General features: G+C 40.5%; 1 protein-coding gene and 1 long non-coding RNA gene across 3 annotated transcripts; one reads left to right on the top strand and one right to left on the bottom strand.

Annotated features, from left to right (window-relative positions):
- Nucleotides 1-9,323: 9,323 nt before the first annotated feature.
- LOC143879533 (uncharacterized) lies at nt 9,324-48,027 on the top strand. 2 transcript variants are annotated; one of them, XR_013251308.1, is made up of 6 exons: nt 9,324-10,198; nt 10,463-10,579; nt 13,367-13,427; nt 13,543-13,612; nt 37,664-37,804; nt 47,696-48,027. It is a non-coding gene; the product is annotated as an uncharacterized LOC143879533 (long non-coding RNA). The 2 variants fall into 2 exon arrangements; XR_013251307.1 differs by having other exon boundaries at nt 9,327-10,347.
- A 4,519-nt stretch (nt 48,028-52,546) lies between these two features.
- On the bottom strand, nt 52,547-55,639 carry LOC143879532 (CBL-interacting serine/threonine-protein kinase 5-like). Its single transcript, XM_077381964.1, has 2 exons — nt 55,404-55,639; nt 52,547-54,120 (listed from the first exon to the last, which is right to left on the bottom strand). Exon 2 carries the CDS (start codon nt 54,080-54,082, stop codon nt 52,709-52,711), a length of 1,374 nt encoding a protein of 457 aa, XP_077238079.1. The 5' UTR covers nt 54,083-54,120; nt 55,404-55,639; the 3' UTR covers nt 52,547-52,708.
- Between the last annotated feature and the right edge of the window lie 13,713 nt (nt 55,640-69,352).

The raw sequence follows: 69,352 nt of genomic DNA, 5'->3' as shown, positions 1-69,352 counted from the left end.
GATTGATAGAAAAATTGGCAAAATTTGTAAGTATTTTACAACCTCGTGTATATCAAGATTTGGACTAGAGATGAAAATAGAAGGATATGGACTAGGAAAAAAAAAAAAGATTCTAGAGCTAAGCTTGATGGTTGGAGAGAGTGATTGCAATTCCCTTATTAAGGTCGATGTAATTGTTGAGAATCATCGTGGACTCTGCCCAAGAGTCAGAGGGGCCGGGGTGATTTGATAAGTTGTAGTTTGGTTGTGTGATTAGATTTCATCAATGTGCAGATAGAAGCGATGGTGGCGTTCGATGTAATACTCTGATTTAATATTCATGAGAAAAATTTATCTCTCTTCAATTTTGTGTTTTGTTCTTTGGTTTTTCCTTCTGTGTTTTGATCTCTATTTCAACAAGTGGTGTTAGAGTTTTGACGGGCATACTTAGTTGATTGGAAAAAGAAAGGATATGGTCTAGACTTGAAAATAGGATATTTTAGAGCTATAACTGGATCATAAGAAGAAATGCTTGAGTTCAAAGCTTAGTAGTGACGGTGGGAGATTCGGGAGAATAATTGCAATTCCCTTACGTATGAGTCACATCCATTTAAGGCTTAGTAGTACCCAATAATTTATTAAGCTCGATGTTAATGGGAACCTCACTAGGAAAAATCTGGAAAGAAAGAAACTTGAGACCTCACTACACTCACATCTGTTGATATGCCCCAATGAGATGAAGGGTCAAGTTATGCACCATGAGATGGCGAGAAGGAAGCATGCTAAGAAAATAACATTTATAGTTTTGAGTGCCTATTCATTTTATATAAGCTTTTATGGATTGATCACAAGCCGAAACATGGTACTTCATAACCAAGGCTTTAAATTTTGATTTTGGTTTCGGTTTCTGTCGTCATGGAAACAGAAACATTTTGGTACATGTTTGCCTCACAATTGTACTCTAGAAGGGCTTAATAGAAGGGAGACCCAAACTTGGAGCGAACACACAATTAATTTGGTGCGAAAAGTATATATTGCTCAAATAGGTTGAACCATGATTGACCCTTCCTACACATGTTACCATCGGTCGACGAACCAAATCCCGCGAAGAAATAGGAACCGAAAGGCAGTAGACGATGATGCCACTTGGAAAAGAAAGTAAGCACCCTTCATTTCATTCAATCTTAGAGTTTCTTCATTTCAGTCTTAGAGTTTTTAAGTAGATGATACAATTGAATGGGTAGCAGCCCCTATCCACATCATAAAAATAGAATATTGCCAACAATAACTGAGTGAGCAGTGTCATTACTTCCATTATCTTCTCTGCTTTGCCTGCCATCATCCCAAAGTAGCCGCAAAGGCCAATGAAAAGAGAAAAAGATAAAAGGGAAGGAGAGATGTATCTGTCAAATCAAAAGATGAGGGCTGTATTAACTCTTAATACTGTGCATTATTTTTAGGCCAAAGTTACACGTCTTCAATTCCCACCGCCCACTCTCCAATGTCGACATCGCCTATCACATAAAAGACGAAAGGTTTCACTACAAATTCTTATTGACCAACCAACTTGCAACACGGCCACCAAGGCATAAATGGATACCATCACATCTCTGACTTGTTCCATTTAGACATGACCCTTGAAACCCAGATAGAAATTCGATTCGATTCAATTCCATTCACCAGTAGATAGAAATTTTCACTCTGGGTACGCAATCTGGTATTTGTACTTGCAAGCATGGTTTTAAATTTCGGGCCGAAATCCGAAATTTCGGACCGATTTGGACCGAAATTTTGGATTTCAGTTAAGTCCGAAACCGAAACGTACTGAAACCCAAATTCTCAAAATTTACCAAATTTCGGCCAAGATTTAGAAAAAATACCTTTTTTTATTTCTTTTCAGGATTACGGCCCAAAAAATTGAAATTTCTGGACTTTTTACTGAATTTCAACTGAAATTTCAGTTTCCGCCGGGGCTGAAATATTACCGAAATCAAAATTTAAAACCATGGTTGGAAGCACCAATTTCCCCTAGCATGTTTGCAACCATGGAGAAAAAATTCCGAGATTTTTTTAAATTTTCCAATGTTTGTTACTGCCGTTTAAGCTGAAAAATATTTCAGCTAAAATGGTTAGCAAACCTTGAAAAAAAAATAAAAAAATTCATGATTGCCAAACATGCCATAACTTTTGGTGATCCAGCTCGTCTGCATCTCCTTGGCAGTTTCTCTTGTCCTTGTCAACATTCCCAAGAAAACCCAAATCCATAGATGGATTCAAAGTAACAGTGGTACCCATGTGGTCGAGTGTTTTGAGTTTCCATTTGGTATATGCAGTAGCAATTTTCAATTCCGTGGTCCGCCAATTGTATATAACAAAAACACTTCTAATTAAACGGAATTAAACTCATCATTGTAAAGATGATTATAGTAAAAATGATAAGAATACCCCTAAAAGAGTAGTATTTTGGTTATTTTATTCAAAGTAAAATCCAGCTACACATATTTTTATTTAATGATAAAAGTGAAAGGGGTTCCCATTCCTCTAGCATGTAATTCTAATGATGTTGCATACAAGGTCGCAAATTAAGCAACCACATACGTCTGGAATTTTGTGCTGGGAAAGGTAACAAAAGTATAAATGATTCTGCATTAATAAATTTAGTTGATTACTGATACAAAAGATAAAACAAGTGTCTTGAAGGTGGTGTTGAGAATCCCATGGGAGGGACCATGTCTTGGAATCCTTAAAATATGATATTTTGCTATTGTTAAACTTTATATTGTTGTAGGATGCGCTTAATGTTCCACCTTGGCGCATTCCAAAAGAGAAAATCCCATGATGCTTGGGAAATCACGGGTGGTGTAAGCATCCACTTTGGATCTCAATGTGGTCCACTCCAGCTCGTGTTTTGACATGCCAGGTGACACTTATTGTTTGCAACTTTTGGAATGTTGATTGGTCAGGATCAGGAGGTTTGAGTGTCCCCTTATATGGTTTTTTGGGTGTTCATTGGCGAAATTTTACCTTTTTTTTACTTCAAAATATGATGTAGGACGGTTTCTGTCGGAGTAGACTCCTAGTTCGAGTTAGAGTTTTTTTCTCAACCCTAGTGTTGATCAGGAACTTTTAATCTTGCAAAGAATTTGAAAATGGTAAAAGATCGGGAACTTCTAAAAAAAGCCTAGAGAGACGAAAAACAAGAGAGAGGGAGAGAACTTTCTTTGTTTATACCCTAAGGGAGAGAAATCTCTCACCTTCATGTTGTTCTCTTCACCTCCCAACGTTTCTCTCTCCACAATTTGCAAAGAGTCATTAAAATTATGGGATTTGATAGGGTCCATCGCAAAAGGCATTTCACAGCTGCTCTGTTGCATGTCGGACCAGCCACCTCTTAAATGAAGACAATAGGTTTTGTCTTCATTCACGATGTGGCTGGTCTGACATGAGACAAACCAGCCGTGAAATGCCTTTTGCGATGGACGCTAGAAATTCCCAATATGAAAATTGCTAGCGTTAAATAACATTAACCGAAAGGCATAAAGTAGTGGCCAAAGTATTCAACAGGAGGAGACAGGCGAAATAGTCTCCTCACAGTTACCGAGTAAAGTATTGTTTGGTTGCTTGTAGATTGCAGGAAAAGTAGAAAATCAACTTTTACACAAAAATCACAAAAACAAATTTGAAAAAAAAAAAAACAGTTTGTAAAAAATGAAAATAATAAAAACCCAGTGAAAGTTGAAAACTCCGGAGAAAATTGTAAATAGGAAAACCTAGTGAAAATTAGAAACCAATTGAAAATCACCTTGAAAGTTGGAAAACCCAATGAATAAATCGTCAAAAGTAAATTGTTATACCAAAAAGTCGAAAATTGAAAAACTAGTGAAAATGAGAAAATTTAAATAGGTAAACCAGAAGATGAGAGAGAAAGGGAGGAGTGGGAGAGTTTCGAAATTTTGCCTGCAAAATACCTCCTTTTAGGTTACTCACTGCCACTGGTGCGTTTTAGGGATGCCACCTCGGCTGACAAACCCTCGACAAAACGAGTAGTCTTTCCATCTTTTAATTTGCAAAAGGGCAACCAAGCAAAGCATTTGGATGACATGGCGTTTAAAAACCGAAACAAATCCCTAGCTAAGCTGTGATTTTTTCCATCCAAACATACCCAAATTGTCTAAGCTTGGATTGAGAAGGTTCATTCTCTTTAGGATTAGGTAGGGGTGTGTTCAAGACATACGCTAACTTTAGTTTCGATATCAGACGGAATAATCGTTGTTTTCTGTTGCTTGAAATTCAATCCCTCGAACTTCTTAGGATGTGTATAATCTTCACTGATCAGATTGAACTAATACAGAATCTATCTCGAAATTGTTGGGTAAGTTGGGGGTAAGTAAATCATTTCAATAATCTATTAGATACATGTCAAGTACCTATGATAAAGAATACAAAATTCTCGATGAAACTAGTATATGTAACACAAATCTGTAAGCAAATATCAAGCAAAAATGGGGAGTGATAAATCGACACCTCTAATGTAAAACATCAGGGCGTGTGAGTTGTCCACATTGTTAGACATTGGTGTGGCCTTTTAGTCAATTTTACTTGGAATGGTGAATGCTAGTTATTTTAAGCATGTTAATAATTGTGATTATTCATGCTTAATATGAGGAAGCTCGTTTTGCTTATTATCATTGTATTATTATGGAGATGCATGTTAAGTAACCAGATGGATTTAATTAATGGTTGAGATTGATTAATGATCGTTGACAGGTATGGTCTGCTACTCACACAGCACAGACCGACCTCGACATCTGGGTTGTACGAGGGGGTAATTGGCCGCCCTGATTCCACAGGAGATCAGGGCGATTGACCTGTTTCAGAGCCATGATGAGGTAATTGGCCGCCCTGATTCCACAGGAGATCAGGACGATTGACTTGTTTCAGAGCCAGGATGAGGTATTCTCGAGATGAGTCGGATGAGCCTTACAGTCATAATGACTGATCCTACATGGTGTACCACATGACGATATATCTAGTTCTAGATAGTTATGTGCTTTTTAGATTTACACCTGGCGTGTGCACTGGGTGTGGCACGTGCTTGAGACCACTACCTACATGTGTAGGATTAATCCCTTTTATCTAGCACCGTGTGTGAGGACCCAGTTCCGTAGGTAACCCTTGTGCCCTTAGGACCCTTCGCTTTGCTATGAACTTGAGGTCTGATGCTCGCTACTTTGGCATGCTAACCTGCGTTTGTGATCGATTCGACCTATTGGTGCATTGCTGTAAAAGTGTTTGGACTTATACGGAATAATATTGTGGTTGGGGAAGATCCCGTGATATTTACACTATGGTTAGGCTATGGCATGTACTTGTTTTTCTTTATCGGCCGCTGCATTTTTATTAGGTTTTATCGATCATGTTGGAAATTGTTTTCTAACTATATTTATATAATTGGATATGTTTATTTTGGAAAAGGATTTTGTGAAGTTGGTTTACTTGACAAATGAACAAGTGCATGCTGAGGTCGATGTTGGCTCTTTAGGATTAGAGCAGTTCATCTCGGTGTATATCGTGGGAGTCTAGAGCAGGCTAGATGAGATTGAGATGTTGCCGTGCTGGTCAGATGGAGATTTTGTACGGTGCTCTCGTTGAGGAGATGATTAGTCCCTAAGGTCTTACCTGTGATGTTTCAGTATTTTCGATCAGGCATGGATGGTTAGGATTGCTAGATAGTTAGTTTTGTGCCATTGGTTTGACTGCCTTAATTATTATTGAGCATGGAGGCTTTTTGGTGATTTGAGTTACTGACGGCACAACTGTAATAAAGTTGAAGAGGGAGGACTATTTGTTTGCCCTTGAGAGTGTAGAGATTTTGAGGGTAATTTGAGATTTACCAAGTTTCCTCTCTCCATATAAGTGAGCTTAGAGCTTATTCTACAGACACGAAAGTTCTCTCCTCCTCCTCCTCCTCCTTCTTCTCCACCTAGCATCTTTCCATCCACCCTTGATCTCACTCGTCCATCTACATCGGACTGAGACCAAACGGGTGTATAGTTAGAAGCACCCTAGTGGTGTACGTACAAAACCCCCTCAGGGTTCACAATCGTCTTCCATCTCATTGTTTTTTGGTCTCTTTTGCGGCATTCTACGTAATTACGCGCCCGGTTCTGAGATCCTGGAGAGAAAATTTTTGAAGTTCGCTTCCGCATGAACGATCACACATGTACATCGTTTAACGGTAGGTAGCAACTTTATTCAACGCCCTAACATTTTACGTTAAAAAAGGGGTCGATTTAAGATATATGGGTGTCGATTTATCACTCCACAACAAAAATATGATTGAAATGAAAGGAAATTTGAGGGGCAGAGGCACATTAATGGCGTAACACTACCCTTAAGATAGATTATCGCTCTACCACCTTTGGTATGCAATCATGTTTCTTGTGACATTTCTTGCGGCTGCACCACTTTTCTTTGTCTTTGACAATGGGCACTCAAAGATTTGGACCTTGGGAACACGATCAATGCCGAACAATTTGTCTACTTGTCTACTTGAAAAGCTCTTGCGAAGACTTTGAAAATAGGTAGAGACCAAGAACTTGTCCAACAGATCTAGAGAGAAGAAAAAACGAGAGAGAGAGAGAGAGAGAGAGAGAGAGAGAGAGAATTTCCCTTATACTCTTTGGCGTTTTATATTGTATAATATCTAAACCTCTCATTGATAAAGAGAGGGGAAAAATAAGAAACTACTGACATGAATTTACTGTTGGCGGTTCCACACATCGGAAATGTGAAATGTGAATGGATGTGGATGGGATTGTAAGGGCTTGCCCAAATCCTTTATAAGCCCATCCACATCCTCTCACTTCACCCGTGTGGGATCTTTTGCTTTTTTGTGGAACCCCCAACATTTAGAACTTTGGATGTACATGAACAAGTTTTTTTTGTCACGATTTACTACCCATTTTTCCCACCACTTTTTTGCGGTTCTCATTTTTCTATTGGTGTTTTTCTCTATCAATATTTCGAGCTAGAGAAATATCTTTTTATGTTGCCTGCAGTCTCAACAAAATTACCGACTGTAGTCTCAACAAAATTACTGACATAGACAAATTTCTTTTTTCCTTGAGCAAAAGTGCAAAAACTACTGCACGAGTGAGTAAGCAACAGTAGTTCTCAAGACTTTCGAAGTCTTCTTCGAAATTGACATATTGCCTCCCTTGGCATAGTTGGTTGAACTATTCATGATTTGGACACGGGGATATATTGTTCATGTATCATTTCATAGGAAGCGACCTATCTTGCTTTGAACTATTGACCTTTTCACCGAGGTCCCGCCACTCCTATCAATGGAATGCACACTTTATTTTGTTAGTCTGAAATATGATTATGTTATGCAATTTTACACGGTCGTTCTACGTTCTACTCAAGTGCCTCAGAGGATGCCAATTTTCTCGCCAGAACACTCAGAGGATGCCAATTTTCTCGCCAAAACACAAAGTCAAAATTTGCTATTATGACCAGTCCTCTTTGCCCGAGTGACTCTGACTAGGGCCCGTTGTGAAGTTTAAAACTCTTTTTTTCTTGCGAACATGAAATTCTATGTTAATTTCAAGGTTTTACCTACTGAGTGAGACTCGAAAACCTGGCAATCCTAACTCAACTACCCACTTGTTTAATTCAAAGTCTTCTCACGCTTAAGATTAAGTTAATCATGATCTCACTTAATTGACCAGAAGAAAGTGACATCAACGATGACATTAGTGATCCTCCCCCTTTGATCCAGTTTTGTCTTGACCTCTTTAAACTATAATTAACCCATTTAGGAAGTAGGAGCAATGATAGAATGAAGGGTGCCCTTGCAAAAAGTCAAAAACCACCTTCAAGGCCGCCTCCATTGGTTGATTTTCTGCAAATTGCATTATGGTGGAGCCGAAAAAAGTGGATGGCACCTTAAAAAGTGGAAACCGTGTTGGCTTAGTAAAAATCAACTAATGGGGGCACCCTTGAAGCTGCTTTTTGGAAGGCGCCCTTCATTCTATCATTCCTCTTAGGAGGAGATAATCACGGTTACTTGGTAAAAGGCAATATTTCAGTCCCGTAGGGGACTTGTATGAGAAAAATGAGAAATCAAGACCGCTGATCTTGTTGACCCACATGGTCTAAGTCCCATCTAGAACGGACATCCCATCCATAAGATAAATGACTACAAAATTCTAGCATTCAACTTTTCTTAGCAAAGCCCAAAACGGGCCTGGATGGATCGAAGGCCTAAGATCATGAGGGTATTCTCAATGAAATTGAGCCGGGCTTGTGATTTCCGTTTGGATCAATGAATTTGAACATGGACACATGGGAAAAGTAGGGCCAATAAGGGTCTTTTATGAAAGAGAGAAACAATTAACCTTTAGCATTTTAAATTTATGATATTCCCGAACCATGTGGATCACAGTTATGGGTGAGGATGAATGGTGGGGCTAAGAGTGGGCAGAGGGAGAAACATTGAATTAGTGAAGAGGGAGAGATAGGGAGTCACGTGCATAGATGCTACAGGACCATGCACCCTCGAGAAAGGGCCTAGAGAATTATGTTAATGTATACTCAATTTTATCAATAGATTAAACACATCTACACTAAAACACAAATAACAAATAGTCACCCTTCAGTCACTATTGAATCAATAGTAACCACTGACTTCACAAAGGGGAAATCAAGACCGTTGATCTTGTAGAACATCATAAGACAAAAAAAACTCACATGGTCTTGGTCTAATCCTGAAAAAACATCTAATCCGTGAGTTGGACTAAAAAACATCAAAAGATTAAGCTTTTCTTGTCAGAACTCTAAACGAGGATTGATGGATCAAGAGCTGAGGAACATCATTTGACCGGAATTAAGGTCTAATCACGTACACGAGGAAGCCCTAATACAATTCATTAACGAAAAATGAATAATAATAATATAATAATAAAAGAAAGGAAAAGTGAGTGTCTTACCATGTCCCCCAGTTTGACGCAGTACCATCTAAGTCATTAAAAAACCCACACGTCGAATCCAACGGCTATAAGATTTTAACGGGCCAAATCGAAGGGCTATTATAGAGCCCTAGCTAAAAGTCCAATTAGCATCAAATGAATAGATTAGAGGAGGACACGTAGATGTGGTTTAGAATCCCGCCAATCTCCTCTCGACACACTTCTTCCATTTCCCGAAGAACTCCGTGTATTTTGTCTCGCGTACCTTTTGTACATCAGGCTTCAGTTTTTGATGGGAAAGTTTTAAACAGAGAGAGAGAGAGAGAGTTAGGCTTATCTTTCCTTCTCTCTCTCTCTCTCATCACGCTTAGTTATAGCACCCAAGTACAGGATTCGTGCGATGGACACGTGTGATGATTGCATGGAGGAGAGAGAGAGAGATAACAGAGAAAAAAGTGATTCCATTCTGAATTTTCCTTTCTTCTACAAAAACCCAAATTCCAGTCCTTTGCAGTTCCCTCTACGAACTTTCTAAAAATAGGAGGTGGCTCTTGGGTTTCAGATCTGACGATTCTGCTTTATCTTCTTCCGTTATAGTTATCTCCATTTATGGGAAGTTTCTATCTTTATTTGTTTAGGGGGTGTAAGAGTGAAAAAGACGGGGGTGAAAAATAGGAGAGGGGAACTGACAGAAGAGAGTGAGCACACACCGGCCATCGTATAAAGGTATACTTTTGACGGTGCGTGCTCACTTCTCTTTCTGTCAGTTTCCTGTGCCGGAATCTATTTCCTCCGGTAGGGTTCCGATTGGTTTCGTTTCCCAATGCTTGTATTAAAAATTACATGACAATAACATGAGATCAGAAGAACAGTTGCAGAACAGGAGCAGATTTATTGACATTCACTCGTTTCTAATCTCTTCTCTTTCTCATCAAAATATCTCTCCGAATCCTTTTTACTCGTTTTCAGCGACGGAATAGAAGAAAGTTGTTTGGTCTTTTTTTTTTCCTTGAGAAAAATGATGTATTATCCCCTCTCTCTCTCTTCCCGTTTTTTCTTTTGAATTTTGTTTCTTTTTATATTGGGAAACAGTAATGGGTCTCTCTCTCTCTCTCTCTCTTAATGCTTTCTTTATTATAATTATTAGAGAAGCGTGACTTTTGATGGTTCTGTTGAACGGATGGGGAGAGGATCGCCTCTGATTACTGACGATTTAACGGAAAACCGTATTGATTGGTTGAAGGGTTTGTTTCTATAGTTTATCTATTTACTCTCTTCTTCTTTTTTTAATTTTTTTTTATGCGCACCTGATGAGATTCTCCCGGAGATTGTTGCCGACGGAATCTTGCCGGAATATCTGCCTCTTCTCGTCCGCTTGCAAAAGGGTTTTGAAGTGATATAATGATTCTAATCGCATATGGAAAGAAACCCTCATTTTATTATTGTTTTCGAATTCTTCTCTGGCTTTTTTGCTTCCATGTTGTGAGAATGGGTTTTGAATGATGCAGGTTGTGGATCAAGCCCTTATGAGAAATGGGTTTGGCTACACCCTTTCGATCTCTACTTCTTTATGAAGAAACTTCCATTATCGTGAAGAAAACTGACCAGATGACAAAACCCTCCTGGTAATTGCTCATCCTTTGTTAATTTTTTCTTAACGGGATTTTATTTTATGGAGTTAGTTTTGTTCTCAGACTTTATTTGGTTCTTAGCCTGGTTACGTTTGGTTACATAGATTGAGATCTTAATGAACAAAACTATCTACTTATTTGTATAAGCAACAAGCTTTCTATGTTGGATTTATCTATGTTTTGTTTCTGCAGTCACTTGCCTTTTTATTGAAGTGCTTGATCTAATGTTAAAGTCGAGATCTAGATTTCCCTTCACAAACTCCACTGTTGTTATTTTTTGTTTCTTTTCTTGAGGGGGTTGAGAGATCATTTTCAACTAGTAAATTAGATGACACTCATTTAGGATTCAATGGACAACTTATGCTACTATTTCAATTCGGCTTCTTTTATTTTCTTTGAGTAAGTACATAGATCTACTAGGAAAGGATAGAAGTCCAAATTAAGGTTTGCAGAAGAAAGTCTTAGACTTGTGCTTTGTTTGAGTTTAAGTTAGGTTGCAACTGATGTTTGCCATTAGTGGGATGGCTTAGTTGTGATTTCTTCATAGCTTGTATAGTTCGTTTCGACATGAAGCTAGTTTGCCAGTGCGGGTTATTCTAGATTATTTTATTCCCTTTGCTTTCTATTATATATATAAGTCATACAAAATCGTCTATCAAGTATCTTCTTCAGCCATACACTACTATTTGGTTTTTGACCATACACTGTGTGTTACAAGTAACTTAGAAAATTGTGGACTGGTCTTTATATTTTAAATTTGTGAGAGAATGAAATTTCCTTTTCTTCTATTTGGAGAAGTGAATTATAAGTCGTCAGGTATATGAGTTGGACCGGTTTATAGAAAATGGTTTTAGGTGCTCTTGTAGTTAATGAGAAAGCTAACTCTCCACGTTCTTTAAGGAATGAATTGGCCAAACTTATCTACCTATTATGCTCTTTGTATGCAAAAGTTGTTTCTTAATCATTTAGAAAAGAAAACCGAATATGTGCATGGTTTTTTTCTCAAATCTTTGAGTGTTACACGCTTAAGCATTTGGGGCAATTGCAATGACCTTTAGGGACATTTGGATGTAAAAAAATTATGGATTCTTTTTTTTTTCCCCCATGGATAAAGAATTTCAGGGGTCTAGCATGGTTGCAATTTTCCTTACTTGGGCAGTGGTCCAATGAAAGAAAGGAGGGAGGGCAGATTATATTCATCGTGGTCAGGCCAATTCATTCCGGGAAAAAAAAGGTATACGCTTAAGCAAGAAAATGGAGCTAAACCTTGGAAAAAGCATAGAAGGGAAAATTTCTCTTGCTGGGGAAATATTTCCATAGAAAATGAGTTAAATGTGTTCTGAAAAAACTCAGTTTCCATGGAAAAAAATATCAAAGAAATGGCCCCTTGGTGTGGCTATGATGAACATGCAATGCTTACCATTCAAAAAAAAAAAAAACATGCAATGCTCAGGTGTATCTTTTCTTCGGGTTTTGCCTCAATAGTTTGTATTTATGCAGTCTGTTACCTATTCAACTTGCTCACCAACTATTTTCGCTTCACTTAGTAAATAAGGATCAATAAGGATGAGATTCCATGCATGGTTTGCTAGATATATTTGGCAGCTTCACTAATTTTGTGGGCTGAATTTTAACCTCAATATTCTTTACACTTCTCCAGCTCATGTAATATGGAATTTGTACCAGCATCAAAATAATCAGTCTTAAAATTTCCAATTAAGAATAATAGATAAAACCATGACTGCAAACTTTGGACCTTGTAAAAACCATTGAGTTTGTTTGTCCCTACAAGGAGGTTCATACAACCCGCTAGATGGAGACTGTATAGTGTGTGGTTGTGTCTGAAATTCAGCTCCATAGACCAGTATGTCGCTAGGCTTTGAGTACAATGCGATGCTGTCCCTAGGCTTTGTTGAATTTCGTGAGTTGGAAGTCAGGTTTCCTTGATTTCTCTAGGACCCTTCAATTCATCCCAACATCAAATTATTTTTCTCATAACCTTAATGGGAAAGTGCAGGAATAAAAAAATAATTAGTGATTCCTCTTCCCTATCCATTTCCTCTCTCTTCCATCAGCCACAGTAGACAAAGAAAAACATTTTTGTGGGAAGTCTCCCTTGCTGACCAGCTACTACATGGTTAAGCACTATGCTCGGGATCTACATGTTTCTAGATTAGCAACTTGTGTAACTTGACCACTATATGAGCAATTTGGATGTTGAATAGTTCGATATGTAGTAGCAATACAACTTTTGTGCACCATATCACCATTATATATACATAGTTAAGCACTATGTTCGGTATTTACATGAATCTAGATTAGCGGCTTATGAAACTTAACTGCTCAAATTGACAATTAATTTTGAGTCCAATAATCAGTTTTGGACTCACAATTGGTTCTCAAAATCCAAAACAAACAGAACCTAAAAGATTTGATTGTGAGTTGAAGGAGATATCAGATTAATCTTGTTTGGTGACCTTTTAAATGCATCCGATTCACCTTCTCATAATCTTTGCCTCTTGGTGGTTGTTTGATTTTGCTGAATCATGTTTCGTTTAGATTACTTGCTGAAATTTGAGTGATTCTGATCATATGTATCCTTCAATGACTTGCGAAATGCTTTTACTGTGCATGCATTTTTCTTGCAGTCCATCTGGATGGATAACTTGAATCTGTTTGATATGATGCCATAAACAATCTGATTTGAACTGTTTGGAAAGTACATCATTCTCTAGTGAATTTGATTTCTCTTAACTGTATGCATGCTTGTGAGTTGTGAAGCTAGAGCTGTGTCCTTGCTTTGAAGAAGCTGGTTGTCTTTGCATGGTACCCTCCCTCAACAGTGAGTATTATACCATGCATTTACTTTTTTCAGTACATATGCAAATAAATACCCTCTCTATTATCATTTTTCTACTAATATTCACTTTTTTGTAACACTTGATTTATTGTTAAAGTCACAGGTGGGGGCTTTCTTCTGGCGATTGTTGCCTCTAGCAAAGACTCTGCTATAAAAGGAATCATGTGGTAAGATTGGACTCTTTAACCTCAAAGATGGACGTATAATGCTTCATTCGTGAATGCCAATTTGTTGAAATTCTATTGACTAGAATTCCTCATATATAATTCATTACCATTTAGTCTATATTCATAATATTTGATCATACCCAAATGAAAAATTGACACAACATGCATCTTTCATGAACTTTTCTTGGTTTACAAGGAGTATTTTAACATTCTAATCCCTCAAACAACCTTAGCTGCCTTATAATTTTAAAATTTGAATCCCTCAAACCAATGTATGTATGCGAAAATCGTTTGGGCATATATTTTCTGTTCATTTTATTTAGTTCATCAACAAGTTTACACAGGCTGGTTTTCTATACCCATTTTGGGAATTTTCCCTAGTTTAAACTATTTTTTTTTTTAAATAATTTTTTTGGAAGGTGGTATATTTTTTGCAAAATTTATTTTACCCTGGTATATTTTTTGCAAAAATTATTTTACCCTTTTACCGGCAGACATAAATATTAGTAAAAGTTCCTTAGGGAATTTCCTATGTAATAGTGACGATCGCGATTAGTGTTTACTCAAAGATTCTTTAGGAGTTTTAAGCGGTGGTTTACATAACCATTAACTTCGAACATATTCCGGTGGACGATATTATCCTCCAGTAAAGTCTTCACGTACAACCACTTTAGTGTCGGATATGTGACTGCCGGCAATCCGCTTGTATAGCTTTATGGGCAGATAATGTGGCTTTTAAGACTGCCGGTAAAACCCAGCTTTCTTGTAGCGATGGGGGGATCCTTCTTAGGATTCCCTAGCATATCTCGCGTTGAGAAGCAACGTCAAGTTACAACCCTACCTACTCATGGCAGTGTTGCAACTACCAGGGATATCTCTTGTCTTTCTCTACCACCTATTGTCATTATGGATGGGCCGGCCACATCAAAGATAAATGCAATGTTCTCAATGGATATCCTCCACGCCCAGGCTAATTCCTTCGGTCACCTGGATGCTCTCAAGCAAGCTAGCCACACCAAATTTTTCTGAGCTACGTTCAGAACGTTTTGAGACATTTCAGTCCATGTCCGGTGTGAACGTTAGAGCATCGAGAGGACCTTTCCCTAGTATGGGAGGATCCTTACCATGGAATACTCTAAAATCATTTTTCAACCCTGTTAATGGGGGCATTGGCTTGGATTTAGAGTATCACAATGCAGCCAGCGACATCAACAACCATTCGTCACTTTGACATCGTTAGACGAGGAGTTACCAAGCTATCGGTTGGACAGTTCACCTCTCCAATAGAGTGGATTAGAGTTTTATGAGGATGCACACACAGATCCTGGCTCGCTGTTTCCATCTGGACGATGTTTGGAGCACTAGTTTTATTTTTTTATAGCTAATGGTAAACTATTCCTAGGCATGGAGGCGTAATATTTATTCGTATGGCAGGGTCTAGTTGGTATTTCTGGATTTTTATAAGATGGTGTCGTATTTTGTAATTTCTAGATTTCTAATGAGTCAGGGACATGTTTGTTATTTTTGTAACTTCTTACATGAGTTAAGACATAAGGGATAATTATGCGTTGTTGAGATAAAAGAGACAGTAGTTACTCAATACTCTTAGGAGAAAGCACACGTTTTCTTCTCCCTTTTTATTTTATTATGCCCACTTTGTATAGAGTTAATAAAGGATGAATGAAATTGATGAGCTCTCACTAATCCATTATTATCTTGTAGGTGTGAAACCTAAACCTCCCCATTGATGTGAAGTCTTTGGGTTTAAGGAAAATCAATGAATTTTCTCATTCTCTCTCTCTCTCTCTCTCTCTTCTAATAATCATTTCTGTCCATACTCTTTTCTTTCAAGAAATATAGATATTTTCTCTCAAGAAATCTCTATTCAATCTACATATCCATTTTGATTTTTCTATTTATTCGGATTTAAACACTAACCGTGAAGGTAGTTACTATTTTAGGAAGGCTTTATCGTCGATTGGTTAGCCGAGAGAAGTGTCATTTGCCAGATCATTGTCAATTGTTGGACCCTAAAGTGTCCCTTTAGGCTTTGACTTCTCAATGAAAATCTTCAAATAGGTGTGACGTCAACTTCACACCCATATGATCAGGCCTTTGCTCTTCTTTTGTTACGTCTTCAGCTACGGGTGGCAAGAATATCTTGTAACCATTGAGACTCATGAATTCAAGATCCTCGATTTCTATGAACTTCTTTGCCATTCTAAAGTTACCCCCAACGAAGGTACAATATCCAGTGGTGGATCTTCTATATGCTGATGACCCTATCCGGTCTGCATCATAAAATCCTTCTAACTTTTCATGGCCATGTGTCTTGAAAAGCAGTCTTTTTCCTGGTGTGCTTTTCAAATATTGAAGAATCTGAATCACAGTTGCCCAATGGGAGGTACGAGGAGCACTCATGATCTGGCTAACGACCCCCACTGCGTATGAAATATCTTGTCAAGTGAATGTGAGGTATATAAGCTTTCCAATTACCTGTTGGTACCTGCCAGGGTCATCTAACAAGTCTCCCTCTTCTCAAAGCAACTTTGTATTTGGGTCCATGGGGATAACAACTAGTTTCATACCCAAAGATTCTGTCTCATTTAGTAGATCACATTTAGTAGATCGAATACATACTTCCTCTGTGAGAGGGAGAGACTACTACCAAGGTAAGCTACCTCAATCCCCAAAAAATATCCTAGACGCCCAAGGTCTTTTGTGGAAAATTCTTTTTGTAGGAAGGCTTTCAACCTCTGTATGCCAACAATGTCACTCCATGTAATGATAATGTCATCTACATAGATTACGAGAAGAACATGCCCATCATCAGACCGCTGACTAAATACTGAGTGGTCAATTGCACATTGCTTCATGCCATATCACATGATAGCATCACTGAATCTCCCAAACCATGCTCTAATAGAATTGTTTGAGGCCATACAATGACCTGCGAAGCCAACATACGGAGGACATCTCCCCATGAGCAACATACCCAGGAGGTTGCTCCATATACACCTCCTTAGTCAAGTCTCCATGGAGAAAGGAATTCTGACATCAAGCTGATATAAGGGCCACCCTCCATTGACGGCGAGGGAGATCAACACTCTCACAGAGGGGATTTTGGCAACTGGTGAGAAGGTCTTTGTAGTCAACCCCGAAGGTCTGTGTATATCTTTTTGCAACCAAGTGCACCTTAAGGAGCTTAACTGTCCCATCTGGCAAGTATTTGAGGGCAAAGACCCAACAACAGCCGGCAAGCTTGGCAGCAGGAGGTAGAGTAACCAAATCCCTAGTATGATTGGCCTGAAGGGCAGCCATCTTAATATCCATAGCAGCATGCCAACCTGGGTGAGCAAAGTGCCTCTGGCACAGACTTCGGCAAAGTGATGGATGACAAGGAAGACAGAAAGTTACGAAACAAAGGGGTAAGATGATCATAAGAAGCAACAGAGAAAATAGGATCTTATTAAAGCAAGGAACGATTAGAGAATTCTGGTTCAAAGAAATGGGGCTCACCTCGCACCCTCATATTGAATATCAAGAGCCCTTTAGGCCTCCTAGACATCCCCAAACTCAGAATTCCACACCCACCCACTCATGAGGAAGAGTACTGGGATGACTAGGAAACTGTGCGCAACCCGCATGAGCGGGATCAGGCTGGAGAAATCATAGAGAGGGTTAAAGTCAAAGCCCCTTCTTTCGATGGTCGACTTGACCCTAAATTTTTCCTTGATTGGATAACAAACATGCATTGCTAGTTTGATTGGTATGAGACGTCTGAAGATCGACGGGGTTAAGTTTGCAAAAAATGAAGCTTACGAGTCATGCCATGTTATTTTGGATTAATTTGGAGAGGAAGATGGTAAAACTAGGACAACCTCTTATAGCTCAGTGGGATGAGACAAAAGAAAAGCTAAGTCAGCGGGATGAGAGAAGAAAAGCTAAGATAAATACTTTCCTACAACTTATAGAGAATGTCTTTTAGATCAGATACTAAACCTTCGACAAGGTAGCATGTTTGTGGCCTATTACATGAGTCAGTTTGATGTATTGATGGTCCGATGAGACATTGAGGAGGATCCTATGGTCAAGGTTTTAAATTTCTAATTTCACTTCTTGTGATTTCGTCACCCATTCACCGGTCCTTCGTTTTAATTGGGTCCTCTATTTCTTAAACTATACCTCATTTCATTAGTTGTGCAGCATCCTCAATGACATTTTGCAATGACTACTGAAATTCGGGTCGTAAAGCAAAACATAAAAGGTCCTTATGCTGAAAATGCGTACATGACATCAAAAGTTTATGTGATGGTTCCATTGAGCGCTACATGGCCCACCTCGTAGCCAAAGGCTATAACTAGGATGGACTAGATTATCTTGAAACTTTTTCCTCCTGTAGCATGCGAAACTTGTCACTGTCATTGTGCTGTCGCAAATGCCTCCAATTTCACCAAATGGATGTCTACAATGCATTCTTAGATGGCGGTTTTCATGAAAAAGTATACATGCCTATTCCACCATTTTTTAGGTAGTGGGAGACTTGTGTTTGCAATCTAAAAAATATATACTCCATGGCCTCAAAGATGCATCCATACATTGGTTTGCCAAATTTTCTATGGTCCTCTCTACAGGCAAATTCACATGATCCAAAGCCGACCACTCTCTCTTCACTTGGCATACTATGATTTTATAGTGGTCCTTATTTATGTCGATGACTTCATCATCACGGGAACAACCTCTAGCTCATCAATGATCTAAAAAAAAAATCCTTAACCGCTAGTTTTACCTCAAAGATTTTGGTCCACTTGTATATTTTGGGGATTGAGGTTGCTTGATCATGAAAAGGCATGTCTTACCATCACTAGACTGGATATTTTGTATCCTATCCATATTATTAATTAATTCATGAATAAACTATTTAAGTCACTTCTTGAAGAAACTCTTCAAGGTCATTACCTCAAAGTTCACCCGACTAAGGTTTTAAATTTTGATTTCGGTTTTTGATGGCACAGAAATGGAAACATTTTAGTTTCGGTGGAAATTTTGTAAAATCATGGAAACATATGGTAACATATGAAAATGATGAAATTTTAAGATGGAACTCTGGAAAATGCTAGAATAAGCCCAAATACATACTTAGAAACCATCACATAAGCAAGAAAGTCATCCACACTAGATTATAGTGGCATGCGTTGTCGCACATGGTTGGAACAGTGAAGTCGATAAGAAGTACAATGTAATGTAGTATAAATACAATGACCCGTCTCCCCTCCAAGGATCACGACTCTCAATACCACATATTTCTGAGATATTATTGTTCCCATGCCGACCGTTTCGTTCTGAAAATTTTTAGTCGAATTTTGGGAATTTCGGATAGAAATAATTACTTGAAAGGAATTCATTGAGATTTCGTTTCGGTGGGATGGAAATGGGAATATTTCGGTCATTTTGGAGAAATATCGAGGAAATTTAAAACCATGCACACCAACCAAGGCTTCTTCATGTATGCTAATGACTCCTAAAATCTATTGGTCTATTGTGACGACTTGGTCAACTGCCTTGGCATAGGATGATTAACAACTCAGTACTATACCTTTCTTGAAAATTCACCAATTTCTTGGAAAACCAAAAGTAAAGCACGGTATCAAGATCATTCGCCAAAGCAAAGTATTGTGCCATGGTTCGCCAAGATATGAATTTACGTTGCTCTGCTACTTTTTTTATTACTTAGGATTCATCATCCTCATCGGACTCTACTCTTTGGAGACAATCAAGCTGACTCTACTCTTTGGAGACAATTAAGCTGCTCTACATATTGTCTCAAATCCTATATTTAATGAGTGCATGAACCATATCAAGATTAGTTTCCATTTCATATGTGAGATGATCCAGACTGGCATCATCCGGATTTTTGCATTTCCACTGCACCAACTTGCTAACCCGGATTTTTACATTTCCACTGCATCAACTTGCTAACATCATCACCAAGCCATTGGGAAAAGAAAAGCTACTCTCCATGATCTCTAAGTTGGGAGTTCTTAACATAGACACTCCAAATTGAGAGGGGGGTATTAGGCTGTTCAGTGAAATGCACCCCCACAATCAGTGCACCCCCACAATCAGCCGTACCATCCTTTCCAAATATATCGAAACCAATCCATATCACCCACAACCAGTCACATCTTCCTTTTCATTTGGATCAGATCCAATCCATATCTTCCAAAATAGCAATGCACCCAACTTGATTTGCATCATATCTTTCATGATATCTTTAACTAGATTGTTGTCTTGCCTAGTTTTTCTTTGAATGGCAAAGAATTGTATTAAAGAGAAAGGGGGGGGGGGGGGGGGGGGAGTGGTGATCGAAATGATCAATACAAGAGAAAAAAAAGATGGAAAATAAGTAGAAATAACACAAGACTAAGACTCCTCAAGGGGAATAAAATCAAATATGTTCATGGTCGTCCTAGAGACTCCCTCCCTAGCTAGTCTATCAGCATCACTATTAGCTGACCTTATTACACGATGAAGAGAGATGGATGAACCTTCCGCTCTATCTAAGATCTCATCTATCCAGTGAGCAAACCCTCCAAGGGTAGGAATGATTTTCTTTCAACCATTTAATAAAGTTAAGGGAATCATTAAACGTTAAGGGAATCACCCTCCACAATTACTTGATCAAGCATATTTGCTTCAATCATTCTCATTCCTCTATGCATCGATCTGATTTCTGCCTCATTGGAGTCATCCACCCCAATGGGGCTTGAAAAAGCCCACTTCAAAGAGCCACAATCATCTCGGAGAAGTCCACCTATTCCGGCCAGCCTGGGATTCCCCAAGCTTGAACCGTCATAGTTCGGCTTCAACCATTTAATAACGTTAAGGGAATCACCCTTCACAATTACTTGATCAAGCATATTGGCCTCAATCATTCTCATTCCTCGATGCATCATTCTGATTTCTGCCTCATTGGAGTTATCCACCCCAATGGGGCCTGAAAAAGACCACTTCGAAGAGCCACAATCATCTCGGAGAAGTCTACCTATTACGGCCAGCTTGGAATTCCCTAAGCTTGAACCGTCAAAATTCAGCTTCAAATATCCATGCCTAGGTGGACTCCATACTTGTGAAGTGCTTGGTCTTTGCTCACTGCCGGTGCATACCTCTTTCCATCCATGCCATAAAGCTTATGCTAATACAAAATGGAACTCGAGTAGAAGCCCAACACGAGATAGTGGAATTATCTTGATGAAGAGAAAGTGAGGGGTTTTTCAGAAGTCCTCTAAATACCCTGGCATTCCTCTCTCTCCATAACACCCATATAGTGGTTATCAATACCATAGCTACTCGAAACTTCCAAGTAGGATGGGAAACTCGCTTCAGAAGCTAAGTTCTTCTAGCTTCCTAAATATAGGGGAAGCATGCTTCCCACATGTTTCCTCCTAATTATGAGTACAATTCCTATTTGGGTGATTATTTCTTCCAAAATGAATATAATTTTCTTTTGATAATGCTGAAGAATCGTACTGTTGGACCTGAAATTTCACAAAAAGGGTATACTAGTAAAATTCCTTATTAAAAAAAAGAATATAAAAAAGAAAAGAGTGGTTAGACGTTACGTTATGTTATCCCTAAAATAAAGGGATATGCAAAAAAAAAAAAAACACTTAAATGAAAATGAGAAAATTCATAAATCCACTAAAGTTTAAACTTTCGCGAGAATCATCCACTAAAAAAAAAAGAGTTTACGTAACTCTCACAAAAGGGGAAGTGATCGTGGAATCTCGGATAAGAGATAAGGTGGCACCCACAACGGCTCCAAAAAGATAAAGTGGAAATCGTGAAATTAAAGATAAGGGATGAGTTGGCAGTAACCAACTAGTCTAAGTAATCTCTATAAATAGAAGAAATGTCCCTTTGAGAAAGGATCAGGATCCAGATTCATTCCTGGAAAGAAAAAGCTACGCAATTCGGATCTTGGCGAGAGAAGAGAAAAAGCTACATGAAGAAAAGAGAAGAAAAGAAGGAGAAAGAAATGTGAGAAGAGATTACTGGCTAACAGTGCTTTTCTCTTTTTTTTTTGCTCTCTGCAGGCTTCTCCCAAAAGGTTCCAGAAAGGAGATAAGAAGAAGAAAATTTTCCTTCGGGAGAAAGAGGAAAATCCCTTTAGAGAATCTCTCTAAAGGTCCCTTTAGGATCTCTTTCTAAAGACCCCGTAAAGGGAGAAGACCTTTCTCCTCGAATGATAAAGATGAAGGCTCCTAAAGAGAAAGACAGAGGAAAATTCCTTTAGAGAATCTCCCTATAAAGGTCCCTTTAGGATCTTTTCCCAGAGACTCCCTAAAGGGAGAAGACCTTTCTCCTCGAATGATAAAGATGAAGGCTCCCAAAAAGAAAGACGGAAGAAAACTCTAAAGGTCCCTTTAGGATCTCTTCCCTGAGACTCTCTAAAGGAAGAAGACCTTTCTCCGCCAGGAGAAAGATGATAAAGATGAAAGCTCCCAAAAAGAAAGACATAGGAAAATCCCTTTAGAGAATCTCTCTCTAAATGTCCCTTTATGTTCTCTTCATAGAGACTCCATAAAGGGGGAAGACCTTTCTCCTCCAAGAGAATGATGATAAAGATGAAGGCTCCCAAAAAGAAAGACGGAGGAAAATCCCTTTAGAAAATCTCTCTCTAAAGGTCCCTTTATGATATCTTCCTAAATGGAGCAGACCTTTCTTCTCTAGGAGAAGGATTATAAAGATGAAGACTCCCAAAAAGGAAGGCGGAGGAAAATTCCTTTAGAGAGTTTTTCTCTAAAGGTCCCTTTAGAGAGTTTCTCTCTAAAGGTCCCTTTAGGATCTCTTCCCAGAGACTCCCCAAAGGGAGAAGACATTTCTCCTCCAGAAGAAAGATGACAAAGACGATGAAAAATCCCTTTAGAGAGTCTCTCTTTTAAGGTCCCTTTAGGATCTCTTACCAGAGACTCCCTAAAGGGAGAAGACCTTTGTCCTCCAAGAGGAAGATGACAAAGACAACATTTCCCAAAAAAATAATTATAAAGGATCCGTTCACAAAAATCAGATCTTCAAAAATCCCTCTTTGCGGAGGACAATTAATAAAAGTTGTATTTAGATAGGGAACCTCTTGATGGATAATCAGAGGTATTTTCCTCTTCAAGAAATGTAATTAACGGCCAATAGAGCCGGAAGTGTACGATCCCAATCAAAATTAATAAAACCTCTTCTAGCAAGAGGAAAATTTGATCCCAATTTATTTTATATGTGTGATTCTCTTTTTCATGCGTGTGAAATTTGTTGCGAACACATACTTTAAAAAATGTATTTACTACTTGAAAACTGGTCTTGAGTTTCAAATGAAAAAGTGGGGGGGGGGGCACGATAGCTTAATCAGGCCTCGAAGCCTTAGTGTTGTTGAGAGAGAGAGAGAGAGAGAGAGAGAGAGAGAGAGAGAGAGAGAGAGAGAGAGAGAGAGAGAGAGCTGACCGCAAGACAAGAGAGTTACTCAACAGCCCCTTGTTAAGTACACTTCCCAAGTAAACTACACTCCTTTGGTCTCGATTTTCAAATACTTTCTTTTAGTCCAAACTAGGAAGAAGGCCTGCTTTTCGTTGATCTCTTACTGTTATGCGGATATTTTTCCAAAAACATAACATTAAATATACATGAATTAAAACTTGTAAAACTGTAAATTCACAACACTTGTAATTCTAATTAGTCACGAAGTCATCTTTTCTACTTGTAATCCTTACCTATGTTAACCATTCCTCCATAACGTACTACAATCCTACTCTTTTCTATGTACTTGGTCTCTTCCAATCTCGTTGAGAAGTGTTTCTGGTTCGAAAATTTCAAAATATCTTTCTTAACATAGCAATCTACGAAGCTTCTTACATGCTTTATGTTGACTTTCAATGACACTTTGCACAATGATGCTTTTTTTTAACAGTAGCAGATTTCATTAATAAAGAGAGCAACTTAGTAAGTACACCCCAAGAGAACAACCAGTAACGAAAGTACAGGGCATAAAAATAAATAGAAAAAATACAACCCACTTATGGGGAAGGAAATAAAAAAGCTCTAGACTCTGTTTATCTACTTCTTTCCTAGCTAATCTATCTGCAATCCCATTTGCCAATCTTCTTACATGCATAAAAGATAATGAGACACCATTCAATCTATCATGAATCTCGTAAAAGAGTTTGGAGAACCTCCAAAGAGGAACCGAAGAACCTCTAAGCCATCTAATAACATTAAGTGAATCTCCTTCCACTATCAACCGGTCCATGTGATCCCTTTCGCAATAAGTAGTCCCCTGATGGGCAGCTTTGACTTCTGCTTCACTCGCATCTGTTTCCCTAATAGTTCCAGAAAAGCCCATATGATTTCACCCCTGAAATCCCTTAACACTCCACCTATACTTGCCGGCCCCGGATTGCCCATACTAGAGCCGTCAAAGTTAAGTTTCAACATCCCTTGAGGGGGAGCCTGCCACTGTTTCACAATAGAATGTCTATGCTCTACACTGAAGCAAATCTCCCTCCAACACTCCCATAAAGAGTGAGCCAGAACAAACCAGAATAAAGGCATAGTTTTAGCCCAGGCTATGGTTAAAGCAGTGACTTGATGAATAGATAATGAGGAGATTCGGATATACTTTCAAAAACTCGATCATTCCTCTCTTTCCATAGAACCCACATAGTTGCTAAAAGAGAAAGAGGCCACATAACTTTCTCCTTTATTCTTCCAAGGAACCAAAGACCAATTTTCAAGTAACTCTTGCAAAGTAGATGAAAATAACCATGCGATTCCAAATCTGAGAAGAATGCCACTCCACACCTCTCTAGCCACACTGCAGTGGATAAAAAGGTGATCCACTGATTCTCCCGCCGCTATACACAAAGCACAATGATGAACTATCACTATCTTTTTACTTCTAAGAAAATCCACCGTCTGAATCCGATTGCGAGAGCCACCCAACTAAAAGTGCAGAATTTGCACAATGATGCTTCTAACACATTTTCTTATTTATTCTCTTTAGTGCTTCTTGCTTGTCCCGTTTTCTCTTTTCTAGATCCCTCGCTTCCCACTTTCGCTTTTGGCACCGCTTCCCACTTTGGCAACTATGATCAATACCACATTCCATAGGAGTTTGCCTCATTTGCACCATGGAGCTAAAGGCCAACTCTCCAAGAGCTCTGAGAGCTTAGAGTGGAACACTCATGATATACCAAATCTATTAATGATTTTGCTCCACACGTACCCGGTTGTCTTGCAACGAATGAACATGTGTTCAACTGACTTCCCCACCACCACACATAGCGCACAATGGTCAATGATCCACAAGTATGGCATCAAAGGTTGTGACAGCCTTCAATGTAAGACCCTTCAAGTGTTAATAAAGGACTTCCATCTACAGATTTCTAGGATCAACAATGTTGAGCGCCTCTGTGAGGGCTTCCAACTAGGAAAGAGGTGTCGTTTATCATTTGCAAATAAGGAAGATTATTTCTCTATTTCCTTCATGCAAAATATCATACTTATGGGGAACGCCCTGCTATGTTCGAAAATGGTTATCATTTTTATATAATTTGTACTGATGAATGTAGTAGGTTCACCTGCTTTTATCCTATGAAATATGTCATAAATTCTTATATGCTTTAAGAAATTATAGGCAATGGTAGATAAATTTTTTTGTAAAATCAATCAAAAAATTTCGAAGTGATGGGGTTAAAGAGTTTAACTCTTACCAATTCATGATCTCTCACCTCAGTCATTATCACATCATGCACTATATCTCATGTCCCCATACCTCAGAACGGCATACCAGAAAGAAAGCACACACACACATAATGGAGACATGCCTCTTTCATACCAACGCCTCCACAAAACTATGGGTACAAGCTTTGACCACTTCCACTTATCTTATAAATCGATCACCCCCTTTGTTGTTATACAGTGCCTTTCCATAGTTATCTCTGTTTGGATCGAACCCTGAAAACACACTGTTCGACCAAGTGGATTCCTATGTTATCCGTATCTAAAGGATTATAACACATACAAATTTATGCCAAGAGCCAAACATGCGTGTTTGTCAGATACATTAACATGTACAAAGGTTTCTGCTGTCTCCATTCTCCTGACATGTGGTCATCGACAAATCCATATTACCCTTATGAGACATGGTACTAATGACACTTTTTTAGGTACCATCATGGAGATCTTATCACATTTCAATCTATGCAGTATTCACTGGGAGAATTCAAACAACCCACAAGCACTGCAAATGACTCACCAGAAAATCTAGTCATGACTTCGAATCCCGCTACCATATCACCTTCCCCATCTTCTTGTCACTTCTAGCCCCGTTGCATATCTCTCTACCAGTTCCCACCAATCTCCACTTGCCTATTCCACAACTGACTGTCCTTTGCCCCAAACACTTTCCCCCAAACACGGTGACTATCCTACCAGACTCCCATGCCATCCCTTCAGGTGAAATATCATTATGCCTTCCTTTAATAGCTTCCTCTCAAACCCCTTGCTCAAATTCACGACCTATACATATGAGACACTTTTCAAAGCAAAGGGTCAGGGACACTTCCGTATCCACCACCCTATCAGCTAGTTGGATCACTCCCAGCTCTCTTCTGGACAATGATTCTTGCTTCCATTGATGAGCTTGTTGAACTAAATATGGTCAAATCAGATCTCAATAGTCCTCATTGGAAACCAACCATGGACATAGAGATGGACGCCTATTGCAAAACTCAAACTTGGACACCTGTGCCATGCGAACCTGATGTGAATTTCATCGGTCCTGTTGTGAAGGTGATGGGTATTCATCTTGTTCTCACTTTGCCGTCCCCCTCTCAGCTTTGCTAATATGATGTCGAAAATGAATTCTACCATGGGTTTCTCCATGAATAAGTCTTCATTGAGCAACTGTCTGGTTATTTGTACACATCAAAACGTTTTCATGTATGTTGTCTAAATTGAGCTCTTCACGGTCTCAATCAAGCTCCACTGGCGTGGTTCTCTTGAGTCAACCATTTTGTATAGATATGGAATTTATGTGTAGCAAGGCTAATCCCTCAATGTTTGTTCTTAGAAGTGGGCCAAACACACTCATCTCACTGTTGTGCATTGACGATATTGTCAGATATCCTAACAGGAAACAATGGTGATGCCATTCATTTAAAAAAAAAAAAAAACGATGGTGATGGTGTTCTCCTCTGTCTTTGTTACCTACATTATTTGAGAATTTGAGATGAAGGATTTGGGTGACCTTCATTATTTTCTTGCTATTGAGATTCTTTCCAATTCCAGTGGATTGTTTTTTATCACTATCCAAACATGCCAAGGAACTTCTACTAAACGCGGACATGTTTGATTCAAAGCCACTGCCAAACGTCTTTACAAGTTGGCCAAAAACTTATTGACACTGCCAAATTGTAGGTGTGTTTACACTAGTGATCTCCTTTCTGATCCATCATCATATCTACAGATAGTGGGATCACTCTTATGCCTCACTTTGACTTGCCCAGATATTGTGTGCAAAGTCAACACAGTTTGCCAACATGTTTAAGCTCCCCTGGCTGATGGATAATACGCTATGTTGAGGGGACAATTCATCATGGCTTATTACACTCAAGCAGCCCTGTCTCTTCTATGATTACCATGAAATCGACAGGGCTAGGTGCCTAGATACTCGTTGATCTACTGGTAGCTATGTTGTCGTCTTTGGTAATTTTTGCATCCTTCGGAGCGCCAAGAAAACAGTGTCTTGGTGCAGCTCTATGCTGAGTATGGAGCACTTGCACACTGTTGTAAAAATTATCATTACGTGCCTCCATCATATGGGAATCTTTCTTTCCCGTGCACAGGGTCGGAGCTAGGAATTTACACCTGGGGGGGGGGAACAGAATTCCTTTGCCTGCATTGGGCATTGGGCTAGGGAGTAGGGATGACAATGGGATTTTGCTAGTCATTGGGGGGCCATGGCCCCCCACGCTATATGTGCCTCTGCCCCCTGCCCGTGCACCCATTATTCTCTCTGGAAACAAGAGTTCTATACACATGGCAGCGAGTTCAATGTAAACACACCTACAATTTGATATTTCGATGGTACGAGGAGAGCTCCCCAGTGTCACGGGCCTTTTGTTTTAGCAGCGGAATAACCCGTCCCGAGATCTTCAATCTTCTGAGTGATAGCAGACATCAATTGCTTAAGAGTCTCTAGAGTAATACACTCCTAAAAGCAACCGTGATCTTATATAACCATTAGACGCGCCCTTGCCTCAACCGCCTTCGGATCTGCACTCGCATCTCCTTCGGCTTTTGCTAAAATCTGTTCCTTCCATCAGCCCGGCACCTCAACACAAGCACTTCTAGATACTTTGTTCACAACCACCGAGCCTTTCATCAAGCTACTCAACTTGGCCATACTGTGCCCAACTTTGAACCCAATCTTATGATCAGCCTGCATCATGAGTACAACGAACACAAGGCCTTGAAGCCAAGTGCAAAGTCCATCCAGTTTGAGGCATGATGATGCCACGCACAAATCCACCAAGTCCTACGACCCGGCAATTCAAGGCACAAACCTATGCCATGAATCAATATGCAAGAACCGAAGTTCCGCAAGACAACTCCAACCTTCTTGAAGCGAGGCCAGGTCTAGCCGCGCTTTGCTCCACCAAGCCCAAAGACTTAGGCGCTCACACCACCACATCGAGGGACAATCCGAATAGTCTAAGCCTACCAAGGAATGAGGCATTGCACCACATCCCAATTTGCCAAGCACAGAAGCTTGGTCATCCAAGAAGTAAGTATGCCTCATGGACTGATCCACAAGGAATGCACCTTGCGAGGGTGACCAACGCCACCGTGGCATGAACTCATGGGAAAGCCTAGAGATTGGCCTAACCACAAGACGTGCCACGATGCAAAAGGCAAAGTAGTATAGCGAGCCCCTGCACTGGTCCGTACGCGCAATGCAAGTGGAAGCCCAACCCAACAGGCATTGTCTTTGGCCCCCATCATCGACCAAAGAAACTGGAGCATCCATTTGGAAAACTCACAGTCGCACCCAAAGCTCTCTTAGGGCACGCACATGAGCTGCATTATGATTTCCTACTGTGTACCTCGCACACACAAGCAAGTCCTTGTACAATCCACGAGCAAACCACCAAGGTTCCGACCCACACCTGCTAGACCTATTGGGGGAGGAGTCAGCATGTTACAGGGCCAACTCCCTCTAAAGAGTTTGGCCAACCAACCCGCTCAACTAGGAGTGCCCACCAAAGGTGCTCTTAGCGACTACTTCACAAGATGCAACAAGATGAGGCGGATTGGGGGGCGAGACAAAACGGGACGAGCGGGATCGGCGTGCCGATCTGTTTCCCTGTGACACCAGTGACGCGAGTTCGAATCCCCCCAAGCTTACTTGATGCGCGTGGTTTACGGATGATTTCGTGCATCCGTTGGGACTAGTCCCACCCTAAACATTGTCGTGGGGACACCCATATAAAAACTCAAAAGAGAGCTGCCATCCACCTTTTCTGCATTGGGCATTGGGCTAGGGAGTAGGGATGACAATGGGATTTTGCTAGTCATTGGGGGGCCATGGCCCCCCACGCTATATGTGCCTCTGCCCCCTGCCCGTGCACCCATTATTCTCTCTGGAAACAAGAGTTCTATACACATGGCAGCGAATTCAATGTAAACACACCTACAATTTGATATTTCGATGGTACGAGGAGAGCTCCCCAGTGTCACGGGCCTTTTGTTTTAGCAGCGGAATAACCCGTCCCGAGATCTTCAATCTTCTGCGTGATAGCAGACATCAATTGCTTAAGAGTCTCTAGAGTAATACACTCCTAAAAGCAACCGTGATCTTATATAACCATTAGACGCGCCCTTGCCTCAACCGCCTTCGGATCTGCACTTGCATCTCCTTCGGCTTTTGCTAAAATATGTTCCTTCCATCAGCCCGGCACCTCAACACAAGCACTTCTAGATACTTTGTTCACAACCACCGAGCCTTTCATCAAGCTACTCAACTTGGCCATACTGTGCCCAACTTTGAACCCAATCTTATGATCAGCCTGCATCATGAGTACAACGAACACAAGGCCTTGAAGCCAAGTGCAAAGTCCATCCAGTTTGAGGCATGATGATGCCACGCACAAATCCACCAAGTCCTACGACCCGGCAATTCAAGGCACAAACCTATGCCATGAATCAATATGCAAGAACCGAAGTTCCGCAAGACAACTCCAACCTTCTTGAAGCGAGGCCAGCTCTAGCCGCGCTTTGCTCCACCAAGCCCAAAGACTTAGGCGCTCACACCACCACATCGAGGGACAATCCGAATAGTCTAAGCCTACCAAGGAATGAGGCATTGCACCACATCCCAATTTGCCAAGCACAGAAGCTTGGTCATCCAAGAAGTAAGTATGCCTCATGGACTGATCCACAAGGAATGCACCTTGCGAGGGTGACCAACGCCACCGTGGCATGAACTCATGGGAAAGCCTAGAGATTGGCCTAACCACAAGACGTGCCACGATGCAAAAGGCAAAGTAGTATAGCGAGCCCCTGCACTGGTCCGTACGCGCAATGCAAGTGGAAGCCCAACCCAACAGGCATTGTCTTTGGCCCCCATCATCGACCAAAGAAACTGGAGCATCCATTTGGAAAACTCACAGTCGCACCCAAAGCTCTCTTAGGGCACGCACATGAGCTGCATTATGATTTCCTACTGTGTACCTCGCACACACAAGCAAGTCCTTGTACAATCCACGAGCAAACCACCAAGGTTCCGACCCACACCTGCTAGACCTATTGGGGGAGGAGTCAGCATGTTACAGGGCCAACTCCCTCTAAAGAGTTTGGCCAACCAACCCGCTCAACTAGGAGTGCCCACCAAAGGTGCTCTTAGCGACTACTTCACAAGATGCAACAAGATGAGGCGGATTGGGGGGCGAGACACAACGGGACGAGCGGGATCGGCGTGCCGATCTGTTTCCCTGTGACACCAGTGACGCGAGTTCGAATCCCCCCAAGCTTACTTGATGCGCGTGGTTTACGGATGATTTCGTGCATCCGTTGGGACTAGTCCCACCCTAAACATTGTCGTGGGGACACCCATATAAAAACTCAAAAGAGAGCTGCCATCCACCTTTTCTGCATTGGGCATTGGGCTAGGGAGTAGGGATGACAATGGGATTTTGCTAGTCATTGGGGGGCCATGGCCCCCCACGCTATATGTGCCTCTGCCCCCTGCCCGTGCACCCATTATTCTCTCTGGAAACAAGAGTTCTATACACATGGCAGCGAATTCAATGTAAACACACCTACAATTTGATATTTCGATGGTACGAGGAGAGCTCCCCAGTGTCACGGGCCTTTTGTTTTAGCAGCGGAATAACCCGTCCCGAGATCTTCAATCTTCTGAGTGATAGCAGACATCAATTGCTTAAGAGTCTCTAGAGTAATACACTCCTAAAAGCAACCGTGATCTTATATAACCATTAGACGCGCCCTTGCCTCAACCGCCTTCGGATCTGCACTCGCATCTCCTTCGGCTTTTGCTAAAATATGTTCCTTCCATCAGCCCGGCACCTCAACACAAGCACTTCTAGATACTTTGTTCACAACCACCGAGCCTTTCATCAAGCTACTCAACTTGGCCATACTGTGCCCAACTTTGAACCCAATCTTATGATCAGCCTGCATCATGAGTACAACGAACACAAGGCCTTGAAGCCAAGTGCAAAGTCCATCCAGTTTGAGGCATGATGATGCCACGCACAAATCCACCAAGTCCTACGACCCGGCAATTCAAGGCACAAACCTATGCCATGAATCAATATGCAAGAACCGAAGTTCCGCAAGACAACTCCAACCTTCTTGAAGCGAGGCCAGGTCTAGCCGCGCTTTGCTCCACCAAGCCCAAAGACTTAGGCGCTCACACCACCACATCGAGGGACAATCCGAATAGTCTAAGCCTACCAAGGAATGAGGCATTGCACCACATCCCAATTTGCCATGCACAGAAGCTTGGTCATCCAAGAAGTAAGTATGCCTCATGGACTGATCCACAAGGAATGCACCTTGCGAGGGTGACCAACGCCACCGTGGCATGAACTCATGGGAAAGCCTAGAGATTGGCCTAACCACAAGACGTGCCACGATGCAAAAGGCAAAGTAGTATAGCGAGCCCCTGCACTGGTCCGTACGCACAATGCAAGTGGAAGCCCAACCCAACAGGCATTGTCTTTGGCCCCCATCATCGACCAAAGAAACTGGAGCATCCATTTGGAAAACTCACAGTCGCACCCAAAGCTCTCTTAGGGCACGCACATGAGCTGCATTATGATTTCCTACTGTGTACCTCGCACACACAAGCAAGTCCTTGTACAATCCACGAGCAAACCACCAAGGTTCCGACCCACACCTGCTAGACCTATTGGGGGAGGAGTCAGCATGTTACAGGGCCAACTCCCTCTAAAGAGTTTGGCCAACCAACCCGCTCAACTAGGAGTGCCCACCAAAGGTGCTCTTAGCGACTACTTCACAAGATGCAACAAGATGAGGCGGATTGGGGGACGAGACACAACGGGACGAGCGGGATCGGCGTGCCGATCTGTTTCCCTGTGACACCAGTGACGCGAGTTCGAATCCCCCCAAGCTTACTTGATGCGCGTGGTTTACGGATGATTTCGTGCATCCGTTGGGACTAGTCCCACCCTAAACATTGTCGTGGGGACACCCATATAAAAACTCAAAAGAGAGCTGCCATCCACCTTTTCTGCATTGGGCATTGGGCTAGGGAGTAGGGATGACAATGGGATTTTGCTAGTCATTGGGGGGCCATGGCCCCCCACGCTATATGTGCCTCTGCCCCCTGCCCGTGCACCCATTATTCTCTCTGGAAACAAGAGTTCTATACACATGGCAGCGAATTCAATGTAAACACACCTACAATTTGATATTTCGATGGTACGAGGAGAGCTCCCCAGTGTCACGGGCCTTTTGTTTTAGCAGCGGAATAACCCGTCCCGAGATCTTCAATCTTCTGAGTGATAGCAGACATCAATTGCTTAAGAGTCTCTAGAGTAATACACTCCTAAAAGCAACCGTGATCTTATATAACCATTAGACGCGCCCTTGCCTCAACCGCCTTCGGATCTGCACTCGCATCTCCTTCGGCTTTTGCTAAAATATGTTCCTTCCATCAGCCTGGCACCTCAACACAAGCACTTCTAGATACTTTGTTCACAACCACCGAGCCTTTCATCAAGCTACTCAACTTGGCCATACTGTGCCCAACTTTGAACCCAATCTTATGATCAGCCTGCATCATGAGTACAACGAACACAAGGCCTTGAAGCCAAGTGCAAAGTCCATCCAGTTTGAGGCATGATGATGCCACGCACAAATCCACCAAGTCCTACGACCCGGCAATTCAAGGCACAAACCTATGCCATGAATCAATATGCAAGAACCGAAGTTCCGCAAGACAACTCCAACCTTCTTGAAGCGAGGCCAGGTCTAGCCGCGCTTTGCTCCACCAAGCCCAAAGACTTAGGCGCTCACACCACCACATCGAGGGACAATCCGAATAGTCTAAGCCTACCAAGGAATGAGGCATTGCACCACATCCCAATTTGCCATGCACAGAAGCTTGGTCATCCAAGAAGTAAGTATGCCTCATGGACTGATCCACAAGGAATGCACCTTGCGAGGGTGACCAACGCCACCGTGGCATGAACTCATGGGAAAGCCTAGAGATTGGCCTAACCACAAGACGTGCCACGATGCAAAAGGCAAAGTAGTATAGCGAGCCCCTGCACTGGTCCGTACGCGCAATGCAAGTGGAAGCCCAACCCAACAGGCATTGTCTTTGGCCCCCATCATCGACCAAAGAAACTGGAGCATCCATTTGGAAAACTCACAGTCGCACCCAAAGCTCTCTTAGGGCACGCACATGAGCTGCATTATGATTTCCTACTGTGTACCTCGCACACACAAGCAAACCACCAAGGTTCCGACCCACACCTGCTAGACCTATTGGGGGAGGAGTCAGCATGTTACAGGGCCAACTCCCTCTAAAGAGTTTGGCCAACCAACCCGCTCAACTAGGAGTGCCCACCAAAGGTGCTCTTAGCGACTACTTCACAAGATGCAACAAGATGAGGCGGATTGGGGGGCGAGACACAACGGGACGAGCGGGATCGGCGTGCCGATCTGTTTCCCTGTGACACCAGTGACGTGAGTTCGAATCCCCCCAAGCTTACTTGATGCGCGTGGTTTACGGATGATTTCGTGCATCCGTTGGGACTAGTCCCACCCTAAACATTGTCGTGGGGACACCCATATAAAAACTCAAAAGAGAGCTGCCATCCACCTTTTCTGCATTGGGCATTGGGCTAGGGAGTAGGGATGACAATGGGATTTTGCTAGTCATTGGGGGGCCATGGCCCCCCATGCTATATGTGCCTCTGCCCCCTGCCCGTGCACCCATTATTCTCTCTGGAAACAAGAGTTCTATACACATGGCAGCGAATTCAATGTAAACACACCTACAATTTGATATTTCGATGGTACGAGGAGAGCTCCCCAGTGTCACGGGCCTTTTGTTTTAGCAGCGGAATAACCCGTCCCGAGATCTTCAATCTTCTGAGTGATAGCAGACATCAATTGCTTAAGAGTCTCTAGAGTAATACACTCCTAAAAGCAACCGTGATCTTATATAACCATTAGACGCGCCCTTGCCTCAACCGCCTTCGGATCTGCACTCGCATCTCCTTCGGCTTTTGCTAAAATATGTTCCTTCCATCAGCCCGGCACCTCAACACAAGCACTTCTAGATACTTTGTTCACAACCACCGAGCCTTTCATCAAGCTACTCAACTTGGCCATACTGTGCCCAACTTTGAACCCAATCTTATGATCAGCCTGCATCATGAGTACAACGAACACAAGGCCTTGAAGCCAAGTGCAAAGTCCATCCAGTTTGAGGCATGATGATGCCACGCACAAATCCACCAAGTCCTACGACCCGGCAATTCAAGGCACAAACCTATGCCATGAATCAATATGCAAGAACCGAAGTTCCGCAAGACAACTCCAACCTTCTTGAAGCGAGGCCAGGTCTAGCCGCGCTTTGCTCCACCAAGCCCAAAGACGTAGGCGCTCACACCACCACATCGAGGGACAATCCGAATAGTGTAAGCCTACCAAGGAATGAGGCATTGCACCACATCCCAATTTGCCAAGCACAGAAGCTTGGTCATCCAAGAAGTAAGTAATGCCTCATGGACTGATCCACAAGGAATGCACCTTGCGAGGGTGACCAACGCCACCGTGGCATGAACTCATGGGAAAGCCTAGAGATTGGCCTAACCACAAGACGTGCCACGATGCAAAAGGCAAAGTAGTATAGCGAGCCCCTGCACTGGTCCGTACGCGCAATGCAAGTGGAAGCCCAACCCAACAGGCATTGTCTTTGGCCCCCATCATCGACCAAAGAAACTGGAGCATCCATTTGGAAAACTCACAGTCGCACCCAAAGCTCTTTTAGGGCACGCACATGAGCTGCATTATGATTTCCTACTGTGTACCTCGCACACACAAGCAAGTCCTTGTACAATCCACGAGCAAACCACCAAGGTTCCGACCCACACCTGCTAGACCTATTGGGGGAGGAGTCAGCATGTTACAGGGCCAACTCCCTCTAAAGAGTTTGGCCAACCAACCCGCTCAACTAGGAGTGCCCACCAAAGGTGCTCTTAGCGACTACTTCACAAGATGCAACAAGATGAGGCGGATTGGGGGGCGAGATACAACGGGACGAGCGGGATCGGCGTGCCGATCTGTTTCCCTGTGACACCAGTGATGTGACACCAGTGACGCGAGTTCGAATCCCCCCAAGCTTACTTGATGCGCGTGGTTTACGGATGGTTTCGCGCATCCGTTGGGACTAGTCCCACCCTAAACATTGTCGTGGGGACACCCAAATAAAAACTCAAAGAGAGCTGCCATCCACCTTTTCTCTGACAAATTGTAAGTCAATGGCGATATGTTCCTAGCTCAACTTGAGGGGGGACTATGACATCAAGAAACAACCTCCTCAAGAGAAGGATCCACCTCATCAAGTTAGATTCACCAATCTCACAAAGTGGAACAACTTAAGAGAATGATCCAGGCTCAGTCAGAAAATACCAAATTGGTAATCTATGTGTAATTACCACTCGTATCATAAATGATCCCTATCCCTTATACCATATGTGTGATCTAAAACTACCAATTAATGGAGTAATATGATTAGTTTTCTCAGCTCCTTGTTGTTTGAAGAAATCCTCCACTTCAATTGGTCTTTTTTTTTTCTCACGAAAAGCAAACATGAGGTGACAAATCAAGTGTTTCATTTGAGATTTAAAATAGTTGTCTCGCTCATCAAGTTTTACGCATCTCACCAACATGATCATGCTGTAGGATCCACCTGATCAAGCTGGATGCATTGCCACAACCTCACTAACAAAATTTATCTCCACCATCTAAACTAAAGGAACTATCTCACCAACTCGATCATGCGGCCCCCTCATGGGTCTATGGACCTCACATCTGAAAATTGATTTGGCTATTCTGCTTTCTCATTATATATGTATATTTTCTTGTACAGATATTATATATGTAGATAATATCTGTATTCTCATTTTCTTTACCTACAGTCTCCTCTCTGTTTAATAATCGAAATTATTTGAAATGCTAATTTTGTTATCACACAGTTATATAACTTTGCTTTGCACTCCTAATAGAGACGACTAATCTAAACAAAGTTGAGAAACAAACAAAGATCAACAAATTCAAACTGACCCTCTGACTAGAGTTTTGAAAATGGTTAAATTTGTAGTTTTGGATTCCACCACCAATAAAAAATGTTAAAAAAAAAAAGTATCTGTACTCTTCCAAACCTTATCCATTTAGATTGTCATGTCACAGTCGGTACTGATAGCCAATCGTTTCATGTTGTTCAGTGGTTTCAGACTTTCAGCTTTTAGTTACAAAACAGTCTGTAATTGTGTAATCAAGAAGGGTGTTTTGGATAGACGTATTTCCCTAATTTTTCAAAAAATTTGGGATTCTGAACCCAATTCATTTTATTCCTAGATTTTCATGCGCAAGGAAAAGAACAGCAAAAAGTTTGTTTTCCTATTTCTTTCTACAGAACAGCGCTGGTTGTTCTGGATACTGTCTGAACAAAAACTTGCAACACGTGATCATGGTCTTTGTATTTCTTGCAACTACCCAAACTAGTTTTACCTATCCAAACTAGAGTAAGAGGGAATTGGGAAAAAAATAAACCTAGAGAGAGAGAGAGAGAGAGAGAGAGAGAGAGAGAGAGAGAGACCTCAACAGCAAAGAAGAAACCCAAGTTTTTGGGTTGAATTTTGGAGTTTCGGCATTTCATTCATTCATCTCCTTCACAACCAACCATTCAAGGCTTAGGTTTTACTCTCCATCTTTTTCTAGTTTTTAGCTTTTGATTTTTAAAGCATGTTTTGGAAGATTCAGTCTTTTCCATTGCCGTTTTGGTGGGAACTGCAACTTAGCTTCTCTCTCTCTCTCTCTCTCTCTCTCTCCAGTATTTATGTTTATTCTCTGTACTTCTGAGTTGCTTTTTCTTTGGATTTTTTTATAAGCTTTTATTTATTAGGAGTAAGGCTTTTGTTGAACCATTGAAGCCACTGCATTTAGGGTTTTGCCATATGTTTGTTTAACTCCCTCTAATCTTTACCTCTTTTTTTTTCTTTCTATGTTGCTGTTTTTTTTTCTTTTTTCTGAATGGTTTATATTGCTGTTTTCCTTTTGCTTTGAAAACAGAATACCTTGTTATTATGCCATCTTTGGATACCTTCAATTTCTTTTTTTGGGGAACAACTACTAAAATTTATTTTCATATAATCTTTAATACACATGGTTTGTAAGCTAAATTGTGTAGATTTAGAAGTTGATATATTTAATGGCTTTCAGGGCCTTGACCCCTTTTGGTGGCATCCAAAGAGGCCTTTAAGTCTTCGTCTTAGACATGAAATTTGCTGTTCTATCATCTTTATCTCCAAGCATTGAAGCATGGTGTGCCAATCACAAGCATTGCACGTGTGTTTGATAGAGGTATTTTGGAACCCTTCTTCGACAGAAACTATGTGTAGTTTGGCACACGGAAAACTTTCTTTCTGTGAGACTCTATTATTTTATTTTATTTTTGACCTGACTCTCTATTCCTCTTTTTTCTTCAATGGCTCTCTATTCTTTTATTTTGAATGAACTTTATTCTCTCATCTAATGGAAGAGGCAGGTAGTACGCCATAGTTGGAACTCTGCACTTGCCATTGGCAAGTGAGAGCAATTGAATTCTGTGCAACCGTTTGTTCTGTATCTAGCAGTTTTTAGCTCATTGTTTGTAGCATGAATTTTAACTGTATAACTCTTACCTATTATATGTGTTGCTGGCAAGTATTTTTGCAGTCGCTAAACTATTAAATGTTATGTTTATTGGTCATACGAACCTCGATCATGTTGCAGAGCATGACAACCATGTCAGAAAAAAATCATGAGCAGAAAGCATCCATCTTTAAAGTCTTAAGATTGGTTTACTCCAAGAACTTTGTTTGAGGGAACATTTCTCCTTTGGAATGTCTCGGAAAATTTTTAGTGAGCTGGTTTGGTTAGTTTAAAAATTGGTCAACATAATCTACACATTGACATTATTAGTGACTTGTATAGAAAAGAAGCCTCATTCTTGTTTCAAATCTCCATAGGTCTTTAAGGTATGTTTTGATACGTCTTATTAAGGGTAAATTTTTTTCTAATGCTTCACATTCCAAATATTATTGAACTTCCTTGGATCGCTATTTGTTTGCTTGGGGCTGGCTCGAAGATTAGTAGAATAATAAGTCAAAGGGGATGAGACAAACATTTGGTTTGTCTAGAAGAATGGTGGAATAGTGTGGTAAGTAGTTTTTGGTTGCATAGAAGTTCTCTCGAAGAGTAGTGGAAAAAGTAAGGGTGTCACTACCAAAAAGGGAAGAGAGGGAGAGGGAAGGGGGAAAAAAGAGAGAAGACAAACCTTTTCCACAATTCTTCTACCAAATTTTTACCTTTTTGGTAGAATTTGATTGGAAGACGAGGAGGGAACATTAGGGCCACATGGGCACCAAGTGTGCAAAAAAAGCAATAGTAATGTCTAGAACATGTCGGGGAGTCAAATAGAACTTCAATGTAATATTGGCAACCAAACATGGAATCGACATTTATTGGCATTTGAAATTTCAATGAATCCCGAGCGTTTGTGCAACCAAACATGGCCTAAGGGGTCTGTTCAGTTGCCAACTATGGCATGAAAAGGAAACGAAAAAGGGCATTTTTTTCATCAAACCAGGTTGACAGGTCATTTAGTTGGATTCCACGGAAAACTCAAAAATTGTGTGGATGCTGAGTTGTTTCTCTCTCTAACTAGCGTGTCACTCCATTTCCATCGAAAGAGTTTCCTTTGCTGTGACGGAAATAGGTTTTAGTTTCGATTTCTTTCGAGTCTAAAGGGGAGCTTTTTCATTTTTGGGTCTTGTCGATCTCTTTGAAGAAGTTGCTCACGGAAGGAGGTCGACTCAATCTCAAGCTCATCTCCTTCCCATCTCTGTCTTGTCTGTTGAGCACTAAGCTCATTCGAGCAGAATGGGTCGTTTTGGGATCTTGCTTTCGGATTGCAAGAGAGTGGAAGGAGAGGTGGGAACTCTGGTTTTTGCAACGATGACTAGAAGCCATTGCAGTTTTTTCATCGGAGGTTTGCTTCAGTGGTGAAGAAGCTTTGAATGGTTGAAGCATGTAACTCCTTTATGAAATGGTTGGAATTTGGAGAACCCCTTTTTGAAAAGGAGCAATCGAACTTGCTGCAACTTTGAAGCATCTTTCTCCTCTTTCCCTCTTCTCTTGCAACTTCAATGGCGGTGAAGAAGCTTTCAATGGCTGAATCCTATAACCCCATTTTATTTTTTTTTAAAGTTGACATATTTTCATTGATACTATAAGAATTACATTGGGGACCAGGAGTCCCAACTGGCATTACATAGTATCGAATAAAGCTGGCCAGGGCATACCTTGAGCCAGAAAGATTGAACAAAAACAACAAAAATCTGGGTCCTTTCTTCCTGCACCATGCCATGGGCGGGTCTTATGCTAAAATCAATCCAAACAGAAGCTTTCCCCAACCATGCCCAGCCATTTGCCTTGCACTACGATCATTCCAACCAACATCCATTGTCTTCCTCAACCAACCTCAAAAAACCCCAACACTTCTTTAGCAGTAACACCACCATGACTTCCCAATTACTCCTACTATGGGACTCCTGCCCAGCCACATTGTTTTCTATGGGACAATTGCTCCAGAAATTTAATTTCATCCATCCCCTTAGTGGGACTTCCCATTTTCATGATATTTTCTCCACAATTTTCCTTTCCCAACTAAACACTCCTGTTCCTCAAAATGTCCCCAACACTATATGTTATTCTCATACGGCTTTTGGCCCAAGTTACTAGTTCTATCTTGTCAAGCCACGCCATACCCTTCTCTTTCTCTCCAAAAAGGCGCTGATTCCTTTTCTTCCAAATGTTCCAAATAAGGCACGGGTCTCCCGGTTCCCCTTCCACGTTTGTTTCTTGTTTGTCTTTTTTTTTTTTTTTTTTTTACCCTCAGCCCGCTTTTTGATATCTTCCAGCATACCAGGTAGCAGTTTCATTCTCCTCATATGATACATCCAATTTTCCCCATGATTGTCAGTTCTTCATGCTCCATAACTGTTGCTTCCACAATGGTTTGCTCCGAATCAGCGACTCTAGCTAAAGCCACACTGAATTTTTCTTGTAAATCTGCATCCACATAATCCGGATTTGAGTCTGATACGGATGCACCCTCTTGGCTATTTACAGCATTTTGGATCAGCTTCTTTGCTTTTGGATGCAATGTGTGATGCGGACCCCACTCCTTGATAGCATTGGGGATGAGCTGATTAATTTGGAATCGCGATTTTCGGAGGGACGACGGGAGTGAGATATACAATTTACCCCGAAATATACTACCAGAGTCCCTACATGACCATCGAAGAGTCGGACTCAGGTGATGAAAAGAGAAAGTTTTGCTATTTTTTCTTCCCTTCTCAGCTTCAATTTTTTGTTTTCTAATTTCCTCTAGGATGGGACAACTGTTTTCATGCATGATAGGCTCCTCCGCTCCAGCATGCGGATCATGTGCCATTTGTCTAAGGATCCTTCTCGGTGTTGCCACATTATCTATTTCCTTGCCTGTGGTTTTCAAAAAACCACGCCTCCCTGCCATATTTATAATTTCATTTCCCATCATCTCAGGACAATTGTTTGCCTACATGACGGGCGGTACAGTCAAAGCGAGTGGATCATGCACCACCTGGTCCTTATTCCCATTTGATCTGGCCACGATGTAAGTGTCTGGTCCTCTTTGAGCCTTCGATGACCCAGCTGTCCAGCATGCTGGTTGACAACAAGCTGATGCAGCACTGTGAAGAAAAGGGGATAGAATTAGAAGAATAGGGGAAGAAGAGACGAAAATAACCTGAAGAATAGCATGAACTCTTAAAGAAGCCTACTAAAATAAGAACTCTAAACAAAATAACCTGCCTAAAATGGAAAATAAATTCCTAAAAACTAAATAAGATGGAAAATAAATTCCTAGAAAATCTAAAGGGCAAATATGCCTCTTATTTAGGCCTAAAATCTGCATCACAAGCTTCCAGAGACTTCTTCTCTTTGATCCTGATTGGATTCAATTAGCCACTTGTTCATCAGTGACGCATGCAAATGACACATTATTTGACTTTACCCCTCCACTATTCCTAGCATCAGATTTCTTTTTGAATTTTGATCCTCAGGTTTGCCCTCCCCCTCCTTTTGAATAAACGTTCCCGATCTCCCCATCTACTGGTGGCATCCACTCACCCACAGAACCTTTTCCTCTTCGTAGTCTTTCAAACAACCAATAGGAATCCTCAGAAGGATAATCGTTATTTATTATTTTTTTAGGGTCTGATGTTTCTGCCCTTGTCTTCTCCGATGGAGAATTTCCGACCAGTGTCCGTCTCAGTAATTGGTCTTTCTCCACATACATTTTCCTTTCCCGTATCTTGTGATTCAGCCGATGGTCGAAAGGATATGTCTCCTTCACCCCTATATACTCGTTGGCTGCAATATTTATGTTCGGTCCAAATGACTCCAATGGAGTAGTATCGGTTCTCCACCTTTAGTCTTACCATGGATCGAAGGAATGCCCATTCAGATGTGAACATCTTGGCCTTTGCATATTCGAGGCTCTGGGGGGTTGCCCCCTTCCAGATGGATCTCCGTTACCATTCCAAACAGACTTCCAAGAGCATTAACAGTGGTATACGCCCCGGCCTGCATCGGAATCCCAAAGAAGCGGATCCATATAGCTTTCACCCCAGGTTTAAAAGCCGGGTTCCACGGATAAAGTGATAGAAGAAATTCTCCGAAAGCGTTCGCACCCCTCTGAAAAACCATATTGGCCTGCTCTTCATTCTGAAAACTGAAAAGAACCTCATTTGTGCTTATGGTGAAAGGTTCTGGAAGATGTGGGAGTTCCCGGAACCATTTCGCCCACTCCCATATTGTTGCAAGATCCCATTCCTGTTTCTTCATGCGACCAATAAGGAATGTTTTGAAGAGTTTTATTCTTTGCTGAACTTCATGCCCAGAAATTTCTACCGTTCTGACGCCACCGATCTCCTCAGACCTTGCTGTTCCATTCTCCGGCCATATTCCACCATTTCCAATGTCGATGACACCTTCTTTTCTGATCTCCTCTTTGCTGGTTTTCTGTTTTCCACCACATTTTCTGCACTCCACTCTCCTTTTGAAATTGCGATATTCACATCTCCTGCACAACCAATCTCCTGGAAGAAATTTTATGTTTCCACCATCGTAGGTGTTCTTTTCTAGTCTCTCCATACCCCCGTACTTTCTTCTTATCATATTCTCCCCCCAATCCCTCGCTTCCAACCAGGAGCAGCGACTCCTGTCGGCCCACTCCTCCTATAACCCCATTTTGATATGGATGAAATTTGGAGAACCACTTTTTGAAAAGGAGCAATCAATCTTGCTGGAATTTTGTAGCACTTTTCTCTTATTTTCGGAGAACCTCTTCTTCTCCTGCAACTTCAATGGCGGCTTATCGAGGCCGATCGTTCGTCCACTCCCATCCGCATCCGTGCAGTGCGTACACCGTTCGCCGCCACGGCCCGCCCTATCCCGCATCCACCCCTCCAGCAAACCTTCCACCCCTCCTGCAAACCTTCTTTTCTTTATCCCCGCAACAGAACATTCATTTTCGGTTTCTTTTGTTCTGATTTTTTCTTTTTCATTTAAAAAAAAATCTTTTTTTTTCTTTGCGATGTCATTTCTCGGGGTTTCTGACCCATTAAATGCAATTGAACAGACCCTAAGGTAGGTTATGTAAGATTTATGGGTTTTCTTTAGAATTCTAGATTTTTTCTAAATGCAACTGAACCCTAAGGTAGGTTGTCCAAGATTTTTGGGCTTTCTTTTGAATTCTAGATTTTTTTCTAGTGGGAATGAATATGTGAGAACACATAAGTGCCATCTTGTGCTGATTTTTCTTTCTATTTTTCTTATTTTAGATACTAGGAGCATCTTATTTTTCCATCTAATATTCTGCATCTTTAAACTGGCTTCAAGATATCATTTGTTTGTCTTTTATCGAAGAATCGTAGAATCAATATTTTGGGGAAGAATCCCAGGAATCATCATCTTTCCTACAAATATGCTTTCTCCTAGTGGCTTCCATCACTCTACGCACTTTCTAAATTTGCAGGTAATCCTGATGGCGAAACAATGGTTACCACCTTGCATTTCTAACATGGAACATTAATTCTATATTTATAAAGTTCTCAAGTTTAGAATATACTAATTTGATAATTAATGTCAATCAATACAACACCAAGTAACCCTCATGTTAGAAAAATTACAAGTAAACCTTTCATGCAAATGACTAGCCTAGCTCCCCTCCATCTATCAATCACATATGTGCTCCTATGAAATTTTTTATCCTAGTGCCAACGAATTTTACACATGGCATATTATATGTATTGGACTTCCAAAAGTAATTTGTAAAATTCTCTTTCGTAAACTATAATTATGTAATACATAATGTATGTTGAAAAATGATTTCAAAAAAATATTTGATCAAATCTTAATGGACTCTTATTTACTATTCAAGTACTTTCTAAACATAGCCATCTTGATTGTTCTCTCTTTCCAGAGTGGAGGATCTTTTGTAGGGCACCCTATGCACACCGTGTCTCATACATGACTGGAGGATCCTTTGTAGGGCACTCCATGCACACTTTGTCTCATACATGACCCAATGTTTCTGGGTATAGTACCTATCGGGCATCACCGGTTAGAATAAGCAAAGTTACATATTAAACACTCAAGTTAATGTTGGCTCTGAGGACTTGACTTCATATACAGACTAAACATCGTGGTCTTATCTGCTCTATGTTTCATCTAATATGATCCCGTTCAATGCGTGACACTCTTTTACATGTCTGCTTAGGGTTTTTACCAAATGATTGTTAATTTGTGATACATGTCTCTCTATATAGTAGCTCAACATTTTGCTGATTCACACATCTTTACCATTTTGCTGATTCACACATCTTTACCAAATGATTGTTAATTTGTGATACATCTCTCTATGTATAGTAGCTCAAAATCTGGAAACTGATCGTGAATGGGATTTAATTCTAGTCTCAAGGCTCGAATTAATGAGCATAAATAACGAAACGATAAAGATACATTCTTGAATCCTCCTCCCCCACTTCACCATGAATCAGCCTACCTGCTGCGAATGCACCTTAGGAAAAAGATGACGAGAAAGGATCTTTGCCAAACTTTACTGTTGACAGGGCCAATAGCTCAATATCCTTCATTTCCAGATGTGATATCCAGTTACTTGGGAGGAGTTGTTTAGAAATGGCTATTGGGTATTGGGTATCTATTCACCAACGAGGCATTGTGTATCTATATTCACAAGGGAGACAGCAAGACTCCTCTATATGCACAAGGGAGACGGCAAGACTCCTCTATATTCACAAGGGAGACAGCAAGACTCCTCTTAATCCCTTTCCATAGACTCCTCTTAATCCTTGACCATGTAACTGTAAAAGAAAAATATACTTCTAAGGATACAATGTAGTCCAAAAACCTGGAGGTTCCTTGTTTCCAAGCAGTGGAAGCAAGAGAGATAAAATAACAAAGAAAAGGCGTTTGATCACCGTCGTAGGGAATTGAATACTTCGACGGAATGATAGTTACTTCGATCCCTTTGAGCGAACCTGGACAATACTCTTACAGGGGCTAATCCTAGCAACCCAAAAGTTCTCAAAGAATGTAAAGCCTAGAGGTCAATTTTCATTCAGTAATTTAAAGAAGTCTATTACAATGCTTTGATAACATCTATTTATAAGAAAAAAGAAACCCTAAAAGCAAAATTTAGGCGTAAGCAATTAATCTCAACCGTCCATCGAAAGTAACTTAAATAAAAGCTAAAAACTTGACCAGGATAATCCTAAAAATGACCCTAAAATAGAAATCATGTAATAGACATGTACCACATACGAAAATCGTCCGTAACTTCGTCAAATCACGTCCAATTCGCAAAGAATAAGACTTGGTCTATGTCGCATGCTCTTAGTAGTTTTCGCCTGCATTGGGATACAACAATTAGATCCTCCTATTGGGATCCATGCCAAATCCAACAATCGGATGAATCACTAGAAATGCATAAGAACCCCACTTCAGTCTCAACCTAGACAGGCCTACGTCATTGCTTACAACAAAGCCTACCATTGGGTATGAAGCCAACAGACCAATTCAGTTGCCACAGTCTCAACCTAGACAGGCCTACGTCATTGCTTACAACAAAGCCTACCATTGGGTATGAAGCCAACAGACCAATTCAGTTGCCACTGGCTGTGTCCTTAGAATACCAAATAGCACACATGCAAGTGTTTCTCCTTTAGGTGTAACATCTATAGCTTGTCAACAGCTACATGTATGATGACCACTTAAGCCAGTCTAGCATCTTAATATCTATACTCTACATTACTAGAAAGATGGGGTTACTCAGCATCTCACTATCTATTTTTTCTATAACTAGAAAGCTGGGGCTCCCACGGATAAACATAGTATTTAATACTAATGAAATCAAATAAATAGGAAAACCCAGGTTTCATGCACAAAGGCTTAATAGATACTTCATATAAGAAAAAAGTGTTTTAAAACATTATAAATATAAATTTCTTTTCAGATATTAAATAACTTTACATAAGACTAGGTAATCCGGGGAAAGCTGGAGTTGGGGGAGTAATTAGGGATCATAGCGGAAATGTTGTCATATTTGGGTCCGGCTGTTTGTGATGCAAATGAAGCCGAGGTATCGTCACTCCTTTTTGGGCTTCGATGGTTTGGGAAGAACAACTTTTGCCCTCTGATCGTTGAAGCCGACTCGTCAAGCACCATTACCTGGGGCAAAAATAAATGCTCTGGTCCTTGGCGACTGGCTAAGCAGAATTGACAGAATTCGCGATTTAGCTAGAGTCATCCATCCGACATTTGTACACACGAGGAGATCCGCTAATTCTGTGGCGGATGAATTAGCTAAGGCAGGTGTGGATCGAGAAACCGATTCTATCTATTACGTCTCTGGAGTGGCCTAGTGTTTCTTGGGATCTTTTTTTTTTACAATTATCATGACATGTAAATGGGACATCTTGTCCCTCATTGTATGTGTCTTGATAATTCAATGAAATCTGTTACCTTTTAAAAAAGAGAGAGAGACTAGGTAATATTATACATAAATGCATTGTTGGTCATCCATGTGTATTCTGAATTTTCTCTTGTACATTATGTGTGCTTGCGTGAGGACAAATTTTTCTAATGCCTACCATCTACTCTCTATTTAATTGTCGAAACTTTGATAAAAACAAATTACTCCCAAGGCTTAAGCTGTTAGAGTTGGTGCTATTTAATTATTTATACCTTAACACTCCCCCTTTAACACTCCCCCTCACGTGTGGCCTCTCTTTTTTGGGTTGGCCGCATACATTGATTTTTAATATCAAGGAGTTGTTGGGTTTTGAACTCATTGCCAGCCGTGAGGCTATAGCTCTGATACCATGTGAAAACAACCAATTACTCCAGAGGATGATTAAATAACACTAAATCTAACATGATGATTAAATAACACTATATCTAACAGCTTAAGCTTTTGGAGCAATTGGTTGTTTCACATGCTATCAGAGGTATTGCCTCACTGCAGGTCTTGGTTTCTAAACTAACAACTCCTTGATATTATGCCAACCTTAACCCCCCTTAACCCTCCGGAAGCATAGTTTTACAACTACACTGTGTCATCGTGGACTCCCCCATGTTGACTCCTTTTTACCTTGGCCGCGTTATTATGACAGCATCGTCCGTGTCAACTGAGTAATTGATCACACTCCCACTTGTTTACTCCCCTTTTCTCATCCGCATTTGGAAACACTGCTCGGAAGTATAAGTGACTGGAAAACACCAACTATAACAGGTTAAGCTTTTGGAGTAATGTCTTACCCACAATGACTTCTGTGAATGTACTATCATTTTCTTTTGCAAAAATCATGACACTGGCATGAGCAGACTATATTTTTTTTCTGACATTTTCATTTTAAATGTGTAACACTGACTATATATAGATTTTCAAACCTTGTCTGGAGAACATCTAATAATGAAATTATTAGATGTTACTGTTTTAGTTTTGCTGTTTAGCATTCGCAGTCATTATATGGTTATTGAAATTAGTGTAGTTCAGTTGCATGTTCTCTTTGATATTCTCATAAAAGTGAAGTCCAATTTTTGCCATCAAGCCCCTTATAGCAGTCACTGTACCTGCCAATACAGGACAAATACGTTTAGCACGATGATTGTGACCAGCTATCTAGTGGGACCCAGTGCCCAAAAATCTCATCTAGCCAAAGTGGATACCCTGTAGATTTATTGGTTCTTAGGTGAGTGGGTCACCCATGATGGACCAGTGGTATGTTATGTCACAACTTAGGCACATGGAGAACCTTCTTTGCTGTGGCTAATACGGGCACATATTTTGTTGGGAAGCGTGGATGTATACCCTACAACTGATGTTGTTCATCATTTGCTAATAAAATGCTTGAGGCATGCTTGATTAACTCTACCTTGGTTCAAAGAAATGCAAAAAGAAGAAATGTTTCATCAAACCAAGTTTTAGCAAAAGAAAAACAAAATCATACGTATATTTGAATTATTAGTAACATATAGTAGTTATTGCTTCTAGAAAAAAAAAAGACAGACCTTCATCATGTCTTTGTATTCTTTCTTATTTTTTCAGTTCCTTTTTCCGTTTTAACTTCCCAGCAAAACTAAAACAATTTGATGCTCTCTTACCATCAGATGATGTTTATAATATCATTTCTTCGTAGAATATTCAATGTTATTGACCCATAAAATGTTGGTATCTTGTGATTTTCGTATTTTGGTTGCTCTATGATTGCTCAAATCATTCAAAAGAATCGGAAACCAAATCTCTCCACGTCTCTTTGATTGGGTTGACAAGAGACACGCAGAGTACTCGGGATCTAGTACTATAGGAAAATTATGTCCCCATTCCCTTGTTTTGAGAATGACACTCTATGATAAATTAACTACTATTCTAAATTTTTGATTGCCTTTTGAGAGCATGTGAGTCTTAAAAAGCTGATTAGCATAGCACACAGTAAGGACTAAGGAGTAGAATGCTGTTATTTGGACGAGTGAGTGCAGATATCAGTTCCTATTTTATATGGGAACATTTACCATTCCCATTTTATATGAGAATATTTACCAACAAAACACTATTTTTCTTCCTAAGTTCTTATGAAACTGCAATCATTGTACACCTCTACCTTGTTGAGAGAGGGAGGGAGATGAGTTTTTTAAAATAAGAAAAGAGGGTGCTGAGACATTGTACGCCTCTCCCACCTACCCAAAACAACCCCCTACACCAAATCTATGAAATGAGTTTGTTTTTTTTTAAATAAGAAAAAAGGGTGTTGAGACATATTACACTTCTCCCACCTCCCCCAACACTCCCTCTACACCAAATCTCTCAACCTTACCTAAAACCTAAGTGAAGAGATATTAACAAACAAGTACATTAGGATGAGTTTATTAGATTAGGAAAATTAAAATCGATCTATAATGTTATTTTTTATTAATTCATTAAAAATACATGGTTATTCTTTTTTCATGAAAATATGATTATGAATGTAGGATTGAACACGTGGCACAAGGAGGGCTCTTAGGAAGATTTCCGAGACGGCTTTGTCTTTCCTGGAGGCCTCTTTAACTCATCATCCAACTCTTTTTTCCACATGTAAAATATTTATGTCAAAAGGCCACCTGCCGATTAGTTGAAAACCCTGACATTATAAGGCCATCTTTGGCAACCATGAAATATTACTACATGTAGTATTCGTCGGTCCAGTTGTGCCAGAGAGGTTTAGAAGGAGGGAGAGAATTGCATAGGAGAGAGGAGGGATGGCATAAAAAATCCCTTAAAACTAGAGTCCAATTGTGCCAGAGAGGTTTTGGAGGAGGGAGAAAATTGCTCAGGAGAGAGGACGGATGTCATAAAAAATCCCTAAAAACTAGAGTAAAGAAAATACTTATTTAGAACAGAAAAGTGTTTATGGGCTCGAGTGCACATAGCTTATCTGTGGACCTGGCAAACGGGTGGGTCGGGCTGGGTCAACCCGCGGGTGATGCGGGTGCGGGTCAGGAGATGACCCGCATTTTTGTGGGTCAGAATTTAGGTGACCCGCGTGGCCCGCGGGTGGGCCGGGTCAGCCCGCGGGTCACCCGCAAATTCAAACGGTTGTTTATTTTGGAAAATGTTATCACTGGATTTTGATGACGGGAGTATGGCCGGCACCGTGGGATGATCCAAACCGTCCATTAGATGGCCCACAGCCTAAATAGGTTGTGCCCCAAAAATTATTTCAATAGGTTGATCCATACCCTCGGATCTATAGAGGGTTAGGATCAAGTGATCAACCCTCTAACATTCAAATCGGAGGGTTGGGATCAACCTATGGTGCTAGCCACAACCTATTTATATTCTATGGTGCCAGCCATAACCTATTTAGGCATCAAACCCTTAAAAATAGATTAGCATGACAAAATCACCATCCTTTGCATTAGAAAAAAAAGCCATCTAACTAGATTAGCATAACAAAATCACCACCCGTAAAAAAGCCATCTAACCATATTACCATAACAAAATCACCACCCAAAAACGGATTTCAAATGGGCCTTAGAAATTTATAAGTTATTAAATAACTAGTGAAGGGTTTTCAATTTATTATTAAAATAATAAAATAGTGGGTCCACGCACTATCTGGCGGTGCTAAACATCTCAAGGGATCCACACAGTCACTAAAAGAGGACGCACATAGATTCTCACAAAAATCAAATCTCAAAAGCCATTTGAAAAGAGGTTACTTAATTAACCTATTAAATATAATTAATATTTAATTTTAATGATTGTTCCCGACACTTCACTGGGACGAAAATCTGTTCAGTGGACCATATCACACTACCAAGGGACTCCCAAATTTTTTACAAAAAAATCGATTTAAAGAAGTCCTTGAATATATATATATATATATATATATAGAGAAAACGGTTCCTACACATATGTGTAGATAAGTTATCTACACACTAGCTTAAAATACAGTGGGGGCCACATTATTTGGGTGATCCAATCCATTCATTTATAAGGCCCTCACATAGATAGGGTGTCCACAAAAAATCAGATCCATAGGATCATCCTAACCATTCGAATTGTGGAGGCAAAAAATGGACTAATTTGTGAAGGTTTAAAGACATCCATTTTACCTCCACAAATCATAGGGTTGGGATGATCCTATGGATCTGATTTTTTGTAGACACCCTATCTATGTGAGGGCCTTTAAAATGGATGGCTTGGATCACCGAAACAATGTGGGCCCCCACTGTAATTTAAGCTAGTGTGTAGAGAACTCTCTACACATATGTGTAGGAACCGTTTTCTCATATATGAGAAAACGGTTCCTACACATATGTGTAGATAAGTTATCTACACATATGTGTAGGAACCGTTTTCTCATATATATATATATATATATATATATATATATATATATATATATATATATATATATATATATATATAAGCGTACCTCATACAGGACAAAATAAGGGAGGCTGATATATAAAAACACTTCAACAAATAAGGCCCTTTTACCTTTGAGTGTCGTTACCAAAAACAACCAAGTATTGTTAAACACTCTGTCTGTGACATGGTCACTTTTAACAGTCGCGTGTACAACAAGAATCTTGTTACAGTGAAGAAAGGGTGGAAATATTAGAGAAGAGGGGAACGACCAACACCAACTTGCATTAGTTGTTGATTTCTGCACACTAGAAGGAATTTCCAAGCAAGCTTCTTTCTTGTTCCTAAAGCCATCTACTAGCCCACTAGGTACGGGGCAATGCAAAATAATAATAATAATAATAAGGGGTTTCCTAGGGACGATCGCAAAAGGTATTTCGGGGCTGGGCTATTACATGTGAGAGGAGACACCTCATATGAATTAAATGAAAATGACAAAATCTGACCTTGTGTGGCTGCTCTCACATGCAACATCCCATCAGCCAAATGCCTGTGTGGCTGGGAGGATCAGTGGTGACGATCAATTGTAAGAACCAAAATGGGACATGCACGTAGAGTCACCCCAACTTTTCCTGGCTGTTTCAGAACAAGCTGAAGCAGATGAATCTCATAAATCAGAAGTGGTGGGTCGGCTCCATTCATGCATTATTTTCTATCACTCTCAGCTTCATTTGTTCCAGTCTCGAGCTGTTTCAAAAGAGACAAAAATAAGCTCAAAAGGATGAAAAAAACATCGCTTTCCAACTCTGCATACCGTGGTTTTCTCAGTATTTTTATGATCCACTCTCCAATGACGTATGACCAACCAATTTCTATCCATCCATACACAACTCAACGTGCATGTGACGCGTGTGTTAGGTGATCGAAGGCTTGTCTATTTCAAGGCAACTAAGTGGGTCCAGGTCAATGTCAAAAGGCTCAAGCATATCCATCATGCTTGATCAATGGTCTACATTCATCCCTGCTTTTTATAACTTCAACTTCTATATTTTAAGAGGGTGGGAATTTTTATCGTAAGCAAACTTATAGGAGCAATGCCTAGACACACAGGAGCCCTTGGGCGCCCCCACCGGTCAAAGTCTCTTTATGATAGATATGACTCTGATTTTCTGCCCAATCCTAAATGGGTTTTGGCCAATGAGAGAGCCCTTTCCCTGTTTTTTTTGCAAGGCTCCCGTGAGTCCAGCATTCCTCAACTTTATTTTATTTTTTTGTATATACGTTCGAGGTGGCCTGTTAATATTTGTCAGATTAGACATAGGAAAGTCTGACCGTTGGATCATATTGGAGACAGATTGGGCAAGTTGGTTAATTTAGGCAACCTAGATAGATTAGGCCATAGTAATCTAGTTTTGATTCTATGTTTATCTTGTAATTGATTGACAGTCTTTATAAAGCATCTATTTTTTTTATTTTTTTTAAAAAGAAGCTCAATTTCTATATCATTTCCCATCTACAGAATGTACAGTCCAGATCTTCTAACCGATAAGCCAAGCGTATCCACTCCAAGAAAATAAACACACACGAAGAAGAACTCCAAGATCTATATACAAAAGCACTCCAAGATTACTATTTACAGCTCCTGCCCATTAAATTACAATCCAAATCCAAAAACAGAAAAGAAAAAAAAATAAAATAAAAAATGTTTCAACCTCAAGACCAGGACAAAAACAATCACGAGCTTTCAGTTAATGGCAGGCATCGTCACCGTCACCGTCACCGTTACAGTTGGAACCGTTATTGTCCCCCTGCCACGTCCAAACAATATCCTTGAGCGCCGGTCGGATATCATCCTCACAGAATTTGGCATATTCCAACGAATCTCCGGCCGACTTAGAAAATTCCACCACCGCAACCTCCGGCGCCACCTCGAAAATCTCCGCCGTGACAGCTAATCTTCCCTTCCTCCCTTCCACTCCCCCTTGCATCTTTATTTTAAACTCCTTCACCTTACAAAACCTAAATTTCAGACCCTTCGCCACACTCTCCAGCTTCGCCATGATCGCAGATCCAGAACATCTCGACGTGAATATCGATCCCGCCTTTCGTTTGTTCTCGAACAGATTCGATAGATCGAATCCTGATGACATAGATGAGATCAATTCAAATGCGTTAAAGAAAGGCGGGGATGGAGATGGAGATGGCAAAATAGGTATAGCTCCTAAAGCTGATTTTGTTTCATCTTCTTCGAATTTTTCTGGTAATTCTTCTATAGAGAAAGCTAGAGGTCTCTTGAATCCTTTCTTGAACCAAGGGATTTCCATTATAGAAGCAATCGAGATCCGTTTTTCAGGATCTGCAACGAGGAGTTTAGAGATCAAGCGTCTAGTTTCAGTAGAAAACCAGGGAGGGAACTCGAATTCGGCTTTGAAAACTTTCCGATACATGTGCATGATGTTATCAGCTTGGAAAGGGAGAAATCCTGCGAGGAGAACAAAGAGGATGACTCCACATGACCAGATATCAGCTTTTGCTCCATCATAACCTTTCTTCCTCAAAACCTCCGGCGCGACATAGGCCGGAGTTCCGCACTGCGTGTGGAGGAGTCCGTCGTGCCGGAGCTGCTCCGGCAAGGCGGAGAGTCCGAAATCGGAGATCTTTAAATCCTCGTTCTCGTCGAGGAGGAGATTCTCCGGTTTCAGATCTCGGTGAGAGACGCCCCTGCTGTGGCAGAAATCAACGGCGCTGATCAGCTGTTGGAAGTATTTCCTTGCTTGATCTTCTTTAATCTTTCCTTTTGCGACCTTTGCGAAGAGCTCTCCTCCTCGAACATACTCCATGATGAAGAAGATCTTTGATTTAGTAGCCATAACTTCTTTTAGCTCTACAACGTTGGGATGTCTGACGAGTCGCATCACAGAGATCTCTCGCTTGATCTGATCGATTAAACAGTCTTTCTTCACATGATCTTTGTTTATGACTTTAATTGCAACGCTCTCGCCGGATCGGAGATTTTTCCCGTAATAGACCTTGGCAAAGGTACCTTGACCTAGAAGCCTTCCCATCTCGTACTTTCCGAAGAGCAGATTCCTCGGATTCTGATGCTGCATCTCCAGGTTCATGGGGAGAAAAATGGAGATCGGTTTTGGAAGATCGTGGCCTGTTGATAACCACAAAAGTCAGAGATTAATGTTTGGATTTATCCACCGTTTCATGTGAAAGAAAACAGGAGATTCAGGAAGTGGAATCCATGAGAGGACTGCAGATATGCACATAGCCATTACAATCTGAAAAGGAAAATCTCTCACTCTCTCTCTCTCTCTCTCTCTCTCTCTCTCTCTCTAAGAGGGTTTCTAGTAGAGCAGTTTAAAGGAAACGAGATGGATTAGAAAATAATAAGAGAAGGAAAACAGGAAGAAGAAACGGTGGGAATTCGTTGTCTTGCTGTCATTGGAGGAGCGCTTCTCACTCTGTATTGAGACTTGAGAGCACATAGAAATAGACAGAGAGGACATACAGCTGGCTCTTTTCTCTCTCTCCTGAGCACATAGAAATAGAGAGAAGCCCTTCTTAAAAGTTAAAATGTACAGCTGGCTGTAATTAGAAAATCGCTATCGCCCTTCGCCCAAGCAAAAGCTCCGAAACAACGAAAAAGGAGTCGTCTCGTAACGGCAAGGTTATTTTTAAATATTCCGTGCGCGTTTCTTGGAGGAAACTTCGTTCCACTTCCATTGCCTTCCAAAAAAAGAAAATTAGATGAGCGAAACGTCATGATCTTCTTCCTTGTTTTTACTCAAAGTGGAATCTGGAAATTCTGAAGATACGAGACAATAATCTTCTTAAATAATGATTATTGGGGTATTAAATAAGCAATCTCTAACGTTAATCATGTTTGCCACACTTATGATGACATTTTATTGGTTAATCCCCAATGTTGAATTGCAAGAGAAACTAAGAGGGCCCCTGCATCTATCATTCCTCACTTTTTCAAATATGTAAGTAAACAAGTGATAGGGAAAAAATTAAATAAAATATACACAAATTTCTAGTTATAAAAACCATAGCCTTTCATGTAGAGACAATCGATAAGCCCGAACAACACGTTCTCCCTGACCAAATCCCTCTGTTTCATGATTTTCATCTTCTTCAAAACAGTCCTTACAATGCAGGGAAGATCCGCGTATCCACCTCAGAGAAAACAAAGCTTCGAGACTGATATTGTATTGAATAATTGTGCAGTGAAAGATACCACAAAAGAAGTATATTTATTGTTGTGAACTAAGGGCACCAAATAGCCCTTCACGATGATCCGATGATAATCCAGAGACAAAAGTGTGTTTTCATATATGTAAACAAAGCACACAGAATACATGTGGTTCATTCACCACAGCCAGGGAGAATACTTCAAAATATTTCACTATGTGGAGAATAAAAAGCACTCACCAGATTACAAAAGCACAGAGCTCCTTCTGAATTACAACACAAACTCAATACTGCCTAAGATCCAAGCGTCAACGCTGCCTAGTTGGCCGTAACTCTTCACCTTCGTTCCTCAAGAGATCTAAAATCTCTTGAGCCTTTGCATCCTCTTATCTAACCTGGACAAGAGAGAGAGAGAGAGGAAAAACCCCACAATCTTGAATCCTTGTATTTTTCGTAATTCTCCTTTAAGACGTTTTTCATTTTTTTTTCGTATTCAATCCTTTTGCCGTGAAAAGTCAGCTATCCGAGAGTCCAATTTAAATAGAAACTTCTATTTATAAAATCTCATGCCTCTTAATACAAGAGTCCTAATAGAGTAATAGACCACCACTTGGCATCAACTAGGTCTAAAACAAAACACCTCATGCTAAGTGATGCATGTTCATCATATATAGGTCTAAAACAAAACACCTCATGCTAAGTGATGCATGTTCATCATCGTATCTTGAAGATCAACGGTCAAGATCGTCATAAACTTGATCGGACCCACCTGGATCCCACAGATCGGAAGATATTAGACGGCACCCAAATCAACGGTCCACTTTGATTACGACCAATCCTATTTTAGTTTGTTTTTAATTAGGATTTACTTTAATTTTTTTTAGAAATTTCTATTTAGTTGACGTCCAAAAGGAGATTGAGCGGAGAGACTTTAGGAGTTTTACTTTTGGTAGGATTTTCCAGTAATATTAGGAAGTAGTAGAGAAATTTTAGGTAAAGAAGATTTAGATGAATTCTGAGATCTATTAGAGATTTATTTTGAAGAGAAGCTTTAGGAGAATAGTTGGACGTCTATCAGAGTTTTGGAGATTTAATCCTTCTTATTTTCTTTCCTTGTTGTATTAGGATTAGGAAACCTAGTATTTATAGGATTTAGTATGCCAAAGCCTATACATATAGGCAATTGTAAACGTTTCTTTAAGCTTTGATTACGCGAGCCATCTACTGCTTGCTTTCTATAGTAAGTTTTGTTCTTAATTTTTATTTTGTTTTACATGTAAAATAGCCCCTAAATCCTACCTACAAACAGTCCCAAGATTTCAGCCGAGACCTACCTCCTATCCATCCCTAAAACCGGCTCACAACCTCTTTGTTTCAGCCCCATTAACAACCCAAATTTCAGCCCTCATTTACCCAATTCCCAGCCATAGTTTCCTTAGTTTTGGGAGCCCACGAGAGTAGCTTCTAATCATTTTCAGCCCAGCCAATTCAATTAGCCTTAACTAAGCATCCAACAACGCTTTTTCTTTATTAATCAAGAAACCCATTCTTGCGTAGTTTAGTGATTAACTTTCGAACCCAAACCTTGACTAATAGCCTTCTATCTTGCCATTAAAAGTAAATTATCGAATTTTCCTTGGAACTTCCAAATCTTTCTTCCGCCATACGCCCCTGCGTTACTAAGCCACATGCCTAATAAAATTCAGCGTAATTTCAATAGGGAAATGATTTTTGGGCTCAATGTTTTGATAAACTTGTGCTCCAACTTTTGTTGTGTAGTATTTAAAGGTCTATGAGAGGAATATTAAGGTTCTCAAAAAGCTCTTCAAGCCCTTAAATACTACATGACAAACATGTGGAGCGCATATTTATCAAAACAGTGGACCGCTGAGATCATTTCCCTTTCAATATTAATGGGATCAAATGATGGTAAAAGTGTACCCACTTCACAATTTAGCCCCACATCAGATCTTTTCACAGCTAGTGACATCTAAGAAGATGCAAATAAAAATGAAATACGACCACTATGACAATAGCTCTAAAGCACATAAATGCTTGGAATTAGTAGTAAAAATGTTACTTCATGAAGATTTGTCGACAAACAGTGCCTGTCCATTTTCCTTCCACTTTTGGATGGGTTAGAATGATCATATGGACATGATATTTGGTACACACCCCACCAATGTAAAGGCCCTTTAAACCTGTCGCATACCAACCTGGGTCCTACCCAATCCCATACCTAGGCAGGCTCTCATTTAGGACCGTAACATACCACCACGTTTCCGCATCCGCCGTCCTCGGCGGCCCACTCTGTGACGGCTTTCACTCTGGCATTTTTTCCAGGTAGCCCTTTCCACAGGTCGCCCCTTTCGCGGCGGCCCACTCTGTGGCAACTTCACTCTGGCCTTTTTTCCAGGTAGCCCTTTCCACAGGTCACCCCTTACGCGGCGGTCCACTCTGTGGCAGCTTTTACTATGGCAGCTTTCACTCTGGCTTTTTACCAGGTAGCCCTCTCTAGGTAGTCCTTTCCACAGGTCGCCCCTTCCGTGATTCGAACATGGGACGTGATAGCTGCTCTGATACCAAATGTTAGGTACCTTACCGATACACCAAAAGCTCCAGAGCTGATGGAACGTGTTAGGCAAGGCCCTTGAAACCTGTCTCGTACCAGGCTGGGTCCCACCTAGTCCCATACCTAGGCAGGCCCCTATTTAGGACCGTAACACAAATGAATGCTTTGGATCACCCCAAAAAGTGTATACACTTTTTACATTTAAGATTAGAAAAAAGAACAAATTGAAGAAATAGAGATTTTCCACTAATCTTGAATGCATTACAATCAAACCAAATGAGTATTTCCTCTATAAACATAGAAACAACAAGATTTGGGAAGATAAACATAGAAAGAGATTCGAGAGGATTTGGGAAGATAATCCTAATGAAGCTAACTTGTCTAAACTGAACAACTACTTAATCCATCACCCAAGCAATCCATCGGTGTGATTTCTCGCACTCTAACACAAACCACATTAGTCACATTATGATGGACAAATGACATGTCAAGAGAATGCATGCGAAGAAACCTTTCAATGAAATCATTTTCACTGAATCTGATCCTTACAACGACCTAATGCCTACACCAATAATGCAAACCACCAGCACCACCAGTTACTTGGATTCATTGCATTGGCAAGCATTTCTTGGAAAGAATACAAGTGTCCAGACCCCACTTGTCTGCTTTCAGTTAATGTGGGACCCATCACGTCATCCTACCCTCTCAGTTGTCTAATATTAAAATCAAGCCTGCCAGCTCCATAACGTGACACTTGGCAATACCAAATAATTGACTTCTTGTGTGTGTGTAGATAATGGACTGAAATGGTCAAATGGATCCAAAAGGATCCATCTTTCGCTACCTTGTTGAACCCTAAAACACATGACACAAACATAGGTGGATCCGATCCAAATTGAGTCCGTAGAGAGGTCACCTTAATTGCAATTTTAATAGGGAAATGATTTCTAGGCTCAATGTTTTGATAAACATGCGCAGGTCTGTTAGAGGAATATTACGGTTCTCAAAAAGCTCTTCAAGCCCTTAAATACTACACAACAAATATGTGGAGCGCATGTTTATCAAAACAGTGGACCGCTGAGATCATTTCCCTTTCAATATTAATGGGATCAAACGATGGTAAAAGTGTACCCACTTCACAATTTAGCCCCACAGCAGATCTTTTCACAGTTAGTGACATCTAAGAAGATGCAAATAAAAATGAAATACGACCACTATAACAATAGCTCTAAAGCACATAAATGTTTGGAATTAGTAGAAAAAATGTTACTTCATGAAGATTATCTGTTTGGCTGCAAAAAGCAAGGAAGATGGCTGTCTATTTTTGGGAATATGAAATACCAAATGTTGTTTGGTTGTCAATTTTTAGCTCAAATTCCATTGGACTACTAGACATGGAAGAGACATCATTATTAGTGTAGACACCCCATTTTGACCGATCCCAAATAACCTTGTTTGAATAAAAACCTTTTCAAATTAATGATCTACTGTCCCAAATTATGCCTTAGGATAATTTAGGATCCCATTTAGGTACCTCTAAAATTTCAGAAAAATCCGTCGCGGTTTGCCTAGCGAACAAGCAAGGTAGGTAGCTTAGTGTAAAATAGTGTAGCAGAAGGAGGGTAGTTTATTTAGTCTGAGGGCTGTCTTGTCAGAATATTTTGTTGTCTAAATAGCAGCAGGAAGGTGTCCCTGGACATTTAAAGGGGCACGAATTTATTTTCTAATTTTCCATTACACCATTTTTTTTTATGAACCACCCCATTCAAAACTAAACCAAGTTAAAATATATCTAATGGAGGTGTCTTTTAAACTTAAGGGGCCCGAAACATTTGCCTGAATATCTATAAATAGACATTAGCTTGCAAGAAAAAGAAAAAACTCATTTTTCAGATCTCATTCTTTTTAGAAAAACCTAGCAGAGTGAAATCCCCAAACCCTCGAAGTTGAAACCCTAACTCTCTTATTTCTTCTTCTCCGGTTGATCTCCAGCACACCTCCGGCCATAATCCTTCCTCTATGATCATCTTTTAACAGTCATTGATACTTTAAGTTTTTTTTATTTTTCATTCCTTTTCATCTATTTCTTTGATTCAAACCCTAGCTCATTTCCATTTTTTCCGGCCTTCTTCTCTGGTCTTCTTCTCCGGCCGTCCTACCGGAGTGTCGATTGAACTCCTCCTTGTGATTATTTCACCTTCTGCTATTTTCTTTTCTATTCATTTCTCTGGAAAAAACCTAGATCCAGCACAAAATAGAATCCTAACCTGATTTACCTCTTTTCTGATTTTCTTCTCCGGCAAACTTGTCCAGATTATGAAAAAAAAAAAAAAAAACTTCGACTGATGTCCTCTTTTTGATATTTCTCCTAAGCTAAATCCTAAATCTGTAACATTCAGTCTGTGAAACCTCAAATTCCAATTTCAGATTCAACTGTGATTTACATCTTAGGAGATTTCTCGACAATTTCAAGGGAAGAGCTAAGGTTTCTGTGATATTCTTCAACAACAGTTCTATCGGCATCACGTCTAGTTCTTCAATCTTCTCTTTTGTGAATTTCCACCATTAGCAAGTTCAGAGAAGAGATATTCTTTTCAATAGAAAAGAGAGACAATTTCAAAGAAAGAAGGAGAAGAATTGTGCTGATTCATTAGTTTCCTCATTTCAATCTGTGATTAATCTTCTACAAGCACAGATTCACCCTCATGACATAAATTTGGATAGCCCCATACACCTTGAATATGACAGCAGGAATCAAGCCTTCTTCATATAGCAGCCCCCTATATGATGTATAGTGGTCCTTCTCTTTTATAGAGTTATGAAAATGTCCATATCTGCTAGATAGTTGCTGTCCTAAATAGCATAGCTATTGTTTCTTATGTTTTCATACTCTTTAATTTTGATTCCTCTTTGCCTTGAAAGATATAATTGATGCTCTACAGATTTAGCGATGTTTTATGATTGATAATAAGTATATAGTTGTTGTCCTATAGATTTTAGCTATGTTCTATGATTAATTATAAGCGTATAACTGCTGTCCATTACTGTATAGCAGCTGTCCTACATGTTTTATGCTCTATAATTGTGGTTCCAATTGAGTTTAAAAGGACATAAGACTGTTGTCCTTCAATGGGATGAGTTGATGAAAATGAAGAGGTGAAATAATATATATGAGAACTGTTTATGATACATGTTCACATTGTTACTGTCAACATGTATCTAGATATTTCAGAGGTTTGATAATGATATTTGCTAGACAAGGTGAGATAGTGTTGTTGAGTGAACATGGTTGTATTGATATAATTGTCATAAATAAATTGTAGATTATGGGAATTGTTGTATCCATATCAAACAATTAGTGTCTTCCTGCTACGGTCAGTTTATTCATAGACGAATTGTCACCTAGAAATTTTATAATAGTATGTTTCTTTCTCTGCTCCTGTATTTAGATGTTCAGCTCATCTCTAAGTTTCTGTAAAATCTATGAGTCTTGCACATACAAACTTCTATTTCTCACAGCACACATCCATGCTATATGAATATATGTGAGTCCTTATTAGTTCTTAAGATTATGTTCATATTGAATGACAGTGAAGGATCAAGATTTACACCACTCTGCTTCAGTGATAGCACTATTATGTTGTTTATTCCTCTTTTAATCCATCTGTCTATTAGAACTTTGAAATTATACTCATAACTCCTTGAGTCTAGTAATTGAAAGCTTGTGAAAATATAATGTATATAATCAGAATAGTAAATGTTGGAAGCAATGCAGGTGTTCCCCTTTTGCACTTATGTTTGAATGCACACAAGATTCTAATAACCTATGATGTATTTCTTTATGAATGCTATAGAATGGCTTTATGATCATGTTTGCCTGTATAATAGAATGGTGTTTAGGTAAATGTTTGAGTACTTCAACATCTGTTTCTCCCATTGCCAGGGCGATGAAGGCGATAGCCCAAGCCCGTATTTAGAGGACTTGCATAGTCCTAATAATGTTTTCCCTTCTAATCTTTTCTTCATTTTATGAGATTGTTTAAGTCTTTCAGGTTTCTTTCCTTTGTCATTTCAAGCCCATCTCTAGGGGGACTTGCACAGTCCAAATAGCATTCCATTTTCTCAAAAGACTTGCCTAGTCTTTTAGATCCAAATCTTTGGAGACAGGCATTATCTCATTAATGAATCAACCTGAGTCAACCCCTAGGAGACTACTTCTAGTCTCACAGGTTTTAAACCCTCTTCTAGTCGAAGACCAACTTGGTCTGTCAGTTATCTCATTTTCTTATCATTGTTTGGGCAATGATAAGGTTACTTGGAGCCCATCCTTGTGCTTAGGAGACTTGCCCAGTCTTGCTAGCATTTTTCTCTATCCTACCTCTGTGTCAAAGAGACTTACCCAGTCTCATTCTCTTGCTAAACCTCTTCTTTGTGCGTCGTTTGGTTTTGGGAGAACATCCTACTCGGCTTGACATCATACCCCTTACCCTTATGGGTATTGGGTTGCACATTTGTTGCACCCTAGGGCTAGGTAGCTGTCCGGCCCGGCTGGATGTTTTACCTTTGCTAAATATGCGCAAGGTCTCTTTTTCCTTGTTACTTGTGAGCTTTATCTTAGCTTGATAGTCTCACCAGCACCATTCTTTATCTCTTTTTCTTTTAGGAGACATGCTTTGTCTCATTAGCACCTCCTTCTTAGAATCCTATTTTCAGAGTCAGTCCTTAGCCTAGGAGTCTGTCCTTAGCTAGAGAGTCTGTTTTTCTTTCAGGAGTCAGTCCTATCATCATAGGGGTTAGGATTTTATCCAACCTCTCATCAAATCTTGTGTTCTTCTATCCGCTCCTGCAAGGTATAGGATGCTGTCCAACCCTTGCAGACCTGTGTTTCTGTTCTTTTCCTCCGCAAAGCATAGGATGCTGTCCAACCTTTGCGGGATATCAGGAGTCTGTCCTCCCCTTATGACGATAGGATTTGTTCCCCTTGAGTCAAAAACACTTAAAAAATAACAAAAACATCTGAAAAACCAACAATCTCAAAAATCTTGAGTCATTAGAAGTAGTTAGGAAATCTGTTCCGAACTACGTTGGCTTGATCCCTTTCAACAGGGTACGTAGTGCAGCTTGGGATCCACATCCCAAGTCCAGCCAAACCTTTAAAAATAAACATTTCAAACCTTTCAAAATTACAAAAATATTCAAACCCTTTTTCAAAAAGATCTTCCCCTAGAGTTAGGAGTCTGTCCTAGCTATTTAGGGTGTTTTAGAGTTAGGAGTCTGTCTTGATTTGTTGATATGGTGTGTCCTGTCGTGTGAGTGTCCCTAGAGTTAGGAGGCCTCGAGTCGATCGGTTAGACATATAGTCGAACCGATGGCTAGACTAGGAAACATATAGTCAGCCCATGGTTTTCCTTAGGTTGCACAGCCTAGTTACACATAGGATGTAGGGCCCACCTGCATTAGCTTAAGGCTAACCAACTTGCATTAGTTAGGGCATATAGAGAGTCCTAAAAATTACAATTCACTTGAATTTAAGTAATCGTACAAAAAGCTTTAAAAATCAGTCGAGTCTAGTGGATTGAGTCTATGATAGCGGTTCTAGATGGTTAGGCATAATAGTTTAGAATAAGGCATCGAACTACGTTGACTCCGATTCTTCCCGAGGCCGGGATACGTAGAGCAGCTGGGATGGATGGCCATCTTGGTCCGAGTCAGGTCTCATTAGAGTTAGGATTCATTTTGTCCAGTCAGGTATAGAGTTGATTTGTGTTGTATGTTTTTGCTGTGTTTTCTTACTTTCATGTACAGATCCTATACATTTAGCTGTAACATGCATGTGTTTGCACACCAGAACTTAGACACCCATTAGGCATGTCACTTATAACCTAGTTTTGCTTAGGTGACACATCTTTCATTTATTTTGTGTATGTGTTTAATTTTCATCTCTGAGACATGCATGATTAGATAGACGTCTTCTCAGAGATATTGATTCCCATTTCATATGACTTTTGCCCAAAATTCTTCAAAATCATTAAGTAAATGGCATAAGAGACCAGGTGCTTGCACTTGGGCGGACGAGGTGCTCTTTGGACCTTCCGAATTCGTAACCAGGCACGAACCCTCTTTTTATAATCTCTGGTTATCCGTTGCAACAGAGCATAGTATGGGATCCTTGGCCCACTTCCTTGGATGGCGACTCTTCTTTGTTTAAGGTACGCCTCGAATCTGGGCTAGGCCCCGAATCGAGAGGTATCTCCCTTTGTATCGCCACTCATGCTGTGAGGGGCATTTCTTTCGAGAGTTCCTTGGTAGAGCTCTCCATTCACGTGGATGATCCTGAGACTGACTCGTGTGGGGGCACGTCCCTCCGCCGCGCCTCTCTCAGATCGGGGTCCACAGGCTGGCGACTCTGCTGGGGATTTCTTGGAACATTGCCTAACTCTGTTAAAATGCCATTTGTTATTAATTTTGAAGAATTTTGAACTAAAATCATTATAAATTGGAATTCAATCGCTTAGAATCCAGGGGCACCAAATAGGTGTTTAAAACAAGGGATTCACACACTGCACAGCATACATCATTTTGTTCTTTATTTTCTTTTATTGATTTTATTATAATTGGCTCCACGGGATAGAAACAATGCGTGCCACATGGGATGTCATTACCCTGTTGGTGCTGTTGTATCTATTTCCAAGCTATGTGCTCGTGCTGCACCCGTAAACACTCGGTGCACTTGTGTTTACAGCAGCCGATGAGCAATGAAGCATACTATGTATAGCACTCGGTGCACTTGTGTTATACATACTAAGTATGGATCATATGCATAGTACCTGATTGAGTCCGGAGCTCTACTTTCCTTTTACATATATTATGTACATGAGTATTTGCTAACCTAGTAAAAACCCAATTAGGACTTGCTTGTACCTATATATGTATTTTGTTCATATAGGAGCGAACATGTGTTACTTACACATGTTGGAACCTAGATTTATGAACCTTGTCCTGTGTATAGATTATTGTAACTCACCTTATGTGGTTACAATGCGGTCCTAGTACACTCACATGTCTGTCTTGAGTCAAGTATCTTGACTCTGTTTGGATATATTTAGGGCTGGTGCCCCTGGTTAGGATATATATGTATATATATATATATATATATGTATTGATTTTTAGATTAGGGTTCTCCCTTTCTCTCTTTAATTAGAGTTCCTTATTCAATTCAGTGGGTTACATCCACTCATTATCCAGTTTCAGATCTAATCTATGACTCTTACTTGCCTTACCATAGTCATGATATGTCATTCGATCTTTCAGCTATTGGATCAGACCCTGTGTCACATAGACTCAACTTTGGTCAAGTTTTATCCAATTACCTTCTTCTCATAACAATGTCATTTTGAGATGCTTAGTATTCTTGTTCAGAGTGCTACATTACTATTTCTTCTTACCCATATACCCTTTGTAGCACTGTCATGCTGTCAAATTTTACCTAGAACCTTTTGTGGATAGAGTTAGATAACCATGAGCTTATCTTATCATTGCCTCATGAGTTTACTTTACCCTGACCTCCCGGTATAGCCGTTATGCTGCCGGATTTTATCCAAATCATTTTGAGCATGACTGCTAGTCCTTAGAGTCGGTTTGCATTTTTTCGATTCCCATTTTCAGTATCAGTTAGCTTAAAAGTTCACTCTTAATGGGAATCTCTGATTTGATCAATTGCGTTCGCGTTCTTTCGTCAGTGACCCATACATGTCATTGTTGGTCATAATCTATTTTATTATCTTTTTTTGGAGGATAACCATTCTTGTGTTGTATCATAGATTCAATTTGTGCATATATTTGTTGTCTACTTGTTTCGTTTTGAGATCTGGCCGATGGCTTCCTTGTTATCCTCATGACCATGATCTATCATCTTGATCTCCTTGATCGTAAAGTTAATATTCATCGCCAGATTTAGATCCAGCCTATGACCTACTTCTGTCATTCCATGACTGTGTTCTATTTTCTGATCTGTTGATCATTCTGATCATAGATGAAAAATCCATTGTCACCAATCGTATCCTTCCTATATAAATGATTGTCAAATTATTCTTATCATTTGCAAGGTCCTTCTTATTCCTTCATAATCTCTATCTTATCTGAATGTCAGGTTCAATCATGTCGAATAATATGTTGAAGATTTGGATAAGTGAAGTCATCAGAACCCTTCCGCGTGAGCATGAGCGAAGCATGATCGATCGGTTCATAAGCACGTTCAATTACTTGAGCGTATCTGGTATAAATTGGAAATTTCTTCAGGCAGTTGCAAAGCTTTGGGATCCCATTCTTCATGTGTTTCGATTCGGTTCCTTTGAACTTTGCCCAATCTTTGAAGATTGGTGCGCCTTGCTAGAGATCACATCTGAAGGACTCTGGATTCAACCTGCAAACATAAACTCTTCTAATTCCCTTTTTTGCGGGTTATTCAAAAATGATATCGTTGATGCCTTACCTTGCTTCAAAGGCACGCATGTAGAGGTCCATATCCTTATTGAAATTTTTTCTAAAAACACTGACCCTACTAACTCCCGTTTCCAAAGCTGTCGGCGTAGTGCCTTAATCTTTGGAGTTTTTGCTCGCCATATCATTCGTGGCGACCCCCGTGTTGCCCCATTGGCTTTGCTGGGCATAGTAGACCAGATTAACAAAGGAAGAAATCCTATTCCTACTATGTTAGCAGAAACTATCTTAGGACTAGATCGTATTGATCCTTCAAAAGTCCAAAATAGTTTCTATGGGTGTGCTAAACTGCTTTATTTGTGGCTTTGTGAAAAGCTTACTATTCTTAAGCCACAAAACTCCATTAAGTATACCCTTAGGGATCATTCGTCATGGCAATCAATGGCCAACCAACCCCAATCCATTGACGAATGGCACCATTGGTTGCAGCATGTAGACCATGACCAACTTCACATGGTGAGTCATTCATGCCTTCAGGTCATTACTAGTACTTACCCATATTCCTTTGTATATCTTATGGGTTTGGAAAAATCAACCTTCTACGCACCCATGCGTTTGCTTTACCAGATTACGGGAAAGCCATATCCTCCCAGAATCGTAACTCCTCCTCTTTGCGAGAAACTTACTCCTGATCTCATCCAGTCTATTGTAACTGCCTGGAGAAACAAAGTCATCAGTCAGAGATTTGCTCTATCGTCTAAGATCGAGCGGAATGATTTTTCAGAAGAACCTGAGGGAAAGAGAGCCCGTATCGAAAGACCTTGAAGACCCTATCATATTTTTTGTCGTATTGATTTCTTCAATTACCATTTGTTTATCTAATTGAAATCAAAGACTGATGTTTTCATCAATTGTAATCCCAAATTTCTTATCAATGAAAGTGTGTTTTCTGTTTCTCTTGTCATTATTTGGTGAGAATAGTTTATCTCAATTATCAATTTTTTTAATCTAGTGTTCATATTTCTTCTCAGGATTCTTGACTGAGCAACCATTGCTCCAAAGAAAATTACCTTTCCAAAACCAACCTGGTCCCGTCAGTCTTCTGATTCCAGGCTGAGTAGACAATCTTTGTCGCCTGTTTCATTTACTTCTCCAGCATTACCTGTGTCTCATTTTCAAGAAATACTCTCGCCCATCCAACCCACCCCAGTCTCAATGGCAGATCCCGCTAATCCTATGATAGCTATCCAAGAGATGTTAATAGGCCTTACTCGTGACATGGCAAGTATGAAGGAAGAAATGACTCACATGAAGACCCAGATTAGTGATAAAGCTTCTGCTTCAAAAGGAGGACCAACGTTTCATCAACCTCCTCGTGTTGCATCTCCAGAGTTGAATAGACCCACTATCTCGCCATTAGAAGTTGATATGGATGATGGACAATACGCTGAAGAGTATTGTATCCCTAGGATCAATAAGGAGAAAGAAATGTATGAGAAATTTGAGAGAGAGATGTCTAAGAAGTTCGGGAAGTTGGCTCAAGAGATGGAGCACATGAAAGTCCAGGGACCGAAAAAATTTGACGTCTCCGAATTGATGATGTCCTCTGCAGTGGTTTTACCACATAATTTCAAAGTCCCAGATTACGATAAGTATGACGGGACTGGATGTCCTCGGAACCATGTAAGGTGGTTTATTATCCTCTCACAGCAATATGGCCTGAATCATGAACAGATGGCCCAGCTATTTCCTATTTCTTTGATAGGGATAGCAAAGAAATGGTTCCTAAGACTGAAACCAGATGAGGTCAGGACCATGGAAGATATCTCTGACCAGCTTATTGAACAATTTTCAATGGAGGAGGGGATAGAGGTCACAAAGAGGGACCTCAAACAGTTGAAGCAAGGTCCTCAAGAGACCTTTACTTCATTTATCAGGCGCTGGAGGCGCAAATCTGCTCAGTTAAATCAAAGGTTATCAGAAAAAGATCAGATAAAGTTGGTGGTCAAGAGTCTGTCCACTCAATATTTCCATTTCATGGCGCCCCAGCATTATCCTAATTTCGATCATTTGATTCAGACGGGAACCCAAACTGAGGATGCCATCGGCAAAGGTCTAAGGGCTAGACCATCGTCATCCGAAGTCAGAGAGGGCAAGCGGCCAATGGTTATACAGAAAGAGGTGAATAGTGTGAACTATGTCAGACCAGTGGCAAGAGCAGTAACTGAGGTGTCAAGACCTGCAGAGAGGCAGGCGCCTAAGCAATTTGATCCGCTTCCTTATCCTTACCCTGTTATTTTGAAGAAACTAATTAGGGATAAGAAAATAAAGCTTCCTGATATCAGGCCAGTACCGGATCCATTGCCTAAGTATTGGAGATTAGACCAATACTGCGAATATCATCGGAATTCGGGCCATCTGACAGAAAGATGCCTAGCTCTGAAGTATGCTATTCAGAAGATGATAGATAATAAAGATTTGGAAGTGGAGCGACCTAGTACTACTCAAAACCCCCTCCCAAATCATCGTGCTGTTCCTCCGCCTGTAATCAATGCTATTTTTGTCAATGAACCTATTCTTGACCCTTCAAATCTCATTTGTGCTATAACATCCGATAAACCCTATGTGCTGAGGTTGGATGATGAGGAGATCGAAGATTTGACGAGGGAAAAGCCTTATGTCATTTCCCTGGCTGATGGTGATTTTGCAGAGTCTTCTTCTCGATCTTATATACTTCATTGTGAAGATGTTGAAGAAGAGCAGATGAACAAAACACCGTATGTACTGAGAATCGAGGATGATGATTTGTTATTCCTCGATGACCAGTGTGATGAGCTTCAGCATGTAACAAGGGGTGGCCGTGTATTCAAGCCCCCAGAGTTGAGTGCAGAGAATCCAGCAGAAATAGCAAGGGCTGTAGGAACTCAGAGGCTGAATAAGCCTGTTACAGAGGAAGAGGATGATAATCTGTTAAAACAGTTGAAGAAGACCCAAGCGAATATTTCCATATGGGGCCTGCTTATGTCTTCTTCCAAGCACAGGAAAGTAATACTCAAGGAGTTAAATGCTGCACAAGTATCTATTGATGTTACACCTGATGAGTTGGTGAGCCTGGTCACTCCGGCCAGAACATCTAAGGTTTTATCCTTCACAGATGAAGACCTTCCTCCTGAGGGTA

Source organism: Tasmannia lanceolata, unplaced genomic scaffold, assembly GCF_043159265.1.
Source record: "Tasmannia lanceolata isolate RefF3 unplaced genomic scaffold, GAP_Taslan_0.1 ptg000006l, whole genome shotgun sequence".
Classification (NCBI taxonomy): domain Eukaryota; kingdom Viridiplantae; phylum Streptophyta; class Magnoliopsida; order Canellales; family Winteraceae; genus Tasmannia; species Tasmannia lanceolata.
This window is presented reverse-complemented; position numbering and strand designations above follow the sequence as displayed.

Excerpts from the sequence above, each read along its gene's own strand:
- LOC143879532 (XM_077381964.1), bottom strand. The coding sequence starts at position 54,082 with ATGAACCTGGAGATGCAGCATCAGAATCCGAGGAATCTGCTCTTCGGA.